Below are 72,089 nucleotides of genomic sequence, written 5' to 3'. Positions count from 1 at the left end.
GTTCACGTAAAGCTGATAAGGCATCCCGATGAGGTCTTCATCTAAAGTAAACTTTAAATTTGAAGCTATCTCAAATAACTGCTAACTTGAATGCATTTTATGGTTAAAACGTTAACGCATATCTAGCGAAAGCAATAGTTTCTTGTTGTCTTATTATTCATAGAAGACTCATATGTTAATGATCTCATGAGCTCATAGAAGGATGGATCCACATGTTTAATATCTTGTATGCAAAGGCTCAGATTTGAAAAGGGATTACGAACGATAGCACTAGACTGAATTCAATTAATGTTTCATTTCGTTACCATTTAGCTTAAAATAAACTAATAAAACGGCTATTCTATTGCGCAATATTGCCCTGTTGCTATTCACATGTAAAATTTATGAATATGTCAATAATTGGTGAAAATAAAATGTGTTTTATTTGAGTAGAGTAAGGTTGTACTTATTAAACTAGTCCAATGTTAATAACCTTCGGGACCAGGTAATGGCAAATGCTAGAGACAAGACTTGCCCATAGAATAAACATTATGGCGAGATCATTTCGTTTTAGACAATAATGATTTATAATGCTGCCGGTAATAATGGTAGACTACCATATCTGTGTTTGTCTGCAAAAAGAAGATAACGAGAGAAAAAAGCACATTCTACTGCCTTCTCTGGCTGTTTGTTAACTTTGTAAGGAGTTGTCAACTGTGAACAATATATCGTTTTTAGAGATGACATCTTATGACCAGGGTTTGGTACTCTGTCTTTCAGTTGTATCAAAGTATGGTGCACAGGCTAAGATTTCTTAAAAAACTGAAATTGAGGCTACATACATCTTGATACTATAGAAAGTCAGTTTGTGATCAGAAAATCAGATAATCAGAAGTTACAATTATGGTGATAATCCTAAAAATGAGTAATCTGCACGTCTTACAAACCGCTAAGATAAAAAAACAAAAAATTTAACTCCATGACTTGGCCGAAAAAACTAGTTATGAAATTCCTTTTTTTACCCTTCAGACCTCAACTGATTGTGGTCTGAACAACAAGAAGATTACGCATTAGACTGCAGACAGTACAGACAGTACAGACAGTACAGACGGTACAGACGGTACTGACGGTACAGACGGTACAGATAGTACAGACGGTACAGACAGTACAGACGGTACAGACGGTACAGACGGTACAGACGGTACAGACGGTACAGACGGTACAGACGGTACAGACGGTACAGACGGTACAGACGGTACAGACGGTACAGACGGTACAGACGGTACAGACGGTACAGACGGTACAGACGGTACAGACGGTACAGACGGTACAGACGGTACAGACGGTACAGACGGTACAGACGGTACAGACGGTACAGACGGTACAGACGGTACAGACGGTACAGACGGTACAGACGGTACAGACGGTACAGACGGTACAGACGGTACAGACGGTACAGACGGTACAGACGGTACAGACGGTACAGACGGTACAGACGGTACAGACGGTACAGACGGTACAGACGGTACAGACGGTACAGACGGTACAGACGGTACAGACGGTACAGACGGTACAGACGGTACAGACGGTACAGACGGTACAGACGGTACAGACGGTACAGACGGTACAGACGGTACAGACGGTACAGACGGTACAGACGGTACAGACGGTACAGACGGTACAGACGGTACAGACGGTACAGACGGTACAGACGGTACAGACGGTACAGACGGTACAGACGGTACAGACGGTACAGACGGTACAGACGGTACAGACGGTACAGACGGTACAGACGGTACAGACGGTACAGACGGTACAGACGGTACAGACGGTACAGACGGTACAGACGGTACAGACGGTACAGAAAGTACAGACGGTACAAACAGTACAAACAGTACAGACAGTACAGGCAGTACAGACAGTACAGACAGTACAGGCAGTACAGAAAGTACAAACAGTACAAACACTACAGACAGTACAGACAGTACAAACAGTACAGACAGCACAGACAGTACAGACAGTACAAACAGTACAGACAGTACAGACAGTACAGACAGTACAGGCAGTGCAGGCAGTACAGACAGTACAGACAGTACAGACAGTACAGCCAGTACAGGCAGCACAGACAGTACAGGCAGTACAGACAGTACAGACAGTACAGATAGTACAGACAGTACAAACAGTACAGACAATACATACAGTACATACAGTACAGACAGTACAGACAGTACATACAGTACATACAGTACAGACAGTACATACAGTACAGACAGTACTCGCTGTAATTCAGTGACGCTTTTCTGGCACTTAACAGCTGTGGTTAACTAGGACAGTCTAGTCAAATGATATGTAGGTACTGGTGTCAGGCATGAGCCTGAGCTAATGAGCATACCAGCTTGGGGTGGCCGCTAGACCGCCCCACCAATAATTGAGCTTAACATTAAAATGCTATACTAATTGTATTATTAAATATTATTTAAAACATTAAAACAACCATCACATTATCATAACACAAGATTAAAAATAGTCACTACATTGCATTTGCAGCAGAGTTCATTGTTTTTCGGCGCTTGCCGACAGAAAATTTTAGTATTTTTTCATAGGTTTTGTTTCAATGTCTGTTAGTAAGGAACTGCTGTATGAAAGGTAGTAGAGTGGTTGATGTTAGATTTGAAGGGCTGTGAATATATTATCAACAGAAACAAATTGTAAGGAATAGTATAACATGAGTCATTATCAAAATATGCTTTGCATTACAATTTATTTGTAACACAAAACCTTCAGAGAAATTAAACAAAGTTTTTGAACAAGAATAATATACACTGCTGAAAAGCATTTGTAGCAGAGGGTAGCAAAACTCAACATCTCATAATAAATTGTTTGTCATAGAACTGTATGACCCTCCATCTATTCCTAATTTTTGTCAGTGCCTCTCTTGAATCCAGTTAAAGTAGGAGGAACTGTACTATTGCAGTTTCAAACAACTGTCTATTTTAAAAGTTCATTGGCAACCTTCAAATTTTAAAACATTTTAAGAATTTTGAAAATTGAAAAAAAGTTTGGATTTTTGAAAAGTAAACACTATACAATGTTCAAGTATCAACTTTCGAGCTGCAGACGAGTATAAATCTACCAGAGAACAAATGTACGTGTGCACAGACAGATAATAGGTGCGTAGGTACAGAGATACGGCGTACAGACATACAAAGGGCCAACGTGCAGTTGTACAGACATACAGAGGTACAGACAAACAGATGCACAAATTTTCAAATGTGCAGACATACATATGTACAAATGTGTACATGTAGAGACATACATAGTTAGAGGTTTGGACGTGCTTCTGTACAGATACAGTTGTACAGATGTACAAGTTCACAAATTTACCGAAAAATAGGCATTTAGACAACAGACATTAAAAAAATCTACTGTTGCTACATAGCTCACTAGATGACATGCTAGATTGATGTTAACTACGAAAGCCAAGGCCTGGGGCACCCCTGGAGCATCCATGAAACAGTTCTGGGGCAATCCTTGAGCAGTCCTGGTACTGTCTGGTACACGCTCAAGAATCACTGCTGATGGGCGGCTTTTTATAAAAAAAATTTAGCCCTGTTTATTGCTCTTGATTTTATAAGGTAGCTCTGTCTACCAGCCTGTTCCATATTTGTTTGTTATCTTGATTAAAATACCAAACCGCTCTCCGTGTGCATGTATAATAATATGTATAATAAGTGCATGTATGCTTGCTAAAACAGTGTGAAACTAAACAAATTCATATTGCATATTCATACATTCCATATATAGCATATGTTACATTCATATATATTGCATATATATACAGTATTTTTAGTATGTTGTCATGAGCAAACCACTAAGGTACACTATAAAAACGTGAAAGCAGTTGGAAAGCTTATCAATTTTGGCACTAGTCTCTAGAATATATGTTTATCCTTTTTTGAGAGGAATGACTGTATAACTGTTGATATTATATTGTCATTCCAATGAGATTATCAGGCAGGAAAACGCATGTGATGGATACCTCACCTCGCAAGCAGCTCTGGAATGTATGAAACATCAGCATTAAGAGAAAAACAGATAATGGTAAACAAATTTACCATAGAAGTTTACCATAGTTTGGTATCACTACTTTGGTTATGTGATTTCATCATCTTTCCTGCTTTGGCAACAGTGGTATCAGCTGGTATGCGCTGTCACTCAGTAACTGACTCATTTAGCACCATATTTTGGTCTCTGCTCTAATTGAGTCATGAATGATACAATGAGACAAATGACAAATTGTATTCTTTTTTCATAAACATTATAAGGTGTGCTCATTGAAAGAGAAGGTCTTAAATTTTATACACAGTCATACCTTGATATATGAAGTTATTCTGTTTTGATATTTGCTTTGTATGTTGAAATTGTTGTACGTTAGAGCAAACATTCTTATAAGAATGCATTGGATTTCAGTTAATCAGTTATAGAGCTCAATAATAATGATAGATACTTGAGTAATTACGTGTAATTAGTAAATATAAAAAGAAACTTTATTTGTAAAAACTAAAGTAATTATGTAATCATCAGTAAAAAGAACTTATTATTATTATTCTATCTCAGAGGTACGTGGACAGCAGGTAAGTTCATTTAGGCGTAAGTTCAGAAGTAAAGCGAGTATTAAAAATACAGTGAAATATACTCTAACTTACACAAGATGTAGTTTAACATACTTTAGTTTTTCTACTTTTTATTACTTTTACATTTTATTTTTAATCATTACAAGCTTTACAATAATTACCTACAAAATGACAATAGTTTGATAAATTTCAAGCTAAATTTGTCAGAAAATAAACCTATGTGATATGTTGAGACCAATATTTGCACAAGTCTTATGTTGTAATTAGAAGAATTTGCATGTTGAGGTTTTCATATACAATGTTTTCATGACGCGTATGATTCGCAAATTTGAGCCAATTTACCAATCCGCTAGTTTTGCGATTCGCAAAACTTTATCGAATCCATTGTGCTTGTGAATTAGAGAAACAGTACCGATGCGCGTGATGCGTGTCATGGAAACATAGTAATAGAAGAGCAGTGGCTGTGTGAGGCCTTACCCTAGGACACTTATGTACAGACGGCTCCTAACCTATGAACGAGTTACATTCCGAACGATTGTTCGTAAGGTGAATTTGTTCGTAGGTTGCTTCAGTGCTATAGTTTGTACTATAATTTATGTCTAAGGCCTATATAAGTATATTGAAGGTTTATATAAGTAGGTTTAAGGCTTGTATAAGTAACCTGTATTGGTTTGTACTGAACAAAATATTTAATAAAATGGAGATAATACTTTGGTGGATGCCGGGCCATGACACTGCATTTCTTATTTAGTGTATGTCTTGTCCTTTTTATTACATTGTCGTTTTAATCGTTATGCTATCACTTATCGTTGTTGTCTTATTTTTTTGTATGTGTTGTCCTTTTATTATATCATTGTTTCACTCGTTATGCTATTGTTATATCTGACATCCCATCATAACACTATCACTTATCGTCACTTATATTGTTGTCATACCAATGCACAAGCGGTCCTATTTATTCACCTTGTCAGCCGGTGTTCTTACTGTTTGCCGCTAGCCGGAACGGTTGATATTATTGTATATAAAAGAGCGCGCTCACTTAGTTGAGCAGATAGCCATACGCTCCTCGGCTAGTGAAATTTCCTTCGCTAATAAAAAGCTGAATGAAACTACACGCACTCTCTTCTCTTTATTTATTAGTCTAGATCGTGCCAAGTAAAGGCCGGCAAATTCCCTTACAATATGTACAGTAAAAATGAAAAAATTCTTTGCGCACTGGAGATACGTTCACGCACTTATGCACTGCAACGAACTGGGCAGAGAAAGGTGGATGCTGGGTGGTGCTTCTGAGTAGTGTCTATTTCCGCCGCTAATACGTCGGTAATACCGTCGGTATTAGCGGCGGACACACGCGCAGACCTGTTCGTATGTACCAGTTGTTCGTAACTCGAATGTTCGTAAGTAGGGAACCGTCTGTATTCGCCTCATCAAACTTTCGCATTTTCGCGGAGTCATCCTCTTGCGAAAATTTCATGTGCGAAACTAAACTATTATAATGAATGAGCGAAAATGCAAAATTAAATAGCTTTGTTCATTGATCCATCCCAACCGAGCCGTTGGAACGTTCACTGAGCCGTCCCAACTTTTTAGGAACTTTCCGTGGCTAAGTACAGTCAAACTCGGATAACTCACCCTCGGATAAAATGTAACATTTCATCTCAAACACAAGGTTAACTCGAACGGATTTGTTTGGTCCGTTCCAATGCAATGATAAATTGCTTCAGATAACTCGACCTCAACATCATTTATTCGAAAAGTTATTTGCCCAACGGCTATGGAGAAGATTTTTATCGCTGTAGAATATCGCTTTATTCGAAGCCATAGAGACAAACATCAACTTTTAGTAGTTCTTAGGCGTCATTATTATCATCATCAGTGGCAAAATATTCTTGTTAACAACTTTTATAAAGGTTTGCAAAATATCAAGTTTTACTAAACATCCGCTTGGCCATGTCCCATCGAAAGCGTGGAAACCTCCGTATGAACTTAAAATAAAATAGGCAAAATTGATCTTTGTTAAAACGCTCAAAAGAAAAAGATGTATTTTTTCTGAGCATTTTAACTGCGGTCAAGTTTTGCCTATTTTAATTTAAAAATGTCTCGTCGGTCACATCACCTAAAACAAAACAAATCTCAAAAAATAGAAAAATGTTGATACTTTCCGATAAAATTTTTAAAAACTTCACACAAGAGGCCCGGCTGAGGCCCTACATAAGAAAAACCTGTTGGGGGCTTACACCGCCCCCTCAACACCCCCAGGTGTTCATAACTAGTCGCCTAAGATTAGCCGCCCCAAATTGTAACCAGTGAATATAGGCCTGCGGTGAACTGAACCTGAGGAATCTAACTATGTTTGTTCCACTGGATTTATTTTCACATCACTATATTTTCGCACTCATCAGAGCTGCGAAATTAAGTTGCAGTGAAATCTTACTCTGTATGCTACTCACGAAACTAAATACTAGCGAAATATAAGTGTCCTAGGGTATGTCAAGGCTTATGTCTGCATATGAAGCACCAACAAAGGAAGACCTATGCGCACGCACAGGTGCGCCACTGTTAGTTACCAAGGCCTTTTCCATAGCACAAAGATGGTGCATGGCGGAATGAGAGTAGCACGGCTGTTTTCATGATGAAATTGCAGCGTCATACGAGGATGCGTCGCTACGCTATAGCTGTGTGAACACTTAGTGATAGCAGTGTGAACTGAACTCTTAGGGCAACTTCAAATTAAGGCAGTAATATTTGTTCATCTCGTTTGACCTGCTGTAGGTATAACTAAGTGACCAGGGATATGTTAGCTAATACTGCATGGTCACTACGGGGAGTCCCCTAACCTTTCGCATTTTTGACCGAAAGCTAGGTACTTTTCCCGAGCATAAAACTTCCATGGAGGGAATCAACAGCAAAATTGCACTATTACAGCTGGAAAGATTTCAATATAATTATATATAGCATCACAGCCGTTAGCTGCATCGCAAATTAGCGGCATCATGAAAATGCCATAAATCTGCAAGCTAAGCGAGTTTTGCAATTCGCAAAACTTTATCGAATCCATCATGCTTGCGAATGATGGAAACAGCACTTGCGAATTATGAGCATTAAATCACTGCACCAGCTATTCAATTTGAAACATTTTAAATACTTTCTCGATCAAGTTTCATGTGTTTGGATCGCTAACCACATCGCTAATAATTAAAAAGCGAAAGCTGACAGCCATTCATATATTAGGCGCGACTCTCTTTCTCTATAAGACACTAGGTGATGTCTAGTGAGAGCTTATACAATATTGTACTGTAGAGCTTCTTCTGTTCTTCAAGTGATACTATTGGCTGGAGAGTCTTAGCAATTCTGAGATTAGTGTTAAAGGTTTACTTGCAACAAAATTCACATTACAGTTATTTGGTATCAAAAGATTCACCATGTTTTACTCTGATGAGTTGTAGGTGCAAAATATGTGGAAATGTGATTACAAGCTCTTAAAAGCTCAAAAACAAACAGTTAATCTCAACCATCATGAAAACGCCGTAGATACGCACTCCTTCGAGATGAAGTTAAAAAATTAAACAAATTTTTACGTTAGGTTTTGAGATATCAGTGCTCAAAGTGACAGCATTACAATGAGGATGAAATAGACACGTAAGAACAATAGACATGGTTTTATTGAATGTGAGAAGTATATTTGTGAAAATATTTCGACGAATGAGGTTGCATGAAAGTGTAAACAGAAGCGCATCGTGTTCAACTACGTCTCATTTGAGCCGTTTTAGAAAGGGATTCCTATCTATGGCGTTTTCGTGATGGCTGCAATTAACTGTTCGTTTTTGAGCTTTTAAGAGCTTGTAATCACATTTCCACATATTTTGAACCTACAACACAGCAGAGTAAGACATGGTGAATCTTTTGATACCAGATAACTGTAATGTAAGTTTTGTTGCAAGTCATCCATTTAAACCAGACACACTCTATCATAATGCTTTCTAGAAGATGGTCTTCAGCCTAGAGCTAAATTGCATGACAAATGGCTCTGCAGCTACCAAGTACCATAAAGTGGCAAAAACTGAAAGTTCAATGTTCATTCATTTGACACCCCTTTCTGCCTGTTTGTCTCTCTGCTTATCTGCCTGTTTGTTTGACTGTTTTACACAAGCTATATTGTGTACAAAAATCACTTGGCATTTTTTGTATTGGTTAATGTATTTTTGTTTACCACCACGCCTTTGTTTTTGCTTTGATATAGTAGCCTATAGGTATATTATTGAATATTTTTGATATATTGCAAACAAAAACCGCCCATAACTATGCTTCTTGGTTAGCTATGTCTGCCAAGTTTGCTTTTTTCGTAAGTTAATTTTTTTCAAGCAGAAAATTTCAGATTCGTCAAATGAGTTTGGCAAAATTTCAAACAAGTTGTGATATGAAATAACCAGTAATCCACAGAAATGCTATTTTAGGCCTTTTAACTTGTTCGCTACCGTAAGTCGATGTAATAGAAGTACATGTAAACAGATGCCGTAAGCCGATGGCTATCGCGTATCGACGTATCGACGTATCGACGTATCGACGTATCGACGTATCGACGTATTGCGGTAATAGAGGTAACAGACCGTAAGCTGATGAATTGGCTAATCAACAGGGTTTCACTTTTCTTTTTATTACGAAGCCTACACATTAGCTAAACCGATCACATTTTGTTTCCAACGAAACAAACTTGTTGCCAATCACCAACAACCAATCGAAAATATTTTTGCCCAGCAATTCCATTTCTAATTATTTTTTAAAACGGAAAAAACAGGTCGCTATTGTCATGGCAATAAGAAATTCACTGCTTTTGTTCAATGCAAAGGAAGCATCAGAATTTTTGTGAAAGTGGGATTCACTAAACGATTTTAAACTAATCTTGTAGTGAATTTGGTTCTAAATAAGATGCATTTTACAGTAAAGCAATATCAGTATTGATTTTCGAGGTATTGTACAAATACTAGCGGTATATCGATTTTTCGAAAACTGTTTGAATTAATTTGGTCAGAATAGTGCATTTAGCAGTAGTGAAAGAGTAAACAAATAGCTGTGAACTATTTTGTTTTGTTATTCATTTTTATCTATTTAAAACTTTACCTCGAGTTAAGTCTCTTGTAGCATAGTATTCCATGTCAAAAGGCAAATTGACATTAAATTGAATAATTATTAGAAATTTTTTTTCTGTTTAAAGATTCCAGGCTTGATACAAACTAGTCCTCTGGCAGTTTAGTGCACATTGAGAGATGTAATAACTATATATACAAATATTCTGCAATATGGAAAGTTGGCTGATTGGAGTTGATATGTTGGAGTTGTTGTTGGAGTTAGCAAGATCAACTCCATCAGTGTTGGAGTTGACGTCTACAAAGCTGAGTATCCTGGGTTTGAATCCTCTATGATGCAATCTTTTACCCCAAATTCCAACCATAGCTTTGGACATTTTTGGCAGACACGGCTTTTATTATAGTAAAGGTTGGCAATGATTGGAGTTGCTGCACTTCTTACCCATCAAATGTAGTAGCTGCTAACATACACATATAAGCACTCACACAGTTTGGAGTTGACCATTTCAGCAGCTCACACACTCTGATAAACAGCGGACATTCATCAAACAGAAAGTTAACATTCTGCTGCAAGAAGAAGGATCCTGTGTTATCCCATTTTACTCTGTTTCTTTGTTTGTTTGTTTGGAGCTTGTACTCATATTGACACTGTTCAGTCGTAATTAAAATTCTGCTGTTTGCAGCTTCTGGCAGCGCTGCCAAGCGTTGATTTTGTATTAATGATCTCTAGCAACCGGTCAAGCTAGCCTTAATCTTTTGGTTATAGAATTATATTTGTGCTTTACTGAAGCCTTTAAAGAAAGAATACCAAACCAGTGGAGCCTAAACAAACGGTTTACTATTATAAAAACTCTAACTGATTGTAGATAGCGACACAGTATACAATTTACTTCTACAAATCTTGACATTACAAGCTATTTCGCTGGTTAAACTCAACAAAAGAATCACTAATTAGTAACCCAATATTGATTTAAACTTTAATTGATTGAATTGAATTCTTACATAATTACATAATTACAAAGTATTCCCATGCATAACACTTCCTCCCACCAACTTTCCCTCTCACTCCACTCTTCGCCACCAACTGCCCCCCTCTCTCCCCACTCTCCACCCCCCTGGAGTAGCTAACTACAAATTTTTCATGAACCGTGAAACCAAACTCAATCTGACAAGTTGTTTATTGTGGAAATACTTTGCCTTTGAATTGGATACATTGTACGTTATACATACGGCCGTATGTATAAAGTATACCTTATAAAGTACACATGTATAACGTACCATGTATGTTATACATTGTACGGATACATGATAAATTTTTATTTAGTTATGAATATAAATCATTTCATCATGCATATTCATGAACTTGGAATTATTCTCTACCGGCTTCATCGACATTGTGATATCCCTATCAAAGACCCGTTAATGAATCCAATAAAACCATTTTAGCATATGCCTTATGGGCTTGTTACAAGGCCAGTGTTTTTATTGAAGCCTAAAAAATTAGCCTATTTACAAAGATCTCAACTGTTTTTATTGATGATTTTATGTGCATGCTCTTATTTACTGTAAAGGCTGTTCACATGTGCCATGGCTGTCCTCTCAGAGATTATTCATCGACTATCTGCAGGCGGATATGTCGGGAGAATAATGCAGTCATCAAACTGTTCCTATATTTTGTTGAGCATTCACTGCAGTCTTCATAGATGATGATTGGCTGTCACGATTGCTTAATCTACTTGTATATTTTTCTTCACGATAGTTGCTGAGAGACTTGTATTTCATCGCTTCAGCGACACATTTCATAACAGAGAACGTTATGTCATGGACTATTTGCCGATATAAACACAGATAGGTTTTTGATAGTGTAAACAATGTTATTGCAAATGATCGCTGATGTATTGTGGGATTAACGTCAACATTATGCATTACAGTGTCAACCAGCCTTTAGCTAACTGACTTGACTATTGCATACTCTAGTGTATCTCAATAAAGGCCAAAATTACCAAGAATTTAATGCCACACGTGTATCCTATCATTATCTCCTACTTGTTAAGAGTTGGGTGTTGAGTTTCCGTGTAGTGATTAAAGTTGCTGACTAACTGGCAGATATTCAGCACTAACTAACGACTCTTACATGGCACAAGCCTCTAGTAAATTTTAAGTGGATCATGTGACTGACACAAAACTGCTTTTATTAAAAAAGTTAGGTTTGGCTGGTAGATTAGCCTTACCTCATTGTTATTTGTTGTAATAAAGTAGTGTTGTTATTATCTCTTTTTGTACCCTGACAGTCTAGGGTGCTGTGGGAGATCATCAAGTGTTATAACTATGTGTACAGTTATTCTGGAATACCAGTGGGGAGCTGATTAGTGCAGTTGTTAGAGTGTTGGTCTAACTTGCTGAAATTTGTAGGTTTGAATCCCGCGTGACACCATATTTTCCCAACCTCCAACCCTGGCTTTGGCTTCCGACAGACGAACGGATGGACATACAGACGGACAGGCACAACTCTTACTATAGTAAAGATTTTTTGGTTACCAAAAATCTGATCATATGAAAACGAAAACTGTTCCATAAATACTTTTCTTTTCTTCCGATGAGCAACCTATTTGTAGTACGCATATTTGGAGCATGCTAAATGAATGGAGCGCTCCTGGAGAGTTTCAGAGAAATTTCTTGCTTATTCGAAATAAAAGAGGGCCATAATTTGGGTTACTAGGAGAGTTTAATTTATCTCTTTTAACAGTCGAGCTTCATCGTAGCATATGAACATCAAGATACAAGATCAAGATACAATTTAGAACGAATAAAGGCAAAATCGTAATGACACTACCACCTCAAGGAAACTGCTGAACACCATATCTTCACAGCAACTTGCTAGCCAGAAGTTGTCTCAAATCACTGTCCATTACACAAATTTAATCAACAAAACGTTGATGTAGTAAATAAAAATATAGCCATGTGCTAGAAATGTACCAATGAAGATGGCAGAAATTAGATTGATACAATCAGATCGATGCAATTTGAAAAATCGATCTTCTGAAAAAAATAGTAAAACATCGGTTATAAAAGATTGAAGAAATTGTGCTAAATGTAGCTGGAATGTCACAAAGTAAGAAACATGGCTGACAATTTGCAGACGCATGACGGTGAGTCATCAACCGTCTGCAACGCATGGGCTGTGTGACTGCTACAGTTATTACTTTGACATCTAGCAATCCATAGAGTGAGACATCACTGGTTGGATTAAAACAAGACTGATTTTAAAAGCTGCCAGCTGACCTATATGGCAACTTTAGATTTTACCAAGATAGATCTGTTAATAGATAGGCCAAGTACTGGTTATAAACAGTGGCTAGTAGTCAGCCATTACAGAGGTGTATATTGACTAACTTTCCTCAGACAACTTGTAAACACCCAAGTTAAATCAGTTTTTCTCGATGTGGTTAATTTAGCATTTAATGGAGGTGATTCGTTTAATACGCAGCTGATCAAATGCATTTGGAACAGCACAATATTCACATACCAAGATGATGTTACAATGCCCACAACCCATACTTGCACCACATTGTGAGTAGAACCTTTATTAAAATTTCAAATTAAAACTTTTTTTAAAATTAACGTTGAAAGGTAGAAAATTCCTGCTAAGATATATTATTTATCCCATCATGCTTAGCGCTTGAACTATGAAGAGATTTCCAATGTATGACCAACTCACAATTCCCAAGCTCCCAGAATTTGTTTTTTACAATATTCTATATATAATATAGTAATATTATAATACAATATAAATATGGCTGTAGGATGCATTTAAACCTGAAATAGCGGTCATGTTATTTGCTATATCAGATACTTACTTTGAGCCAATAGGAAACGAATGTACACACTGTAACATTACCTGTGTTAAGTACTTCTACCTACTATGAGGGAGTCTTTTTTTCTGTTGAGAATTTCAGCATCTTGCTTGTTTTGTCATTAAAACATGGAAACCATAGTTCATTTTCTCAGCTGGATTCTTTGCTTCCCAGTGAGAACAGCAGAAATAATTAGTCTGTTGTACTTAGAACACAAATATATATTATTATTGCTAAACTTTACCCTTTGGCCTGATCATTCATGACTCATAATGAGCTGGAACCTCTCGAGATGGGCACAAAGTCCAATTTCATCAGCTCATTATATAGCATGATGGTGGTGTGTTTGTGGCGTGGCATGTCCTGAGATAACAATTAAAGATAGCCAATTCTCCACTTAAAGATACGATCTAAACTGGTTCACTTCCTGCAAAGGTTCACACTATCATCATGTATGGGCAGTAACCCCACAATACATCGGTGATCGCCTGTGACTATCACAAACCCATCTGCATTTATATCAGCAGCTAGTTCTCATCATGATGTTCTTCTGCTCTAATAACACAACCTACTAGTCCTGCTCTTAACTTCAGATGGGACTTCTACAACAAAAGGAAACTTGTATGAATTGTATTAACTATGGCTTTGAATAATATTGTGTTACAAATATACCTGTTTATAGAATATTTCTTTATTATATAATACAAATAATCAAAAGTAGAAAAAAAGTATTAAAAAAGTAGATGCTTAGTGACATTTCCTACAATTTCACAGCAAAGAAGGTTAAAGATATTTACTGTATATGTATTCTCATTTCATAATCTTAACAGAGTAAGGATCTCCTACTACAAAATAAGGCAACTTAGGCTACGAGATAAATAGTAATAATAAAATGGTTTTTAGGTGACAGAAGTGTGCTTATAGATAAATTGATGAGAGATTAAACGAAATCTTTCAAAATAGCCTCTTCAACAAACTGAACATTGAAATCTACTAAAATTGAAAAAAATGTAAAAACATAACAAAACAAAAACACAAGCATTTTTCTCATAGGCTACTTTATGTAGTAGTAAGAGATCCTTACTCTGTTGTGGGCATGAGTGAGGAGAAAGTGACATTATTGCCACAAAGTAGCGGGATCCCTGCATAGAATTACATATTGAGTAGCTTTAATACTTTTGGTACATAAACATGAGTTCTGTGGCTGAAATATACTTGAACTGTACCCTTATGCTTAGGAGATACTGTACTTGAGGTAAAACACAGCTTTGCACTCATTTGTTACTGTTGCCAAGTTTAAAGTTTTTGCACGGAGGACTCATCCTAAACCTAAAGCTGATTCAGAAGCACAGCAAACATATCTGAGCAAGCTTATATATAAATTATTTATCACATCAACTGTCAGACTCAGTCAGTAATTGTCTGGGCAGTCGGCTAGCATTCCTACAACAAGCATATTGCATGTTTGTGATGATTTCATGGTCCAAACACTGTTTGGCTACTTATGTCTGGCAGCAGAAATAGTTCGGATTAAAGTTTGTTTATTTGTCAAACCATTTAATTGATCTTATTGACTAACTGCTGTTAGTCTAACTGACTAACATACTAATAACACTGTCTGATTAACTGTTTATTTCATTTTGTGGTTCTTATATGTCATAATTTCTGTTTGAAAACATTCTGTTTGAAATAAAATTAAATAAAACAAAAAAATAAAACAAATAAACAAACAAAATAAAAATAAAACATCATATTTTACACAAAAGTTACAAAACAGAAAACAGAAAAGCCAATAATATTATAGTGATATATTATAATATTATATATTATATTATAATATATCACTATAATATATTAATATTATAATATAATATTATAATTATATTATATTATAATATTATATAATATAATTATAATATTATATAATATTATAATTATATTATAATATTATATATTATAATTATATATTATTTGTCCAAAGGCAAATAGTTATTTCCTACCACTCATACTGTGGTATTAGCTAATATCACACCACGAGTGGTGCTAATTAATACCACTGCATGAGTGGTTTTAAAATGACCCCTCTCATACCGCTAGACAAGCCATATTATTCATACCGCTTTATAAGTGGTATTAATGTGAGGATACAACACTTATAATACACGCAGAAACAAAAATTAGCATTTTGTAACAAAAATATTTGCATAATTTGCTTGGACAGCTGTTTTCTGATCTTCGCTTTCGATCAAATGAACATTACTTTCTGGCTGCTCAATACCTTCCACAATATCTTCTGATCTCAGCTCTTTTTCTGCACTTCTGAACTGGAACTAGCGTCCAAACAATTTTTTAGCAGAGCAAAACTTTTATGAGTTTCATTTCGCACAAATGCAACTCGTAAAAGTTTTGCTCGTTAAGCACATCTTTTAGCCTAAAAATAGTCGTTCATATACAATCATAAATGTGTACCATTTTTCACGTACTTTCAGGACCGCGTTAATTAAACATTAAAAAGTTATTAGTCATTAATACAATGACTAATAGTTTTTATGGTGTTGCTTTCAAAGTTTTAATGAAAAACGCCGAACAGCTTTAGAGTTGGAAAACGAACTTCGATACGAACAGAAACAACAAAAGAATTAATTGTTATTGATGTAAGCGAGTCGTTATTAGTACGGTTTCGAAGACACTTTTCTACTGATCATCTTCTATTATAGGTTCATAAAAATCAAAGAATAATAAAGTGGCATTCAAATAAATGTGGCATGCAATTAGAGGTTTTACGGTACATATCTGTATTTAGGTATATTCTGTAAAACATCACCTTGGTATGGGAATATTGTGCTGTTCCATATGCATTTTATCTGCTGCGTATTAAAAAAATCCCCTCCATTAAACGCTAGATTAACCACATCGAGAACAACTGATTTTTAAATTTAACTTACAAGTGCTTACAATTTGTGGTATATATATATATATATACATGTATATATATATGTATATATATATACATGTATATATATATGTTAGTGTTTGTTTGTCGTTTGTCAATCTAGTTAGAGCGATAAAGTTTAAGCAACATAAAATTGTCTCCGTACTAGATTTGAACTCGCGACATTCAAAGCGCAAGTTTACTAGCAAATCAGCTGTTAATACGTCTACCACGAGGTTAAGCTGTTCTTATCATAACCATCGTTCTTACCATATACTGTGTATTCTTTCGTGATTGCACACGCTGAATGTGTCCTTTTTATTATCAACTAATATTACCCTTTGCCTTTTTTATTTTAAAAACCTTTTTGCCTTTAAAAACCTTTTTTAAAGCCTTTTTTTACCATTATCAATTTTTTCAGTTTGTTAATTTTAAATGTGCCGTTTCAATTTGAAATGCACTGTTACACTCCCATTTCTGGGTTTTCCTAAGGCTCGATCGCTAAATGTGTAAGGGCTAAATACTTTTCATGTTGACCATTGTATTATCTTAATTAAAAATTGTTTCCACACTCTCTCTCTCAGTTCGGTCAGACAAAGATACTCAGTATCTCATTTTTACATTTGTACCAGTTTCGAGAGGTTATATTATATAATACATTATAATATATACATTATATATATAATTTAGGCACTTTATATATAATATAGACATTTTTTATATAATATAGACATTAGTGTGCGTTTGCATGTGCATGCGTTGGTGCGTGCGTGTGTATGCGTGCGTGCGCGTATGTATTTTATTTCATCAATTAGTAGAAATATAACGATAAGCAAAAATAAGGCGTAAATAGTGCAAATGTTTTAGTGGAATATAGTCATACCAGTCTTGAAATAAAAGGTGAGCTGCATAACAAGGTGTTCTTTTTACTTGCTATTGTCTAAGAATCATCGACACTGAAATGTTAACTGAAATGAAGTTTTGGACATATGTAAGATTGCAACAACACTATATTATAATACATATATAATGATGAACAGTAGCAGAAAATGGACCTATATTCATTAACAATGCACAACTAATGAGTGTAGGTTTGGTACTAAAGTATCTATATTTTTGCTTGAAATATGATCCGTTTGGTACACTAATATTACATTTTATTGAATACAAATAAAATATTGCCATGTTAATACATTATCAATTAATAAAGCTATCAGCAAATCAACTGATAATCACTGACATAGCAATAACATTAATAATCAGTATTTGATGTTGACCTGCTCATCTGCTTGCGTACAAGCTTATCAAATGGTAATGCTGTGAGCTTAAATAAAATGATCTGTCTTGTAACTATTTTACCGATTACACCTTTATAAGCTTAGGAGATCTTTTTATACTCATGCTCAGTAGTTTAGGAGTTGTCATCCACACGAAGGGCCAGCCTGCAGATGCCACCTACTTGGGCTTGGAACAAGTCGTGATTGCAGCCTCACACCAGTCCACCAATAAAAAATGGGATAAATTTATAGCCGTGAGAGTAAAACTTCATTGCGATGTTTGACGATGTTTGACGTCACACCGCAATCACTCGGTCTTATGCATCTTTGGTTATATTTAATCTCACCAGAAGGTAATTGAGATTGTCTAATCAGATTATTTAACCTTGGTCACTAAGTAGATACACTGTAGTACTTCGCAACTTTTGATCTTCTTGCTTTTCTATTGAGGTTCAGACGTTATCGCAGATTTCAGGGCACACCATTCTTACGGAGTTGCCTGTTCATACTTTTCGTTTATGTTCGTTTACAGCAATAAATGATTTATCTACCCTTTGACAACTCATGCAAGTTCTGAAAAAAAGAAGAAGAAAAATAGAGGAGAGAGAGAAGCGGGAAAGAGAGGGAGTAAAAAAAGGAGAGAGGGAGAAAAAAGGGGGGGGGGAAGAGAGAGGGAGAAAAAAGAAGGAAAGAGAGAGAAGAAGAGACAGAGAGCGGGAGGGAGAGAAGGTGAGATAGAGAGAAAGTGCGAACGGTGATTCAGGTAATAACATCGAATATTCATCTTGCTGCCATGTTTTCCGGCTAGTACTGTCATATGAAGAATGCTTCTCATCATGATATTATCAACTAGTGTACAAAGATTTTTTTAGTACCAGCATCATTGCAGTATTAGGTTAATAAGCTGTATATTGGATGTTATCGATTTTCCCACACAATTGAGCTAAATGTATTCTCTGCTGCACACACTGTACTATACATAGAACAGCAGCGTCTACATTTTATTATACAAAATAATTTTATGTATGATAATGATGATGATGATGGTCCCAGCTGAATTCCTTCAGATTAACAGGATGCAGCATATTCACTCCAAAAATAAATTTATAACTCATATTTGACAAATTGTGTGAAAACTTGCTCGAGTCAAGCAAATTGCTTAGTAACATTGTAATTTAAATTTTCTCTTTCTAACTAAAACTTTTTTAAAAAGCCATTTTTTAAAGTAAATTTTTTCCACAATCTCACTTAAATTGGGTCATGCTTGCGTCTTTGTCTCGAGACAATAGCAACTAATTACTGAAGCACTTCAATTTTTAAAATTGATGCTCTCAGGCTGTGCAAATCACCACAGCCTAAACATTGATATCGGTTCCTACAACAAAAACTCAATTTTATTTGCAGGAAAAAAATTACTCTATTCAACTTATTAACTTTAAATAGCATTGATTTAGGGTTCATTGTTGCCAGTATTGTAAATGTTGTCTCAGTTTCGAGGATAATAATTTGCATGAGTGAAAATTCTGCAAGATTTAAAAAAAAACTACATAACTTCTACAACATTGAACTATTTGCCTTCTCAATAAATGCATCGTCTACTACTTGAGCTCTGCACAAGGGTGTCAGTTTTAGTTATTCATACTGGAGAAAAAAAAGGAGAAAGAGAAGAGATATAGAGTGGAGAGAGTGGAGAGAGGGAGAGACGAGACAGAGAGATAGCGACAGAGAGGGAGAGAGAAGGAGAGAGAGGGAGAGAGAGGGAGAGAGAGGGAGAGAGAGGGAGAGAGAGAGAGAGAGGGAGAGAGAGGGAAAGAGAGAGAGAGAGAGAGAGGGAGAGAGAGAGGGAGAGAGAGAGAGGGAGAGAGAGGAAGAGAGAGGGAGAGAGAGGGAGAGAGAGGGAGAGAGAGGGAGAGAAAGGGAGAGAGAGGGAGAGAGAGGGAGAGAGAGGGAGAGAAAGGGAGAGAGAGGGAGAAAGAGGGAGAGAGAGGGAGAGAAAGGGAGAGAGAGGGAGAGAGAGGGAGAGAGAGGGAGAGAGAGAGGGAGAGAAAGGGAGAGAGAGGGAGAAAGAGGGAGAGAGAGGGAGAGAAAGGGAGAGAGAGGGAGAGAAAGGGAGAGAGAGGGAGAGAGAGAGAGAGAGGGAGAGAGAGAGAGAGAGGGAGAGAGAGGGAGAGAGGGAGAAAAAGGGAGAGAGAGGGAGAAAGAAGGAGAGAGAGGGAGAGGGAGGGAGAAAGAGGGAGAGGGAGGGAGAGAGAGGGAGAGAGAGAGGCAGAGAGAGGGAGAGAGAGGGAGAGAGAGAAGAGAGAGAGGGAGAGAGAGGGAGAGAAAGGGAGAGAGAGGGAGAGAGAGGAAGAGAGAGGAAGAGAGAGGAAGAGAGGGGGAGAGAGAGAGGGAGAGAGAGAGGGAGAGAGAGGGAGAGAGGAGGGGAGAGTGGGAGAGAGAAGAGTAAGAGAGATGAGAGAATAGACTGAGAGATAGAAAGAGAGAGAGAGAGAGAGAGAGAGAGAGAGAGAGAGAGAGAGAGAGAGAGAGAGAGAGAGTGGAGAGAGAGAAGAGTAAGAGAGATGAGAGAATAGACTGAGAGATAGAGAGAGAGAGAGAGAGAGGAGAGAGAGTGAAGTGAGAGAGAGGAGAGAATAGACTGAGAGATAGAAAGAGAGAGAGAGAGAGGAGAGAGGGTGAAGTGAGAGAGAGGAGAGAATAGACTGAGAGATAGAAAGAGAGAGAGAGAGAGAGAGAGAGAGAGAGAGAGAGAGAGAGAGAGAGAGAGAGAGAGAGAGGAGAGCGAGTGAAGAGAGAGGAGAGAATAGACTGAGAGATAGAGAGAGAAAGAGGAGAGTGAGTAGCGAGAGAGAAAAGTGAGAGAGAGGGGAGAGATGAGACAGAAAGATAGCAAGAGAGAAAAAGAAGAGAAAGAGACAGGTAGGCCAATAGTACTAAAATTTGCATTATTTGAAACTATTTGTAAAAATACCAATGGTTAATTAAATTTTTTAATTCTACTAAATTTCCCATTTTAACCCTCATGCAGTAGCCTAACACCTTGAATTATGTTAGTACTGACTATGGAATTTTTTTGAAGTATGCTTGAAACGATAAAGCTTTTTTTCTAATTTGGCACCGAATCATTAGTATTTCAAAATAAGATATAATTGATAATTGTGTTATTCTGTCTCTTATCATATTTTTTGTTGGCTTGTTGTTCATTTATCTATAACTATGTAAACTGTGACCATACATCCTGAGTAGAACCACTCCTAGAGCAAGTTTCTTGTAAACCGTAGCAACTCTATGGCAGCTCATTTCTTAACCAATTATATCGCTTGGAGTCAAATGCTTGAAAGTTTGACACTTTCAAACATTTACGAGGTAACTTGCCAAATCTATGCAGATGACAGCGATTAATTATGACAGGAACCTTCTCTCTGACAGGAAGTGCTTATCGCCGCGCTACCTCTAAATGTGGAGGTAGAAATTTCGCAAAATTTTTACAAATTTTGTTACTTGAGCGCAAGTAACATCTCACTGCCGTTTAGCTTCCATATTTATACCTCAACGTTAAAAATGATAGCAAGTCCAATGTAAATTTCAGATGACGAATTTATGAATGTGCTAACATACATCTGTGCATGATTAGGGAGTAAAATATTTTAAGCATGATAATACAAAGAGGAAAGTTGACCTAATGCATCAGTCTTTTTACCTCACACTTATAGCTGCCTTCGCTACTTATAGACAAATGGGCAGCAATGAGTATTCATTTATATCAGGTCAATTATTAGGACATGATAAATGACCAAGCATTTCCTTTCTTAGCATCAGCTGATTCTATCAGATACGAGCAAACCAGTTCTAGACTCGCCTTAGCCCGTTTAAACATGACAAACAACCACATCATTGCCCGTCAGTTGCACAAACATGAGAAATATATTAATACATCATGACTCAGCGGATACCGGTGAAACAATATTGCTTCATTCTATCGACTGGCGGTATTGTTAGCTTTCCTTTGAGAGCTATGCATGATATGCTGATATGCTGATATGCTGATGTGTAACATTCGCATATCATTACCCTTTAGTCCATAGCGTAAAGAGTCTTGCTGTGACAGCATTCTAGCATTCAGCATTGTTCTTACACCTGTCTGCATTTTTGTACTCGGTGATTTGTACATTGAACAGTACCCAATGGCTTGCATCACTGCTGGAAATAGCTCAGAATTGTACAAGCCTAACAACTAGCTTGAGGCAAGTTCAAAGGACACACCTGATGGTGCAAGAATAACGTGTCTACGTTTAGATTGCTAAGGCATCTCCTTTCTGATGCCAAAATAAATGTTTTTGCAATAAATAAATAGGATGAATCATTATATTCTTTTTCTGAACTACTTCATAACTCGGCAACTAGCGATGACTAGTTTCTTATTGTCGTACTCAGCTGCAGTTTTAAGGATTTAACAGCAAGAATAAAAGAGGTTGCAGGGGTGGGGAGAGCGGAAAGCCCACATCATACAGGCGATCTTTTGTCTTTACTTCTTATGTTCACCATATTTAGCTATTTCTTGCCTCTACTTTGAATATGTAGAAGTTTTTCTTAAAATTTGCATATAAGTGAACAAAACCTGGTCTGAAATCAAATTAAAACAAAATATGAAGAAAGCAAAGCGTGGTAGACACCCTTATAATGTAAAACTCTTTTTATGTAAATTACGCTGAACGTAAAAAATTTATGTCAAGTTTTCTGCATTGCTATGTAAAAAATTCAATATATTGTAAAGCGTCTAGTCAATCCAAGTTCTCAAACTCGATTTGAATAATGAGAATCTCATAGTTAGCCTTAAAAGTATGATTTTCTCTCTAGCTACACTTGAGAGAAGAAACAATGCATAGGGGTATCTGGGGTATTTAATATATACAAACTTTTTACTTTATTATAGACATATACAATATTTTATATTTTATTCTTTTCAACATAGACTTTGCTGGAAAAAAAGTAAAAAAAATTGATTTAAATTGACATTGAAGGTGTGCCCTTCTTTTAACTTAATGTAAAACTACTATAAATATGAACCCTAAATGACATGTAAATAAATTGTAAGAAAAAAGATACAAACCAATAATCAATACAAACCAGTAATACCACTGTTACTGTACAGCTATTAAATTAAAAGTCATGTTTCGCTATATTTGTTTAGAAAGGTCAAAGAGGTAAGCTTGGAGCAATTTTGAAACGAATTAGGCTATTTAAATGCATTTTAATCTTTGTATAACATAAAATCCCTTTAAAGTAAATGTTCTCGAAATGAAGTATTTGCGTTTTAAGGGTGTCTACTGTATATCAGATTTACAGCAATTATATGGGTTGATTTATAGTCTAGACAAGATCAAGACTCTTCGGATAGCTTTGCAAATACTCAAAGCAGCTTCCATATTGTTTTCAACCGGATTAGAGCTGATATCATATAAAACAGAAACTTGTCAAATATCTCTGAGAAACATGACTTTGACCCAAAGAAAATTCAGATAGAGCAATTAAATAAAGTATGTTTTGGACTTACCTCAATGATTCACATATTTAATCCAATTCTTGCATAGCTATGAGAAACTAAACTACAGAATGAGACTAAATCTATAGTAGTTATTGTGTAATTTCTATTTTGGTTATATGTGTAATGATGCGAAAAGTCATATCTATTTTTAGAAAATTAAGTTATATATTAAAAAATTCAAAATCCTTTAGGGTTAAATAGAACATTTTTATCTGAAGGTTAAAGCAATCCCTCTGACAACAGTAAAAAACTCAAGGCATCACCTACAAGTTAGTAAATAAAATTCGATCAAACTAATGAGTTAGTAGTTAACATAAACAAGCAAGTTTACACAAGTCACTGGTTTACTTACTAGCCACCGAAAGCTCCGCATAAGAGACAAAACTTTTGGGATGCTTTTGCAACAAGGCGACCATCTGACTTTTCTTGAATGTGAGCACCGCTAGGACCATCAACATTATTTTGATACTCTATGAAGAATAAAGAAGTTCTTATTAACCAAAGAACCATTGCTCTTTAGGTTACCTATAAGGCAGTTTGCTGTCGATTGTCTGCCATTTTTTTGTAAGCAATCATTATTGGAAGATCAATTTCCCAATAGTTGATAAAAATAGTTAAACAATGACTACAAATCAGAACAGTTGCCAGTCTAAGGACTTTTTAGGATTCAATAGTTGACCGAAACATAAGATTTTTGATGAACCTTTTGAGCTACTACAGTGCTGTAGTGTTGTAGTTCTCTAGTAGTGTCACAGACAGTAAGTCCCATCTTTAAGGTGGCTTACTACAAATTATCATTTTATGCAAAGAACAGCTAACGCCATTCTGAATTTGTCTTAATTTATCTCCACAATGACAAGGTGTAATCTGAGGAATGTGATAGCATCAGTTTATAGGAATTTTGACACTTCAGCGGAAGCTGGGCATAACTTTCACATAATCCTAGGTGTCAACTACATTCTACATGGATGTTATATATAGAAGCAGAATGAAGCTAAGGCTACTCCTAGAAATAAATGTCACACGAAACACTCATGACGCAAGACCTTGCTTAGTCATTCAGTTTTCAGACAGCAATATTTTATATATTACATACAAAAGAGTGCTCTTTTATCAGGCATTTTGTGCATGATGCAAGTCAGAAAATTGCTACAGGTAGCAGTGTCAAATATTGTAGCGTGATTCATCTAATAGAATATAATTTTGTTTATTTATTAAACTGAATTACATTTATGTGCATTTTTACTGAAGCTTTATTTTCCAATTTGCATCTCGATGAAACATAAACCTCTTTACCAATAAAAGTTAAAATACATCAAGCAAACATACAATATAGCAGAATTTGTTGCTAGTTAATATATTTGTAATAATTTCACTAATAAATTATAAAAGGAATATTCTAGAAAGTCAAACAGTGAAAAGGCCATAGTGCTAAATTGACTAAGCTTTCCTTTTAGATTTAGAAAACAGTATAAAATCTATACTAATTTTATGAGATGTAGTAAGTATATGTAGCGCCAGTTATATATAATTCAAACAACATAAATATTAAATGGTTGCAAATGATTTGTAAACAAATGTAAAAAATAAATAAACCATAAAGCAATTTTATTTAAATTCCATAAATCCTTTAAAAAATAAATGCTACTTTGAAGCCAATGAAAACAAAAAATAGACTTTAATAATATATATATAAATATATTTAATAAGTTGTTCTTAAAGCAGTAAAATTTGAAAAAATAGGATGCCTTGTTTCCGTTTTAGAAGTCCATTTGGTGAGCCTATAAATGAATAACAGAATAGAGTTTTCAGAGCATGGGCTTGTAGCATTTGCAGAGTCTGATGAGGACCCTTTTTCCTGTCTTATAGTCATCATATGCTTTCCATTTACACTTCTGACTGTAGTGTATCTCGTATCCATCACAATCATTAGCTCTACCTTGTACCAGAGCTCCATCCATCTGACTGTATTTACCACATCGACAGATTCTGGAAACAACATGAAAAGAAGATAAAAACATGACTCATCATCAATATTGATTTGCTTTGCGAAATTGCTAAAAATCTTGTGTGCTAAAAATAAACATTTACCATATTGGCCATACGTTTACCACATTGACAGATTTTGTGTTGCAGATAAAAACAGAGGATGTATGTTACTAAAGGTAGCCTATGTACTAAAGGTACTTTCATCTCAGACATGTATAACTTCAAATCATGTCTTCGGCATTTTATTTATGCGTTCAGCAACAACTCTGGCCAGCAAAAAAGAATAAAAATCCAACACTCTTTTGACATTCGAAGTGCGTATGACTTGAAAAAAATTAATAGCACAGTTATGCAAAGTTGATATACAGTTATATAGTGGCAGATTGATGGACTCAGGGCTGAAGGCTTGAAGAGACCGGCCTGATTCCTCTGAAATGAGCGAGAGCGATGAAGAGACTGAACTGGTCATCGGCTCGACCGGAAGTATAGCCCTCAATAGGGTGGCCATGTCAGCCACTAGGTCAGCTTTGTGACTAAGGAAGCGGGGCTTATCGCCTCAAAAGTGTATATAAGGAGCCCGGATGAGCCAAGACAGCAGAGGACCTAGCAGTCTCGTATCAAAGCTGATTGTAACTTTATACATTGAGACTTTGAGCTGTATATTTATATATACGATATATACATTTGCGAAATATATCTTTGCTAATGTACTCAAGTGGTTTAGTTACTTGTGGAGCAGTAAAGGGGTGCAGTGGTTTCTTTTACAGTTACTCGGGCCCCCAGAGTACTGAGTTCTGCGGTCAAACTCCGCAGGTCTCTCCCATATCTGCAGTTCAAACTCAAGTACCCAGCGTTTGAACCGCAAAGATGCATAGCACTAATCCATACTATTACTGAGCAGATGGAGAAGGTAATGACCGCAGAGCATGTATTATAATTGTCCTATCAAACCTCTGGCTTATGTTACCTGTTAAGCTTTTATTCACTTTGATTCCTAACATACGAGGAGAGTACTAATGCTAAAACTACTAGGAATTTGTTCTTTAAAAAGGCAGCATTCATGAAAATTACAAACAATGCATAAGCTTCTGTATTATTTAAGCATTTGATCATTTGTTCCTGACATATAACCACCGATGTTAATTGGAGCGTTTGTCTACTCACTCATATTTGCATACAATATATTGATCTTTTTTCCATTAATTTCATACAAGTTAAGTGCTTCATTTAATCTTCAGGAAAAAAAGAGGGCATGGCAGGGGAAAACCCGGTAAAAAATGGTTCCACTCAGGAAGTCATTAGCATCCGATGAGGAATTTATTTTCCTACAGCTTTGTGTTGCCTAGACAATGTTCCCTCAGTGATTGGCTGGTTAGGTCTAGCTAAGTCAGTCCTGCCCACATTGTTCCTTTTTCATATAAACCTAATTACATATTGCCTTGCTGAAAGCTATTTATTCTTATAATTTTTTAATTCTATTAACTGTTAACTAAAGATTATAACTATTTTAATTCATATAAATCGCAATTCTTATGAGCATGAGTTCAAATTAAACTATGTACAGTGCAGCCTGAGTTCCGGCGTCCCTGTTTTACTGGTTTTTTGCCTTACGATGTAGAACACAATGTTTTTCCATCCACTCATTACAGCATTTTTTTCGACATACGACATCAACAAGATTGTCTCTTGAAATTCAAATTTGGTGGTTGGTTGCCGAATACATCAGAATCACGAAGATGCCAATATGCTATTTGCCAAAATCTCTGCCACAACACCTGAAAGAGACGCTCACTCTCTCTCTCACTCACTCTCTCTCTCTCAGTTCAGCGTTATTCAGGTTTCGTGAATGCTTGACATTGCGTTAGCGAAAAAATTAGTGAAAAGTAGGCGAAAGTGGAAATTTTTTGTGCATTTTAGCATTTAATTTACTATTTACCATAAACTTTATTTTATTATACGCATATAACTATATAACTACCCATATAGCTTTAATTCGTTATCCGTGGATCCTAAGATTGATAGTGGCATTAAAAGAAGAAGTAAGAAAATGAATTTATTGCAATAAAAGTTTTGTTGAAGATCATAACTTCTAAATACACTAAAGTTACTGTCGGTAACTATAGTTGCCAAATTTAATATACTATTTTGTTATTAATGTTTAATATTTACAACACGAATATAGAATTTCGATGTTTTTTTACCAGAGGATTGTGCACTAGATAATTACTGTAGATTTCTATATCTCTCTATACAACATTTTCGCTTTGCGATGTTAACACCGGAACGAATTAATATCATATGGCAGGAGTCCATTGTATATCAGCTGTTTATATCACAGGTATCTATCTACATACATTGATAGGCCATTTTATGAAAACAGATTAAGTGCCCTTTCATACCCTAAAGGCCGGGCCACACGTATTGTGTAATTTCAACTAATCTGGGAAATTCCATTCGTACGAAGTTTCTTACCTGCCACACGGAGTTTCCCCACCACGGATTCGTACGAAACTAACTTTCAACTAGCCAATCAGAACGCGGTGATAAATTGAAGCCGATTCCGTTTCAATCTTTCTGGATATGCGCCAAAGAAAACGACCTTCAACATTCAACTAACCTTTTCAACCGACCAATCAAACAACGATTCATAGGAATTTCTGACGTTTCGTCCAATTCAGGATTCGTTCATCGTGCGCAACCAACGATGGACGAATTTGTCCAAATGTCGATTCGTACGAATCGTTTCGTCCAAATTTTGCCGATTTCGTGAGAATTTTGTCTCGTGTGGCCTTACCTTAAAGATATATATTTTAGGGTAAATTGAAATGAGTAGACAATAAGGCTTTGTTTAGTTTTATGCTGTTAAAAGGCAGTTTAACGTAGACTAAAACATTAAAATATTTATGAAGATTTCGAGCCTTGCGATGTCACGAAAGCTCATCTGTCAATAGACCTTCCATGATTCAGTTATAATGTAACAGCGTGTACCCTAGCTAAAGCTAAAACTGCCATAACTCTCCTATAATAGTCAGGGGTGTGTAGTTGAAACTCATCTCAGGTGTCCAATTGCTCACCCCTTTTTATAGCGAATCTAAAAGCTCCTTCATACAAATGGTCTTCTTTGATGGTATCTGTCAGAACACATTTAATCTTTTGTCAAAAGAGATAAGATCTATACCTAAGCTTACTAGTTTCAAGTTTCCCTTGAATCACGTCTTTGTTTTTGTGTTTATGACACCACATAGCATTACCTTTTATTTATTGTTTCAGAGGCACCATTTGTATATATATACTAGCCAAATGCTTGGCATTGCACAGGTATTAAATACAGCTTAGAAATAGTGGCAAGTAATGAAGTTGCTTGCCATTAGACTGGCACATTGCCAATGGCTACTTTGAGTAAGCTAGTATTGCTAAACTTACTAATAAGAGACGTGAGAGCAAGCTTTAGTGATTTTGTGCAGTAAAGTAATGCAGAGTCTCATATGCTATGCGTATTTTAACCCAGACAATGACTATCTGCTCGATGAATTCATTGTATCCTGTGTAGCTTAGTGGGTTGTTTGTTGTCCTGTGAGTGGGAGGTTTTGAGATCAAACCCTTTGCGATACCAATTTTTTATTGCTGGATTTGAATCGCTATAACTGTGCATAAGGTGCACAAAAAGACAAACACTGAGATTATATATACATGTATATATATATATATATATATATATATATATATATATATATATATATATATATATATATATATATATATATATATATACATACTGTATATATATGTATATATATACATACTGTATATATATGTATATATATATATATATACTGGCTGTGCCACCCGGCGTTGCCCGTGTAATAGAAAAATCTTTGGACAGAAAATTGCTTTGTATTTAACATATAACAACATTTGCCACTCTAACTTTCAAAGTACATATCATGAGAGAAGTGTGTCGCGTAGTTGAAATAAATTAATAGAAAAATAAAAACAACTTTAAAGGTTTTAAAACTTTGTCAAACAACTGTACCTTTCAAGCTAGTAGCCTGGCATATTGCCAATGGAAAACTCCACTAAGCTAGTTAATAAGGTTAGGCTTACAATGACGGTAAGCCATGACTTTGAGTCTGTATTGTTGTCCAGCTCAGCTGTTCTAATAATAGCTATAGCCGGATTTCCAACAGACGGACTTTGAGAAATATATATATATATATAGATATATTTATATATAGACTGTGTATATATATATACACGTTTATACATATGTTTATACATATGTTTATATGTATGAGTATATGCTTATGTGTATAAACATATCTTTATATATATAAATATATGTATATATAAAGACACACGTGAGTTTTGTTAGTAGGATTCTACGGAGCGTGTGCTCTCAATATGGTGAGAATAAGCTCATCCACGCACACTTGTGACGAGCTGCCTCTTGAGACAGCTTGAGTGGATACTTAGTGTGCATCTATTGGTAATCAATCCCAAAGTTATTGATCTACTTCATCATGGCTACATTGTGGAGAAATATATAAAGGAGTTTTTGCACTGTGCTTTAAGAAAAAGGGAAAAAAAAGACATAAAAAAAAATTAGATAAAAAAAAATAATACAGTAAAATTTAGAACTTAATATAGCGAATCAAATACTTGTTTATTTTTATTCATTTTATCAATTTCCGGTATTGCAGTGGAACAATATGTAGGGGCTTACCATTGCCTAGCTTGAGTTTTTCAACTATCTCCGTGTCAAGTTGTCAAGTTGGTAAGTTTCACAGAAGTAAATATGCCTGGTCAAATCTAGTTAGGTTATACAAAAGTGGTCACGCCCTCACCATTTTGATAAGTTTTCCAATATGGGTTGCTATGTAATTACGATACATTTAGCAAAGGTTTGCTGGAAATTAACAAATCAGCAAGCTCAAACACTTAGTGAGGTTTGGCCAATGTTGGTTTGATGAAAGTAAAGCGGGTTGGGGTGACCCACTACCCTATCATGATTACCTGGACAATATCGCCTATGGAAATGAACAAAAACTTTTTATTGTGTTTCTATTTTTAGAGTCCACATCTATAATGTTGGCCCTAAAATATAATATAACCTATAATGGTGCATAAAGAGAGCTTTATATGAAGAAAAAATAATATGCAAACTGACAATCTAGACTCTAGCGCAACTGAATACGAGAGTCTATGACCCAAATTATTGACTGATGACTCCTCTGATAACAGCTAGCAACCATTTGAGGCAGTTTAGCGCAGTCAAACGGCATCCTAAACTACCATAAGTATTATGGAAAAATCATTTTCAGTTGAGAGAAATTTTGGCTAGAAAATTAAAGCTGCAGAAAATAAGGCTAAGAAAATAAAAAGCTGAGCAGTTTTTACTTTGCATTAATTGGTTTATCTTCAATTCTACTGGCTGATGCCATATTCAAACAAATCATATATTATTAGTAGCTTTTGTAAAGAAGCACGTCATCTGTGAAACTTGGTGGTAAATTTTTGCCAAAGGTTTTGATAAAAAGTTACATCTCGAAACAAGTTATCACTGGCTTGCTGTATACTGTTCCTAATTCATTGCTCTGATATGTTCCGCTTTTCCTATAGCACTCCGCTTAGCTGAAGGCACTGTTCCCTTTGTTAACATAAGAGGTCACGTATGACAGCTAAGGTTCCCAAGCTTGTCGATAATAATCTTGGCTGACAGATGCCACTTGACAGGGCTTTCGTGTAAAAATAACTACGCTTACATAACATCTATGCCTCAATGGGAATAGTTGATTCATTATGGAAATTGTATTGCATAAGTTATTCGCATTGTATTATTGCGTTATATTACTCACATCGTTAAATTTGCGTGAAAAAAATGTTGAATATTCAGTTCACCTTGTTAAAAAGTGAGATGAACGATTAAGTCTGACACTCTGAGAAAAGTTTAGGAAGTAACTGGCTAGTGACTGGCTAGTGACTGGCTAGTGACTGGCTAGTAACTGGCTAGTGACTGGCTAGTAACTGGCTAGTGACTGGCTAGTAACTGGCTAGTGACTGGCTAGTGACTGGCTAGTAACTGGCTAGTGACTTTCTGAGACAATATATTATTTTAAAAACATGTGAACTGAACATAGTTATTAGCAACCCTTCGTTTTTTGTGACGTTATTTTATCGTTGTTGGCCATCTTTATAGACAATGTTATCGTTAACAACACGAAGCTTTTTGCAATGAATTTTTGAAAACGATGCTTTGCTTTGCAATTTTTTTATTATAGTACTAAAACAACGCCAAAAAGTACTATTAAATAAAAGGAAAACCTTCATTTTCTACAAATATGGCGGCTGTTTCGTGAACAAGCGCATGTGCAAACGAGTTGATAAAGTCAAAAAAACGATGGACTGGTACTCTGGTAGTCTAGTATGCTCTAAGAGATCATCAGGTGGGCCCATAAAGCACAGAGAATAACTATATGCTCAATTATTCTACCACACAGCGAGTGAGAATGATTGGTATGCGGTTAGCGTGTCAGTCTATCAAGCTAATGGTTGAGAGTTCAAATCTTATATGATACAGTATTTTCTCCCAACATACAACCACAGTTTTGGACAAACAGATTTCTGTGATCTTTTATGGCATGTTCATTAGACTGCCCCATTTAGAGAGCTGAAGTGGACTGAGCTGTTCAGCTAATGTTCTACCCATCTCGATAAATCCTCTTTTAATAACCAACATGACAAGAAAGAAAAGAGCTCACAGTCATAAGCTTGCAGACTTGTGTTTCCTAAGCCATCACATGACTTCCAGTTGCATCATGATGATATCACATGACGCGACTATTCTTATTGATCACACGCATGAGCTCTTTTTCTCAGAAGGCAGTGAATTAAAGGAGTTTTTCAAATCTATTTGTTTACTTCTCCACCTGAGTATTACATTGTTTTAAAGAATTGCTGGTAAGCAAACTGATACAAAGGTGTAACCATGACTGACACATTATTAATAAAAGAACATTTTTTTTAATATGCAGATGACCTTGAGTAATGACCTTAAGTATTGACATTGATCAATGAACTTCAGTAATGACCTGTAGTAATGACCTTGAGTAATGACCTTGAGTGATGACCTTCATTGGTGTTCTTGAGCAATGATTTATAAAAATTTCGGCAGTCAAACCAGACATAGTGTTTATAAATGTCAAACAAAATTTTAAAAAACTTGAGGTTAGTGCACAGTTCCACATCTATGATCTACATTTGTGTTGTATTTTTAAGCCAAAACAGCAATTCTGACCTTTGATATAAATTTAAACTGAGATACTTCAAACCTTCATTTCATTTGCGAGAATGGAATGAAGACACATACAAAAAAAACATAATGCTGATTTGCAAGTTGGTTGCAGTTTGGGTAATTAAGAAATCTGGCATGATTGTAATATTCATGACAGATCTACGTAATGGAAAAACAGTCAGACGTGACATTAGACATCATTCAAAATGCAATACGTGGTTTGTTAAGTGAATTTTATGCCCATTCACATCACGATTGTCCTTTAAAATCAATCTTCAATAATAAATTGCAAGAATGTATTTCCTGTTTAGGAGTGTTGCATCAAGTGCCATCATCCAAAAGACATTCTGTACATGCCGTTACGTGACACTTGGTGAGACAACTGGCAATGTCTTTCGCTTTGCCTATTTGTCATGGCAGATTGTGAGAGGAATCAGGTTACACATCAAATTTCACAGCAGATTAATAAACAAAACTGCTTTTCTGAGGGATTAGCAAAATCAGGATAGAGAAGCCTATTTGGCTAACAGATAAACTACTAAGTTATTATTATTTATAATTTTATTTTAAACAATTTAAATGATAATAACACAATTATATTATAAACTAAATGAAACTATATTATTATTTGCAATGCAAGCTTGTTTAAAATAAGACCATGCCCTTATTTAACTTGATTTTTGTTTAAAATAAAGTTATATTATTATGTCAATATTATTTTATTTATTCAGTTTAACTTTTTTATATCAGTTACACAATTTGCTAAATAAGAACAATTTTGTACTAGTTCTTAGAGCACATCTACACACTAGTGAGTTGAGTAAGTTCTTTATGACCACAAATAAATAATTAAAATGATTAAAGTACTTTATTCTGTTATTAGCGCACAGTCGTGTCAAAACCAGCTCATTTCTAACTTACATTTGCCATAATTCCCTTGATGCCTACACTTATACCCAGCAATACGGATGGTAAAACAATATCCAGTGCGCTGCCGACTATTCTTGAACAACAGGAAGTTTTTGGCTGTTCCGCTGAACCATTGCTAAAAATGTTCAAAAACTGCTTCAAATAACTTATTAGATAGATCGAAAGTTTCAAAGCAAACATTGTGCAAAATGTTTGGTCATGTGACCAGCAATCGATCGAGTTTGTAATGGTGATGCAACAGAAGTAATTTAACGACCTATTCTTTCGCAAATCCACTTTTTTGCTCACATGACTAGCACACCCTTTTCAACCTTAAAATAAACACAAATAATAAACAACAGACAAGTAGTCAGACCTTGAGGTAAGGTCACTTCTACACTGAAGTTTTCTGATATACCATGTAAAAATTTGAGCAATGTTTGATTCAACATACGAAATAAATTGTAACCAGTATTTTTCCCTCTTTTACATCACAATTGTCATAAATAAAATTTGGAAATATAAATTAACAATAAAATACATACAACTATGGAGCAAATGTATAAACAAAACTGATTTAAACTAAATTTTGCATAAATTGGATTAAGTAAAACTTCTATTTTAACGCCGTGGTGCTGTATTTTTCAACCCTTCTCCAGTAGTGCCATTTCATTAGAGGTCGCGTTCAAATAAAGGATGGCGTCGTAATTGTCGACTAGTTGGTCAGTATTTTTGAAAGATAAATTTAACCCTATTATGGACAAAGCGATGCTAATGTCACCTGTATTTTGCACTCTCTTTGAAGAAGGGTGACATTAATGTCATCGGCCCCAGATATTTTGCGAAACAGTTTTTGATATTATCAGACTGAGTAAACAAACAACGACTTTGATTAAAAAATATTGGCCGCATACAGGAATTATTTCAAAAGTATTTCAAAGTTGAAATGAGGTTTCAACTTTAAAATATTTCAATGAGAAAACCATAAAGCTTTGAAACTAAAAGACCGAACTTTGATACTTCATAACAATGGATGCTATTATGTCGTATGGCGTTCCTGAGGAGTATTCTCATCGCTGTATTTTTCAACCCTTCCCCTATAATAGTGGTGCTCTATTGGAGGAGGCGTTCAAATTCTATTAGATATTTACTGTTTATTGAGTAATGCAAACATCTGCCAACAAAAATAGTTGCTGCAATAGAGCAATCTTTAATGAAGGTATTTTGGTATCTATGCAATTATTTTGTAATACTCATAGTCACGATAGGTTTATTAAATATTTAGCTTTCTGGTGGGGTTCAACTAGAGGTTTTATGGTATATCATCCATTCCTGAGTCTATCACTGAACCTAAGCATTGCTGAACTAACACTTTTGTTTTTGTGTCCTTAATAAATTAACAATATAACATAATAACAATATAATATAAATAATATAACAAAAAAATAGTCTTTTTACTGATTATTCCTTCATGAATTTAATTTCGAACATAAATTGAGTTTTTACACGTACATTCTTGTGTCGTTTTATATAATGCATTATTTTGCTTTAATGAAATGGTTAATTACTATAGCATTTCATATTGTTTTTACCACTCAAAACAAACCAAATCAGATACAGCGTAATCTTATAAAAATATTAACTTCAAAATAAAAAAACTGGAATAAATTAATTTTGTATAAGGAAAAGCCTATCTTCAACGGAGTACTTCAGTCGCCTAAACATAGCCGTTGCATGTACTGCTAAAATAGCGATTCTATATAAAGCAGTGCGAGGGTTGATAACTCGCCTTAGCTTAGACTTAGTTCCTAACATAGTCGCATTGAAACATCAACCAGCGTAGCTACTGGTTTAAGTGAAGCTGAGAAATAACACGCTTAAAATGGTAGACATAACAGCTTTCACAAATAAATTTCTGCAATCATTTTTATCGCTGCTGACTTGCCAGAAGCCAATAGGAATGAGTCTGCATGCTGACTCACGATAGAAACAATATCTGTTTTGACATTTATTCATAATGTTCGTGAGTAGAGATGTCATAGTGAACACTTGCTATACAATTTTAGCTGGTTCAAGTGTTGGCACCATAAGACAAAAATTTTGTATAGAGGGGTATGAAAACCCATAGTAAATATTTAATGCAAACGCCTCCTGGTAAAAACCACCAAAACTTTATATATGTGCTGCGCATATTAAAGTTTAATTACAAAATAATACGATAGCTTTAGTAAATATAGTTACTTACAGTAACTTTAGTGTATTTAGTGGTTATGATTTGCAATGAAATGTGATGTTAAAGTTTATTATGTGCAGTATGTATAGTAGGAAATTTTACCTTTGAGACAGACATATAACATAAATGTTGAATTTTAGCTTAGATGATTTTAGCTTACTAAACACACACCTAAAGCTATAATTTTGGTATGTATTTATCTAATCTTATGGTATATTTTATAGGAGTTTATAATGTATTAGTGCCTTATAGTATCCTATTTCTGTTTGAAAAAGTTCTGATTTCAACTATACGGTATGCCTTTCTCTCATCTACCATCAAACACTTTGTGCACAAGTAGCAATCATATCTGCGCAGATCATCATGACTGGTTGTGAGATAGTATTGTCATGTTTATAGATCTTCTTCCTCAGTTCTGCTGATTATCAGCAGAACTGCTCAGAGAGTTAGTCATAACTTTTCTATTTCTCTTTGTCTCTTCTTTCCTGACACTGGCTCATCTAGTTTGCAGTCAATACTTTCTTAATGACTAATGCACATATCTAACAAAGGATGTCATGTCACTCTGCTCTCAAGGTGGGCGCACACTGCAGTAAAATACGAGGCATTACAAAATGCTACCTTAGCATTTATGAAAATATAATTTTATTGTGACATTTATGGTATAAACTGTATATTTATTTACTATTTGTTTTTAATAATTTAATTCGCAAAACAATTTTTTTGTTCAAGATGAAGTTATATTATAATTACATATTATTATGTGATACTATTGTGTATACATTATATACACAATAGTATCACATAATAATGATAATGTATAATATTAATAATAATATTATTATTATAATGCTAAATAGTTTATAGCGACCGGGTTTATATGATAGGTCGAACTACTTTATTTCGTTAAGTGTCGAATTTTAGTTTATGACATACTCTCCAGCGATCAGCTAACCAATCATCAAAAAGCCACCAGCAGAAATATCAAGCACTCCTTGTATACATGAACACGCTAGAGCTTACGGCTAGTATCAGCAGTAACGACAATGCCTTTGCTCTATATTTTTTCAGTGTGTTTTAGCTTTAGTTTTATAAATCCTAGACAAGTAGGGCTGTCTACGGAAAACATTCTCAATCCAAGATGCTATGCAGTTTCAACTTCTTGCACAGCGCAAGCAGGTTTAAAGCTGACAACAAAGGATACACAACATTTCAAGGCTCAGAATGTTGCAACGAAGCAAAAAGAATTTTAATACCTTGTATCAAATTGCTCCTTAGGGATTTCGTCTCAAGAACTTTTTTTCTAGCTGCCACCAAAGGCTTTATTTTTAAGATGCAATTTAAATAGAAACTAACAAGAGCTTCAACGTATCATTTAACAAACAGTATTTGAAAAGAAACAGCGAAATTATTTAAGACGGGTCATGAAAACAATGTTACAACACTGGAAACCCTTATCCAATTTATCACTCGAATATTTTCTCACCAGAACCAAAAAAATAAAAAATTATTTTCAGGCATACCATTTGCTTTAAAATAGGCTCCCTGTTTTTGTCTCTTGCCTACAAGCGTTCGTACCCTAAAGTATGGCTCATGTGACTAGATCAATTGTGGCGCACACCCAATAATGCTATCTTTAGCAATAACAAAAATCTCGTTTCCTACAGGACAGCGCCATAAGGGTTTTTTCTACATGCTAACCAGTGACCGATCACATGAGTGATAGACTGTGCACACTGTTTCTTCATTCAGTAGGTCGCAGGTAAGAGGCTACATGGCACAAGAGATTAGGTTGGACTGTGCACGAAAGTTTTCAAGTTGTACTTGTATGATGATAGAGCATCTGAGATGTTTTATTATCTGTGAATATATTTTAGAAATACAATTATTGCTATAGATACTTTAGGTTTTTAACCCTTTTTTGATCATTTGAATCTCTGTGCTTGGCCAACTAAAAGAATATTTTCAAGAGCTGGAATTGTGTTAACTTCTAGTGACATTTGTTCTTTATTGCGATAAATTGAGACGTACCTTATTGGTCGACCTACCTAGTCAAACTAGTGATGCTTGAACAAAAATAATTTTTAAATGCTTCTCAAGTTAACTCATAGTTTTTGGGCTGGCTTTAACTTTTAAGCTTGCGACAGCTAAATTCCCGTTAGCTTTACAAGTTTTACAGGATTTGCTGTACAACAATAAGTTTTGTATAAAATCTTTTAGTTGAATATGCTCAGCATATGTATTGTGTGTGCATTGTATGTACTTCTATGTACATGCACTTTTATGCATATGTACTTTTATGTATATAAACTTCTATGTATATACTCCACATTTAATGCATGTTAAGGGCCAATGTATTGGATATGCAGTGCATATGTACTTCAAAGACTGTGCATGTTTTGGGTATATGTAGTGTATTTCTATTTTATAATAGTGTATTTGTCGTAATATGTGGTGCGTATGCACTTCAAATGTAATGCATATGTAGTGTATATCGAATTTGTATGCAGTACACATATAGTGCATAAGCAGTTCATTTGTAGTGCATATGCACTTTGTATGTAGCGCACTATCATGTGTGATAGTTCCCTTCATCAATCAACATGATACAGCGTAACTCTTAAATAAATCTTATCTCTAAAATATATAAAGGGAGTTTATTCTAAGAGTATGTAACTCAGACAATTGTAGTTGCACACGGCAGTCTAATACAACTAGTTGTTTCTACGGAATAACCATTTAAACGTTCTGCAACTGTTGAGAGAAAATCAATTTTTATTTTAATTATAGGTCAATTAAGTTTTCGGAAAAGTTTTACTACTTTTTCTCGAGTTCACACCGAGCTCACACCGAGTTCACACCGAGTTCACACCGAGTTCACACCGAGTTCACACCGAGTTCACACCGAGTTCATACCGAGTTCATACCGAGTTCACACCGAGTTCACACCGAGTTCACACCAGGTTCACACCGAGTTCACACCGAGTTCACACTGAGTTCACACCGGGTTCACACCGAGTTCACACCGAGTTCACACCGAGTTCACACCGAGTTCACACCGAGCTTTGTTTCACATACTCTCAAATGTGTAATCATTTACCAAGAAACTGTATAGATTCATTTTGTACTGTTTCCTCCTTCTGATTAAACTATCTGATCTTCGTTTAGTCTGAACCATCCCAATGAAAAAGATTTTAGGTAAAAAATTTCAAGCAAAGCTGAAATTGGAAATTTTGATTTAAAAATTGAATTTACAAAAACTTAAAAAATAAATTTAAAAACATTGAATAAAGAATTTTTACTAAACCAAAGTTTTCAACATTCAGGTAAAGTTATTGTTAAACGCCTCATGCATTGTTATGGCATTAATACATTATCTCTTGTTACAAATTCAGCCTACTGTGTAACTGAACCTCTATTTATATATTTTAGAATCAATTAATTATTTTGCCCATAATTTCAAAAAAAAATTTTTCTTCTCACAAAAATGCTAAAAAAAGTTAAGCTCACTAATATTGGTTTAAATATTGTTACATTTGCTATAAAACATTGCGTTCTTTCCTGCCATTACAGAAGATGTGAGTTTTGGGATTATTCCTAGCAGTAAAAATACTCTACTCTGTCCAATAGAAACTCTTTAAATTAGCCTCATATCTGTTGTAAAGCCTTGAACCTATCAATGAATTAAATATTACAAATACGTAGTTAGTTATAGTAGAAATATTTAAGCATTTTTGTACATGGTGAACTCTCGCTAGCTGATCTTTTGAGGCTTCAGTGCATCACGGGATTTTCATTAGCCAAAGTTTGACCATGTGTGTGACATCGAGAGAAAGGACGAGGTCAATGCAAATTCAATAACAGTTTGAGCTAGTGCAAAAGTGGGCTGTTAGCCTCTGGCCCTCTTAGACTAACAACTAGATTCGGGGGACCAACATTGCTAGACTTAATTGTCGTTTATCAAAGGCTACACAGCTTTGGCAACCAGATTTTTTTCTGTGTGTTGTTTACCATGGAAAACATGAATTTGCAGTTTAGACCATTTCTTTTTCAAAATAAATACATTAATTATAGATTATATTTTTACTTAAACTTTCTTATAACATATAAATTAATGCCACTTAATAGTTTTCCTATTTTCATTTGCAACGCTTGTTTCTGAGAGGTAGAAGATTGCTGTACACTAATACAAAGTGAGCCCAGCTAAGCCAACTATAATTTTAAATGGCAAGGTACGGTCATTAATACAGTGAAACATGGATAACTCGCCCTCGGATATAGCGAACACATGGTTAACTCGACTGGATTTGCTTGGTCCGTTCCCACGCAATGATAAATGGCTCTATATAACTCGAATTCAACACTGTTATAACGAACTGTTTTTTGCCCAACGGCTACCGAAACGGTTGCTATCGCTTTAGAAAATCACTTTATTCCAAGCCATAGAGGTAAACCTCAACTTTTCGTAATTCATAAGCGTCGTTATTACCTCCATCGGCAAAATATTTTTGTCAACGACTGTTCTAAAGGTTTGGTGAAATTTGATTTATACTGAATGAATGAACGATGAATATAACGATGAATAGCACGGGCTAGCCGGGTCACGGGCGCAAGGATTTTCGCCACGCACATACAAAACAAAAACAGCATGTTGTTTTTGTTTTGTATTTGCGTGGCGAAAATCCTTGAGTGCATGACCCGGCTAGCCCGTGATGAATATTTTTCCGACGTTGATTCCGTGTTGAATTAACGTCGGAATGTTGAATGTTTAAAACGTCTTAAGAATTGTTGTAGTCAAACGTATACGTTGTCTTAGCTAAAAAAAACTATTCATCGTTTGACCTAAACACAAAATACGTGTGTACATTCAATAAGTATCCATTCAAAAAGCGTGAGTGATATACAATGTACCGTAAAACCTCGTAAAACTTTTAATTGAACTGCCTCGGAGTGTTGCTCTTAACGAATACCAGGTAAAGTAAGGTAATCTTTCCATAAACTTCAAGAAAGATCGGCAAAATTGATCGTGGGTAAAACGCTCAAAAGAAAAAGATGTCTTTTCTTTGAGCATTTCAGCAACGATCAAGTTTTGCCAATGTCAATCTAAAAAATGTCCTGGCAATAACATCACCTCAAACAACAAACCAATCTCAAGTGATAGAAAAATCTCTATACTTTTTGATAAAAACGTTTTAAACTTTACATTAGAAGCATTTAATTTGAAACAAGCCATTTGTGCTTTTGATTTATATTATAGTTTGTATATGTTCATGTATCTACTAATAAATAAGTAAATACATGGACTTGTGACAGTGCTCTGATAACTTGAACACTCTGATAATTCGAACACTTTTGCTCGGGCCCTTGAAGTTTGAGTTATCCGAGTTTCACTGTAGTTTCCAAAATTTTCTTGCACTGTTCAGATCAAAAAAGTTAAAAGCTCAAAAGGTGATTGTTTGAGTAAAATTTAAATGAAATTTTTTAATTTTATTTTTAAAAAGATCATTTTTAACCAATGTTTTAAAACTCTAATAAGCTCAATTGTAACTCAAAAATAACTTACCTTACAAGATCTTTTTGAAAGTACTTGATTTGTTGAACTTCAGTTCCAGTCAAGGAAGGTCCAGACGGATTATACACTGTGCTCTTTCGTTGTTTTATTTTTGGACCCGATCTAAAACAAACGCTAAACTTTCACAACAGATGTACTGTAATAAAAACATCTGAGAGCAATATGTCAGCTGTCAAACATTTGTCCCATGTGTTGGCGCTTACTGTATGCAAAACTAAACAGTTGTTGTATTAACTAGTTGAACGGTTGGACTCACGCAATTACATGAAAAGTACTACGAAATTCATGGCTACGAACATTTTAGTAGCATTTCGGTCAAGGCTAACACACTGAGCTTTTTTTCGTTTGTGTTTTAAAATATATTTTTTTAAATGAACTGAACACAAAGTTAAATGTTTTTTTAAATGCACTAAACATACTGCTCACAGACTATTGCATAAGAGGAAAAGCTTACATTCTTAGTTAATTTGCACTCTATTGACCAGAGTGAAACTTGGATAGCTGTAAATAGTTATTCTACAATTGTATAATCATAGTTTCTGCAACAGGAAGTATTAAAATTACAAATTCTGCACTTGTATACACACCCTTACATAAGACCTTTTTATTATGTAAAACATACAACATGCTAGTATATAGGCTGTACAAGCACACAAGCTTTAGTTTTAAAAGTTTAACAAGCATAAGCAAAAATAATAATATAAAAATATAATATAAAAATAATATAGTTATTTTTAATTTATTAAATATAATGGGACACAAAACTTAAGAAACCTGAGACACAAAAATAGTTTGTCAAATCTATCAAACAACATCATTGTAACCTTCACATCTTTTCCATGAGTCATATTTTTTACATTTTAAATTTTATCAAACTTTTCTCTTCACAGCAAATAGTTTTGTCGAGTAAGTGAAGATGACCTCAAGCATAACAAAAAACGTTTCAAACTAATAACAATACATTCTAGTAGATCTTATCAGAAGTTATAGATACTTTCCTACTATTTGAGATTTTGTTTGTTAATATTTGACTACCAGGATGTTTCAAGATTAAAATTAGCAAAGCCTGACTGTAGCTGAATTGCTCAGAAAACAAGACTTGCCCGAATTTTCCCAAAATGACGTCAATAGTAGCACTCCCCGTTTATAGTGGATAAATATGTTACTGAAGTCATTTTTGGGAAGTCTGGGCATGTCCGCGATCAACTTTTGCTGATTTTAATCTTCAACCATCCTGGCAATCAGATCACCCAAACTAAAAAGGATAGAGATGCTAGAAAAATATCTACACTATCTGATAACATCTATAATTTGATGTGACTACATCTTTAAAGGTCCGAGTCTTAAAAGGTCTAGTTTAGCTTCGGTCTATATTTCATTAGACATCGACTTACACTAACTCAAATTGACTCAACATAAGATTAAGCATGTCTGGGTGATTATATAACAACAAGTAAACCTAAAAGTATGGAATGCATGATAGGGCAGAACATTGAACAAAGCAGAATAAAGACATTCTTACTACATAAACAACCACAAGTGGTACATACACAGTACGCACCAGCTTTCACTAAAGTCATCTTTTTGCATGCATGTACAACTCTACCTGCATGCGGTCATTACTATTGTTACCAGAGATGGCTGCGAGACTTAACAAATCGTTGTTGGAAATTCATATCAGTCATAGAACGATCTAGCCTCCAACCAAGGTGAGCAATTGCTATTATCAGCAAAGAGAAGAGACAAAGAGGCATTATAATATTATGACTAACTTTCCAGTCACACCGAGGAGAAATGCTAATAATCAGCAAAACTGAGGAAGGAAATCTATAAACATGACAATACTATCTTACTGTCAGTCATGATGATCTACGCAGATACGATTGCTACTTGTGCACAAAGTGTTTGATGGTAGATGAGAGAAAAGCGCATTGTATAGTCAAAATAGACATATTTTCAAGTAGATATACATGTAAGCTACTATAGTGCAATAGTATATCTAATAAAGTTATATGGAATATACCATATATACATGTATTTATTATATTATTAGTTTATAAAACATGTATTATACTCGCAGATCAGATTTTTATAATATAATGACAATAAGTTTAGCTGAATACATTTTAGCTTAACATAACATAACTTAACTTAACATAACAACAAATCACTTTGTTATTTTAGCCTTCATTCACCATCGGCACATGATTTTGAGGCTGATGTAATGTATTAACTAATGCATATTTTAACCATAAAATTAGCAAAAACAACTTTCTCAAATTTCAAGTGCTGTTATTTTGCTTTTTACAAATAAAAAATTCAAGACGGAAGAGAAAAGACGTAAGATATTGTCTGTACAACTTTACTATTAGATATGAGATTAATAGCTGGTGAACAAGTGGAATAAAATATGCTTGCGCGCTGTCGACAACCAGTCATTACATTTACCTGTTTGTCTGCTCACAATTTTGCTCACAATTTAAAGTTTGTAATAAAAGCTATATTACAAACTATAGGTTATATTAAGGGGCATAGTATTATCTCATAAAGTTACCAATTTACCAAAATGGTACTAAAGCTTTTTTAAAGTTATGAATATATTTTCTCATCTACATGTATTTTGAAGATGAGAAACAATATACTTAATATATATATATATGTATATATATATATATATATATATATATATATATATATATATATATATATATATATATATATATATATATATATATATATGTATCCGTGATACTCAAGAGTTGAGATCTACAGCCAGATGACTGCGCAACCACGAAACTGACAGTAGCTAACCAAGATAAGTATTCTATTTAATTCTCTACTAATTTATACTGCTCCATTCTATGTTGACCTCTGTGGTTCTAGTTCTAGGTATGATAAACTTCAATAATGCACATAATACTCAATATATATGTATACTCAATAATATTCTACTATATTCAATATATACTACAAACACAATGATGCGCTACCAAAATATTAAAAAAAATATGAAAATGAGCCAACACTATCATCTACATGACTATACGTGTAGGTTCTAAATTGTTTGAGTGAGACTTGATTTTGGAATAGCGAAGGAGGTACCTAGTGTTCTGTCTCTTATATAGACAATGTTTATTCTCGTGGTACTCTATTTCGACTGGAAACTTGTTGGGGTGTGTCAAGCCATCGTCCTCGTCCCTGTCACTGTCTGTGTCTACATCTCGCTGTTGAAAGGTCTTAGGTGAAACTGTCATCGTCTGGCGAGATATGCTGTCATCTATCCGTCTGACCTCTTGCGACATGTCTTGTAGAAAGTCTACCTAGCAATACGAGTAATGCGCAGCAATGTTGCCTTTAACTACAGGATATATAACTTATTTGTTAAAATAATAAGAAGTTTTTGTGTTGCTCAGTGTACATTATTGTTTATCAACACGTCCAAAGTCCAACACGGCATCAAACTAATTTTAAAAATGAACATACACAAAATTTTAGTAGATTTTAACAGAAAGTATCAGTAATTATTTATCATTTGTGATTGTTTTTGATGTTTGAGGTGATCTGACTGCCAGGATGCTTCAAAATTAATATTGACAAAACTTGGCCGTGGTTAAAATGCTCAGAAAAAAAATTTGTGCTGAAATGATGTCATTAGTTGCTCGGCTGCCTGTCTCTTATTATTAATATCAACTGTTGAGCTGAAGTTGCAGCGTTACGGGCCTCTATTTTGCCACTTTTTGCAACTCAAAATATCATAACCACGCTTTTTTGAATCAGAGCATTTTAACTGCGATCAAGTTTTGTCGATTTTAATCTTGTAACATCCTGGTAGACAGATCACATCAAAACATAAAAAACAAACACAAATGACAGAAAACTGCTGATACTTCCAGATAAAATCTGCTAGTTTTGTGTAGGTTCATCTTTAATAAACTGTCACATGGAATCAATAAACAATAAAGAAATATATTTAACACTTTATAGCCTAAATCTATACTGACTGCTTTGGAAAACGAGTCAAGCGAATTGAACTATTTCGAAGCACTTGATAGACAAGTTCAGGCAAGTTGCATTGATTGGAATAGTGCCAACTTCTTTAACCTGACACTCAGACCTTCTGTGTGAGCTTTGTGAATGCAGATGCTTGACCTATGAAAAACCTGTGAAATTACGGTATACTAGCTCTTTGGAGTTGAAAATTTATAAAAGAATTACGAATTTGGTTCAACATGTCAGCCTGTCATATCTAGTGTGTATGTCTTGGTTTGTGTGGTAAAGAAATAGCCACGACTGTTTTACATTCAGTCAGAGCTTGTTTCTCGTGATGTGAATTTAGCTGAGCCTCAAGAGCTTGTATAATTCATTTAGTTGTCATCCTGTTGAGCAGAAAATAAAAAGATAAAAAATTACAAAAAATCGTCTTCAAAAGAAGTGACTTTTCTCTAATTTCTATCCATCTTCTGCTTTACCACATTTGTGGTCAATAATTCTTTGGCTTATGAATAATATAATTTTTTGTAGGTTACGTACATGTTAAAGTTACTATAGTATTTCGCATGAAATGAAATGTACTCAATGTTATGACTGAGATGGCTTTAATCAAAACACAAGTCATGCTGAAGAAATCCAAAAGCAACAGCATTGAGTGAGTTCATTTTAACCTCAGCCAACTTACATGGTTTAAACTATTCCATTGTGATGATGGGTGGTCTTCTGATGCAGGCTTTGCACTTGATGTGGCTAGTGTCACCGGTGTCAAATATGTGGCAGGTATCGTTGGTGTCGGATGTATGATAGGTGTTCCAGGTGCTCTGGGCAAAGTCGGATGCGCAAAGGGTATATATGACTGGTTGAAACCGTGTCCATTTCTGTTAGGTCTCTGTGTATATGTTGTAGTCATAGCTGGGTAGTTGAGCGCTTGTGTTGGGCGCAGAAAATTTGAAAACGACGCAATTTGATCTGCGGGGATGCTGCTTGGTGAGGCTGTCGGCTGCTGACGATGTCCGTTTTTCATAGTTGATTTTATAATCGGTCTTCTATCACCGATAGTTGACTTACATTTTTTGAGCGAGTCCTCAGGTATAGCAGAGTCTTCATAAAGAGAGCCAAATAATGTATGATCCATTTTGTGGAGAGATAAAATTGTGTTTCAACACCTGCAAGTATATTTTAATTCCCCTTCTAATTACTCTTAGTTGCTGCCTCTTATTTGCTGCCTCTAGTTACTCTACAATACAGACAGCCAAAAGTATACTGCTGAGAGTGCATGACTATCTCTTTGAATGAATGAACTGCTATTATTGCCTTTGCTATTGCTTTCATTGGCTGATGCAATAACCAGCTGGGAAGACAACCCCAAAATCTAACACTGGAATAGATTATGTAGCATAGTTATACCGGTATGTTATAATTACCCTATACGCTATTTCATAAGCTTATGCATACAATTCTATAAAATATGTAATTATACAGCTATTTGGCTACATTATTTCAGCTTTCTCTTAACGTTGTAAAAACTTTGATACAGAGATAAAATGCAATGTATATTGTTGTATATATTGTTGTCAAGTGGTCCAAAGACATCCGAATTTAAAAATGATGAGGAAAAGGAAGTTCATGTTGAGCAATAGCAGAAAATTAAGATAATACTTATCCTTATTTACTTACTTCTCTGGAACATTTTCAGCTTTAGTGCAAGTGTACCTAATAAGCCTAAGTACTTTAGCACCTGAGTACTTTCTGTCTAAATTTGAGACTGTGAAGTTATAAACTGACAGTTCTTAATCTATGTCTGATAAAACCTTAGGAGGTTAGTGGGTCAGTTTTAGAAGTTGGTGAATGTTTCTCAAAGGCATCAGCATAAGTCACAATGATTTGCAAGGTCATGTCTTTATTAAAAAATATGTAGGAGAAGGCGGGGTAATTTGTGCCACGGGGTAATTTGTCCCAGGGCACTTTTTTGGAAAAACTATTGTATGTACGGTATTGTTTTTTCTCTCACATAACAAGCAATGGATAGTGACCATATTGTTTCCTGTTTCTTCTCTTCAAAGCACATTGTGAGTAATTTATTCTAACTTTAGTTATTTTTTTAGTAAAAAGTATTTTTGATGCATGATATTTGGGAATCATTTTTTTGAAGAATGAACTGCAAAAGTTACGCTAAACCATTTATTCCTTTTTAATATGTTTGTTGGGTATAATGACATCATTGTGTAAACTTATTCTATGTAATACTTTTTTATAATTTCAGTTTTTGTTCAAAATGGAGGTTCGGGGTAATATGAACCACTGACACTGGGGTAATTTGTGCCGGCACAACTCACACCGTGCTTTTACTGCAACATATAACTTTGTATAAAATTTTGTTTATATATGGATTTTTACTGGTGAACCTCTATTATTTTAGCTCACTCTCACTGCTATAGCAAAAATGACACAAAATTACAAAAGAAAGACAATGCGTGTTGACAATATCGGTGATAGGGCAACTAGAAAAGGCTGTTTATGAACTACATGGACGCCTCTCATGAACTAGAATTGATTCATGAAGAGGCGTCCAGTATCAGAAATGCTGCCAAAGCGTATGGTCTAAACAGAATGACATTGGCTAGGTATATCACTAATAATATGCAAAAAGGCTACGAGGGGACTGCTGTTGCTCACAGGGTTTTTACCGATGAAGAAGAGAGATCTATAGCTGCCCATATTAAAACTTTAGATGATTGCTTTCATGGGCTCAGCAAAGGCAACTTTCAAAAACTCAGAAAAAAGCCGAATTAAAAAAAAAAAATTGAAAAATAACTAAGAAAGCTTCTTAAAAAAGAAGCAAACGTGAAGCACCAGCAAATAAGCGCAAAGTTGCAAAAGCTCCAATACCCGAGTCATTGTTAGAAGAAGATATGCGAATCGAATTGCTGCAGGCAGATTCAAACAGTCCAGATGATGAGTTTGGTGAAACTGGCATCCTAGATCAGCCTACATTAGTTAAAAGCGGGGGATTTTGTGCTGGTGAACCATGTGACTGATAAACAGCATAACAAGTTCTATGTCAGAAAAGTGATGCTCTCGTAAAACACAATTTCGAAGTTAAATTCATGCGTAAAGTAAAGGGGCCGGCTGTATCATTCACTTTCCCTAATGGGGATGATCTAGAATTGATTAAATTTAATGATGTGGTGCTATAGCTTGGAAAGCCTATTGCTATTCCTGGGACCAAAAGGGCTGCAAATAAAGTTATGTTGAGTATTGACTTGGCTGATTTCACCATTGAATAGAAGATATTTTAGTGTTCAAGTACTGACTTGTGTAGTGTCACTATTTAATTAAGATTTATTATAGTATTTAAATACTCAGCTGAGTTATATAGCAAATAAAAGTTTTATAAAGTGTTATTATAATAAAGTCACCAGAAATTATGCAATTTTGTTAATGTTTTATGCTGGCACAAATTACCCCGTAAAAAATAAGTATGTGGCACAAATTACCCCGCATGCGGGTAAGTTGTGCCATTAATAAAGTTTTATAAGAAATGGTACCCTTTGTCACCTTGTAAGTTTCATTCAAACTGATTGATATATCTTGTTAGAGAACATATTAAACTATATACATAAAAATATTTGGGTGGAAAAAGTTAAAAGACACTAGTACATACATTAAAAACCGAAAAACGGCACAAATTACCCCGCCTTCCCCTAATTTGCTGCGAGTTCAGGGCTTTGTTCTTTGAACACACTGTTGTTAATGCACAATTTAGTTTGTGCCCCAGTAAAACATATACCTGTCTTGAATGTGTAAAAAGTCAATTTTAATTTTTAATAAAGAAGAGTTTAGTGGGAGCGCATATGAAACCGATGGGCTTTAGTATTTCCAATAAAGTTATAAAGCATCAATACATGTTTTGAGCTCAAAGTTTACACAAAAAAACATGACTTTATGTAACAATTTATAATGGTTTGACATGGTTGCACGTAGCGCAGGTTAATGACAAGCAGGAACTAGTGTCTATGTAGTTATATAACTGACTGTCTACTCAGCTAAAAGCTGGTCACTATTGCACGTGACATGTAGGGCATGTTAATGACAAGCAGGAACTAGTATCTATGTAGTTATATAACTGACTATCTACTCAGCTAAAAGCTGGTTACTATTTTGGCCTCAAACTCCGGTGACCGTCTATTTGAAATACTACAATTATAACAATTAAAAAGGAACTTATACTCCCGAGTACTGTCATTCACTGACGGCAGAACTTATACTCCCGAGTACTGTCATTCACTAACAGCAGAACTTATAAGAGTTGAATACTATCTTCAAAATGCATTGGCTTGGGTGAAGGTCAGCACAAAAATGTCTCTGGGGTATCGCCACCAAAATGACAACCATGATTACACAAAAGTTTCTCTTCTGCTATGAACAGCCATTTTAGCAGTTTGCCCATTGGATTACTAATAGTAGAGCAGAAACATAAACTTATCTTTCAGCCTTTTCCTTCAGAGAGTGGGCTATTCATACATAGATGTTTCATAGTCAGAAATTTATGCTGAATTTAATTATAATGTTTTTACACCTATGTGTTTGCACATTTTTGAGCTAGAAGGCACTTTTGAAATGGGAGGGCGCAACTCCAAGTTTGCTTGGAAAACCTTTCATATCAGACAAAGAAAACTATTTTATAATCTCGAAAATTAATAAATGCTTTTATTTGAGATTTGGTGAGTCAACTCTCAGCATTTTTTAATCCCTGCCAAAGATGCAGCAAGACTGCTCATTTCACTGTCATGATCAGTCTGTGAATGAAACCCTAGTCAGAGTAACTAAACTTCAATATGCGACAGCCAAACATTATTCAAGCAGATGGTTTATATTGGAAGAAAAGAGCATTTCATGTGAAATTACTCAAAAAGTGCTAAGCATTGAGAACTTTGATGAGAGTTCAGACTTTTTATGTCATTATGCCTGTCATAAAAAGTATTGTAACAAACTTGTTATGGAAAAAGCTGAGAAAAGACATAAGAAGAGACAGAAAGAATGTGATACATCAAAAGAAGTGAGACTACATATTTATAACTTTGTAAATTCATGATGATTACTTCATGATGTGAGTCTCCCACCAAAGTAACCAGAAGTGTACTTTGGTGGAAGAAAAAGAAAACATTTTCATTTTTGTCTGCACTTTTTGGGAGCAGCAAAACTAACACTTTGCAGTTTACATGAAGTGTTATAGCCTACAATTTGGACATAAATGTATCTAGATAAATTACATGTATGATCCGTCCTTGGTTTTTTGCATATGACCACACCACATATGACCATTGTACGCTAAATATGGCATGCTGTACTATGCTGAGATGACTAATCTGAAAGAATCGCATATCAAGGTGTATGAGGCTCTTATGAAAAAGGGATATTTTACTTAGCAATCACGACATCACTGTCCATTCAGCTCTATTGCTTGTGATCAATCTATTGAGCAAACAGTTAGAATAGACTCAAAGTCTCACGGTGGAATCATAGGGTTTACCAGGAAGTCAGTCATCGGCCTCTCAGCGCTGGACTCTATCTCTCCCGAAACAAACAGCTGTACATACAGACATGAAGAAGAAGCTAGTGCTTGGTGATTCGGATACAGCAACTTATGAGATGCGTGAAAAGGCATGGAAGGCTGATGAGGAAATGAGGGAAGTCATGAAAGACTCATAACAGCAAGAATCCGTTTGTGTTTCAAACCACCAAGCTACATGTAGTACATACTACCAGTGGTGCAAAAGCCTCCATTGAAGTGAAGCAGGATCTTGAAATGGCAAATGTGGTAGTAGAGAAACAGTTTTCAGAATTTGTACAGAAGAGGTTAAGCACCCAAGAAATTGATTTCAATGCATCCATCAAGTCAAACAAGCTCAAAACCTGCACCACATCACCATCAGCTAAAAAGAAATCAAAAGAAAAAATCCTAGAGTGTCCGCACAGACCGTTTAAGAATTTGTTAGTGAATAGCCAACAGTGTAACTTGCATTTGAGAAAAGTGTTATCATCTTCTTTTGGCAACATCAGCTGGTCCCTGGCTAACTCTGATGGCTCTATATAGAAGACCCAGATTGGCCCAGATGGCTGCTGTTGAGAAAGATGCTGATGATCAACCATCAATTATACATGTTAACCAGGATCAGCTACCAGTCTTTGATGCTGTTGTGGTTGTTGCTATGGGCGAAATTTATACCCTGAAAGCTCCTCCAACTTTTGGCATGGTTGCAAGTCAGCTTTTGCAACGGATAGTTAGTATTGCAAGCGTGTATCACACATGTCGTGTGGATTTTGTTTGTGACACATACTCTGATATCAGCATTAATGGAGTTGAGAGAAGTCGTAGAAGTGTGAAAGGAAGGCAGAAGGTTGCTGTGTTTAGTCCGAACTAATCAGTGCCAAAATGGTCTAAAATTTTAGAAGACGACTCAAACAAGAATGCCCTAGTGAAGTCTTTGAAGGATACATGGAGCAAGTCAACTGTGAAACAGAAACTTGATCTTGTAACAGCTTTTGCTCAAAAATGCCGCATGATCAGCTATAAACTTGATGGATCAACTGCTGTAAGCCAAATAGATAATTTGGCTTCAGGCCATGAGGAGGCAGATACGCGCATGTTATCACATATCGCCAAGATAATGGAAGACAAACCTAGCTCAAAAGTTCTAGTCAAGTGCCAGGACACAGATGTTTTCCTAAGCTGTCTATCTCTAGCGGATGAGCTGGCATCACAGAAACTAATTTACCACTGTGGTAAGGAGCGGTTGAGATATTTAACCATAGGGTGTCTGTCTACCGTCCTCACACTCGAACGATGGAAAGCACTGCTCAGGCTCCATACTCTACGTGGATGCGACAATGTAAGCGCATTCTATTCCAAAGAGAAGCTAACTTTCTTCAAGATGCTAAAGAACAATCCTGAATTCTGTAACACACTGAAATCATTAGGAACATATTTTGAAGTTGATGATGCAATAAGAGAATCTATTGAGACATTCATATGCACATTATATGGTGAAGAAACAAATTCCATCAATGAAGCACTGTATAAGATTTTCTGCTGATAGTCTCGCACATCACAATCAAACATGCCACCCACACTAGATGAGTTAAATCTCCATATATCTAGGGCTGCCTATCAGGCCGCAATATGGAGAAGAGCCAAGCAAATCATCATCAATGCCCCATCCCCCAGCAACATGGATGGTTTATGGAAGATGGAGCTTAAAGCTAGATGGATGACACAACAACCAGCACCTCCTGATGTGCTCATAACATGTTATGTCGATGCAAAACTGGGTGCAGCCTCGTCGCTGTCAGTGCAACAATACAGATCTCAAATGTACGGACATGTACAGATGCAGCTGTTGTAGCAATAGAAATAAAGAGGATGGAGATGAAAGTGGTGATGCAGAAGACTCAGATGACTGTGAATTAGAAGGTTAGTATTTGAGTGGTATTGTAACCAGAGGTGTGCTTCATGCTTGATTAGAATACGTATGTGTCATACCGTATGAAAGACAGTCTAATTGCGATTTCACTTGCATAATAAAGTATACGGTTCAACCTAATAAGCATTAATGATGAATATATGTATACTAAAATATTATATACACATGGTCTAAGTCTTAAAAAATACATTTCATTTTGTTTTGCAGATCTGTAATGATATAGGAGTTGCAGAATAACAAGGACAAACTTTAAATGTGCCACAATATCAACCAACCAAACTGAGAACACATAATATTATATAATACAATTATAATATTATTCTAATATTTGAATAATAAATATTTTAGTGTTATCAGAACTGTTTCCAACTTAGGTTATTGCTAATTATTTAGTATTTATTGCTTATTTCATTATCACATTGTTGGTAGAAGCACATAAAACACTACAGCCAATTATTTAATTAAAATAATATATTAATTATATTGCTCAAAAATAAACAATCTGAGGTGTAGAAACCAGATATTTGAAATTAGCTCAAAATTCTGATCTAGATGCCACTCTTATTACATAGCCCACCTTCAAAAAAAATAAATCACTTTTTGACAGCTTTTCGATGCCCTTCTGCTCTACTATAATGATGCAACTTATGTAAACAGAAACCAACAATCCTCATGCTGCAATGTTTTGCTACACAAAATTGTTGCTGGGCTCTCGCAGGCAATATAAAAACAACATTAGTAATAGTAATAACAATAATAATAAACCAGTAGGGTGGGTAACTTACCAAAAGCTGCGTGTTCATTTGCTATACAACGTCTAGATCAGGGGTAAAAATAATTTTCACCATTACCTCGAATCTAGGCAAACTTTCTATACGCCTAGGTCTAGGGATACGAGAAAAGATGTACTGTGGAAGATATTCTGAGCTTGCAAATATTCCTTATTCTATCTGCATATATAAATCTCAAAGTTTCGCGATGTCTGTTGTCGATCGGTGTCTGTCCAGCTATGGTGGTAAAAATCTAGCAATGAAAAGTCCGTAGCGCAAAAGATTTGATCTCGGAACCTCCCGTTCACAAGGGTGACAAACTAACCCATTCAGCTACACAAGATGCAATGGGTTCATCAGGTGATATGAGTTGTTATATGGGTTAAAATGCGCACAGCGACTCTGCATTACATGCAACGTCACTAAAGCTTGCTCTCACGGTCCTTGTTAGTAAGTTTAACAATACGGATACTACATGTAGCTTACTCAAATTAGCCAATGGCAAGTACATTAACTGCAACTGTTTATAAGCTGTTTTTAATACCCATGCAACGCCGGTCATTTGACTAGTAAATTCTATATCGCATACAAAGAGCCTCCTGATAACATTTTCTTGCTTCAAGAAGATACTCTGAATAATCTAAAATCTGTTCCAGTTTTTATTTCAAAGGTCAGATATGTGTCGAGAGCTTTTCTATTGCCGTCGGTATGGGAACTATTGCCGTCGGTATGGGAACTACTGCCATTCCATCGGTTTAAACAATTTTAAACATGATACACATTCCAATATAAATTTTATCATATAATCAACAAAATTATTAGACAATTATTTGACTGTTATGTGAAAGGTGCATGATAAACAAAAATAAAACAAAACAATCAAAATGAAGGAGACCACATCAGGTTACCATATAGGGCTGCAAAAATTAGGAAAATATCAACTAATGGAAGTGTTAGCTATTAGTTAAAAATCAATTGACAAAATTTATTCAAAGCAAGCATAAGCTTTTCAATATAAACACTACAAAGATAGTCAAATTTGTGTTTATCTCAGACCCTCTTTGTGTAATTAATAAAACATTTAGTTCCTACAAACATTAATATATTGTAGGCTAGTTCTATCACTGTATATTATATATTTACTGTTTATTGCGTAATGCAAACAGCTGCCAACAGAAATAGTTGCTGCAATAGAGCAATCTTTAATGAAGGTATTTTGGTATCTATGCAATTATTTTGTAATACTCATAGTCACGATAGGTTTATTAAATATTTAGCTCTCTGGTGGTTATTTGTTTATTATAGTGGTTAACTTGACCAGTTTAAAACAATTAAAAAACTCATATAAGAGCAACTCAATCTCGACACCAAAATTAGACTTTTTGGCTGTAAATAGTTAATCGAGTGAAGATTTTTAAATATTGATTTAATGATTTATTGGTTTGTATCACGTGTGCTTATTGATAAAGCATTACATGAATTAATCTGCTGTATGATCACTTATGTTACAAATCAGCTACCATAGAAATCTTTTTTCATGTTCATAGCTGATATACACACATTTTAATACTACTACAGGCAACCATTTGTGTTAAATCGCTAGAAGTCAATAGAAAATATGATTTCACAAACAGACCATCAGATGTATTTAGCAGAAGAATAGAGGTAGAACTACAACAAGAGCTTATATATTGCTAGTCAAGGTGGTGCTACCATAACGAATCGTGATTCAAATTGGTTGCTTCAAATCGAAAACATAGCTTTTGCCTGTAGTAGTTTTCATACTTTGATATCAGAAACTACCTTTATATGCCATCAGTATACGGTTAACAAACAGAGTTGGCGGCAGTCTGTATAGGCATAGTTCTACTACTTCTCTCAAGTAATCAGACTCCATGAAACAGATTACAAGCATTATAAAAGTCAGATGAAACAGGCAGTCACACTTTAGCGACTTATAGATAAATTCTATAAGTCTGTCAGATAATCAGCTTGTATTACGTAAACCACTATTGCAATAACTTAAGAGTAAGCAAAGTTTGATATTAGTTGAATATTTCTGTTGTCAAACTTATTTAAATTTTACTTAAGCAGCTGAATTTATCAAATTTCTGCAAAATATTTACAGGGCGTCCTGACTTTTTCGACTTACCGGGTCGATCCATTCATAAGATGAGGCGTAACCTGAAATTCAGTGTAATTTAGACAATCTTGTATAAATTGCTCTGTACTCTTATTAATACCTAGTTTCACCTTCATGGTGATAAACTTTTTTGATACATTACCATTAGAAGTATCTGCCTTGTGCTTTGAAGTCATAATGAAAGTCGAAAATTTAAAGAAATTCAAATTGAAATGGTGTATTACTAAAACTGAGTGATGTACTGATGCTATCTTCCTCCACCACAAGCACATTAAAGTATATTCATTTCCTGCGCGCTGAATACTAGTTCACAAATGTTTGCATCATTTGCGTCATAGGTGACGCTAACCCTAAACTACATGTACGTTAAATATTACTTGAGATGCTTTTATTGGTTGCATTCGTAACCTCAAAACAATGTGAGGTGAGACTATGGTAAACCGAGAACTCCCATATACAACAATGAAAACACTCTATGTTGCTAACTAGATATTTCAACCCAATTAATGTAAACGTTTTACTGCATATTTTACTGTTGCTTAAACTCTACAAGCCGCTCAGGTAAATGGGGCCTTGGAGAATCTAGTGACAACCATGGCTAGCAAAATTTTTACAAGATTGTGAAGTTGATCATCAATCATAGTGGTCACTTGACTAGTGTTCATTGGGGCACATGAGCAATTTCAGATTGCTGCTATTCCTGACATCCCATAGTGGGGCCCATAACGCTTTTCTGCTGATTAACAGTTTAGAGTGTTCAGAGGTCAAAAGGTCAAAAGAAGAGGACTGGCAAAACCAGCAAAAATGAGGCAGGCAAGGCTAAAGGATGAGCAAGAAATAAAATGCTAAAAATAAACCAAGTGCTGTTATTTCTGCAGATGCTATTAAAATCACTTAGCAATCGGTTGACTCAGCAACTATTGCATAGAAGAGGCATAGGACAGAAGAATGCATGGTGTCAGTCTGCAGCTATTGTGATGAGGTAGGACACCTAATGCCTAACTTTGAAGCAGGTGAAGTGGCCTTCACTTACAAGGGGTGAATAAAGACAGAAGAGATGAAAGCGAGTACGAGCTCTGAGAAAACAGGGCCAAAGACAAGGTTTCTGCTTATAATACCAGATACCAGCTACACAACGGTGGCAAAGGGTAAGGTGGTAAAACGGCTAGTAGCTGATAAAATGCAGTCATTCTTGAAAAGCATCAAGTCTGTCTTCATTTCACACAAGGAAGTCAGTGAGAACAGGGCAAATATTTAAAGAAGGCAATAGACTACCGGAGCAATCTACGAGAGGACTCTGGCTAGGCTTCAGGAGGAAGAAGACAACCTTTCAACAGGTTGAAAAAGACATGCAGATGTATGAGCTCCTGGAATGCCTGACTGAGGTAACAAACACTGTACAACATCTCTGTACTACTGTTAGCAGGAAGGAGAATGAGGCCATTGAAAATGGTGGTAAGGCAGCTATGATCACCAAAGCTGTTGCAAGGGGTGACACTGAAAAGGGTGGAGGTGCACCTACTAGATTGGAGAGCATCAGTAAAAAAGCTAATGAGATCAAAGATATCCGCAATTCAAATGCTGGTTGGAGAAGAGGTCATCTGGATCAAGGAGGCTGAGGCTATGGAGTCGAGTGATTTGCTGCTGGTAGCAGTAGTAAGCTGGAAGCAGCACTAGTTCAGGCGGATTCTCATTCCAGCAAGAGTATAATGGAGGCTATTTCTATGGACCGAGCTTAAGAGAGGCTGTTGTTTCAGAAAGTACAAATCTCACAGAGATTTTCTAGGGCTTGGAATCTGATACCCTTGCAAGAGGCCTCCTGGATAAGACAGATTAAAAGGGGATTACAGCCCTTAAAAGTTTTTTGGAAGGAAATTGTTTTGAGAGGGTCAACGAAATGAAAGAAGGTAGGTTTACATGTATTGGCATTTATTGTGTCTCAGAAATATGTCGGTCTTCTGTGTTTATTGGTGTACTCTGTGTATAGCTGTACAGCAGTTTAAACATTTTATGAAAAATAGGCACGTTCTATCGCCTCTCGCATATCTGAATATCTTGTAGAAACTTGGGCTAACAACGCCAGATCTGCCTTGAGAGGCCCATTTCTAACATGAACTTATAAGAAGGCAATACTTTCTTGGCTTTGAAAAGCTTTCTTTTTTTTTCGTTGGAACAATTCGATGGGTGCTAATATGACAAGAACAATTAAGTAAGTCTCTGTGATGCAAGAAGTAAAGTAAAACGACACTGGAGTTGAAAACATGTAGATTTTTGAGACAGGCTTGTAATTTATTGTTGTCCCTCATATTAAGGGTTGAGAGACAAACAACAATAAATAGATGAATAGGTTTAAAATAAGCTAACAAGATTTTGTACTAATAACCTATTTACAAAATAAGATGTCCCAGGGATGTGCATTCATTAGAGGGAAATTTGTAGAAGGAAATAAATATGCTAATCTTTTTAATTAATCTCTATTTCTGATTGTCTTTTTCTTCTGAGCGTTTTAATTGCAATCAAGTTCAGTCGGCTTTAATCTTGAAACATCCGGACCGTCAAGCCACCTCGAACATCACAAACAATCGCAAGTGATAGAAAATACCGATACTTTCTGATAACATCAACTAAAATTTTGTGTAAGATCATTTTTAACAAGGTGAAAAAAGCGATATTTGCTGCAGCTCTTTTAAATTCATCATGTTTCAAATCGTTCACAAAGCCTTAACCCTACCTTTTGAAAAACTCACTATTTGCAACTTTTTTACTGATACAACATTAAAATTAGGAATTAACAAAAAATTGTTCTGTTATAATAATTAGGCAGCAGTCAACATAAATTTTTATTGTTGACCTCTGACAAAAATTAAAACTAAGCCGTTTGAGGGCAAAGTAACGAAATCAGCATATAACAATAAAAACAGGTAAATGGTTCACCAAAAATTTACTCATCGAACAAGAAATTCCACATTGTCTCTAGAAAGTACTTTTTAACTAGTTGATGTCAGTTTTTATGTCCAACCCTTCATGAAACATATAAATTTGTAATCTATTTGAAAGCTGAGTATTTGAGTTTTCATATTTTACTGAGGAAAAGTATTGATCAGCAAAATAAAAATTTAATAACTTGGTGCTACCTAGTCATATAACTATATTATATCTTATTTTTTAAATACGAGAGCAACACTAGGACTTAAATTTACTGTCAGACTCAGCACAAAGCATGAATAATTTAATTCACTTTGGGAGAATTCATAGATGCTCAGGGTGCAACAAACTGTGAAAATAGGTGGAAATAGGGAATGGATGGCTAGCAGGCCAACTGCCCTATTACTTGTTAACTGAAATCAGTTTAAAGCGTGCCAACCCTCAACCTACGCAGTTTATGATGCAAATAGTTTTATTCCTAGTAGAATGGAAAACTGTCATTTAGCAATTTTGTAGATAGCCTGAGATCTGATGTTTGATATGCCTGTGATCAGTCAACATAAAAATATCAAGTCTCTGTCAATGTTTGCACCAATGAGATTTTGTTCAATTCCTGGAAATAATGTACCACAATGCCATGATGGAACGCTCCGGGATTGACACGCCCCTCTAAGCACCCAGTGTCAAAAGTTGTTAGGTCTGACAAAGTTTGATGCATCATCTACTTAGCATGTGCTAAAATAAGATATTCCTTGTGGAAGGCTCCATTCAAAAACAAAATAATTTAAGCAAATTTCTATTTACAGCGGCACTTCCCCATTCATTTTCATCACCCAAATTCCTTTTGATTGATGAGGATAATCTTACAATCTCTTGTTCTTAATGAAATAAAAAGGCTCAAAACAATGAAAAACAGACATATTTTGAGTATATGAAAACAGTATGTTATTGGAAGTTCATTCTAAGAAGAGTACAACGTTTGTACACAACAGCAACATATAAAAAAGAACAACTCACTTCATGTATTTTGACTTTTTTCCTGCCTTTTCTCTCTTATTATTTGATCAAAACGTGGTACTTGCGGGTAAGTAAAATGTGCTGATCATTTTCAGGATTGATGGCGTTACGATATGATGGCATTACAAACAACTGTTTGCACATCTTAGAGCTTCGAGCACCGCTAGATGGGAAGCCCTTATTTAAAATTGTGATTGAAAAACCAGACTTCTTGTAAAAAAAGTATCTACTCTATTCATTGCAACAGGCCACGGAATAAAGTGTCCCAATTGGCAGTCTCAAATCTATAAATGAAGAATAGCCCTTTTCACTGAAGCAACTTGAAATTCAATATTGGCTCACAACATGTAGGATGTTTACATTAGTGGCACGACAAATGATCGGCCATGAGCGTTTCTTATAATGAGGTATAATATCCAATATCTGTAAGCTCAAGCACGAGGACATGGAAACTTGCTTTAAGAACAACTGTCCTCGTGGATACTTTCTGCATATAGTCATTTGTTGACGACTCACCTGTTTTGCTAGTCGTAGCTATGCATCTGATGAGGCCATATCAGCTGATCCTAAGGATTCCAACGCACAGTTCAATCAACAATCAATAGATCCTTGTTTACTTTAGAATTACATCACTGATATAATAGAAAGTTTGTGTAAACTTCACTCAGATCATGTTTGTAACCTGATGCATTTATTTGTGTAATCCATTCTATTGCATCTTGGGATTGATACACTTTCTCACCTCATATACAATAATACAACATATGCTGTGTATAGTCATGCATATGTTGATCTCATGTATATGTTGATCTCATGTAAATGTCGATCGCATGTATATGTCGATCTCATATATATGCCGATCTCATGTATATGTCGATCTCATGTATATGTCGATCTCATGTACATATCAATCTCATGCATATGTCGATCTCATATATATGCCGATCTCATGTATATGTCCATCTCATGTATATGTCGATCTCATGTACATATCAATCTCATGCATATGTCGATCTCATGTATATGTTGATCTCATGTATATGTCGATCTCATGTACATATCAATCTCATGTATATGTTGATCTCATGTATAGGCCTATGTCGATCTTATGTATATATCGATTTTATGTATATGTCGATTTCATGTATATGTCGATCTCATATAAATGCAGATCTCATGTATATGTCGATCTCATGTATATGTCGATCGATATTTTAAGGCAACAAATTGCATTATTATAGGTATTACCCATAAATCGACCCAGTTATTCCAGAATATTCTGGAAGAGTTTTTCAAATCTGAATCGGTTTTTGCTATTCTTGGATAAAAAACATAACTTTCATAGTTTAAAGTATTTTTTACTCAAAATAATAAAGTTTCAAAAAAACTTTAGAATGACTCGCTTACGGTATTATTTGTGCAATGACTGTATGGTAAACGCGAGTTGAGTGTTGCCTGTTCTTAATCATCAGGTGCGTGACTATCGGTATTTAGAAATCTATTTAAAGGTCTATTTAAACTCACGTGCTTTAAACTTTTTGTTTAAATTTACAGTTGTAAACTTTCGCTTAAAATTTCTCCTAATATAGTACTTCTTAAGTTCGAAACCGGCAGCTGTTAGCACAGGGCAGCAATGTTGGCTGCCATGTTATGATTGAGCACACGGATGTCAACCCGTTTACTGGTAATATATACATGTATGGTATTTTCACTTACATTTGATACCAGTAATTCTGTGAAGTAAATCTAGCATTTACATGAGGAAGCACCAATATTATGAGTGTTTGTTAAGGCTTCATAATGCTGGGTGTATATTGCGTGTATAAGAACCAAGATTTATTTCCATAGTCGCATTCTATTCAGCTCAGCAGCAACATTTCCATAAACATTACTCATGTGTAAGTGGACCCCATAAACACGATAGGTTTCAATGCACAGATTGGTAGATTTATATTGTCAAAAAAACATAGAATTTAAAATGAGTAAAGACTAAGCAAGACCCGCTGAGAACCTCTGAATCTGGTACCGGTAGAGAGTTTTTTGCTGCTGTTTATTAGGAGGGTAAATTCTATTGGCTGTAAAGGAGGGAATAAAGCTGCCTTCATCAACAGTCCCCATCATGAAGGTAGTAACCTAGATTGTCATTCAAATTGGTCATTGGTCATTCAAATCATCGGCTTACTCAAACACTGCTGTCTCACCTCTTATACAAACAACAGGAACAATAGTTTTTTAGCATACACTTTTTCCCTTTATAGTTTATTATCATTAATACATCCTGAATGGTGAAAGCCAGACTTACATAATACTTTGGGAAAAGTCAAAATTTTTATAAGCTTCAGTCGACTTACATTTAAACTCTTTAACTACAACCACTGACTACTAGTGATAACTATTACTGAAAATAATTACTGATTACTACTGCTGTCAACTACAGTTGACTACTACTGTTAACTATAAGTAGTAATCTCTACTGTTAACTATAAGTAGTAACTGCTACTGTTAACTATAACTAGTAACTACTACTATTAACTATAAGTAGTAACTACTACTGTTAACTATAAGTAGTAACTGCTACTGTTAACTATAAGTAGTAACTGCTACTGTTAATTGTAAGTAGTAACTACTACTGTTAACTATAAGTAGTAACTACTATTGTTAACTATAAGTGGTAACTACTACTGTTAACTATAAGTAGTAACTACTACTGTTAACTATAAATAGTAACTACTATTGTTAACTATAAATAGTAATCTCTACTGTTAACTATAAGTAGTAACTGCTACTGTTAACTATAAGTAGTAACTACTACTGTTAACTATAACTAGTAACTACTACTATTAACTATAAGTGGTAACTACTACTGTTAACTATAAGTAGTAACTGCTACTGTTAACTATACGTAGTAACTGCTACTGTTAACTATAAGTCATAACTACTACTGTTAACTATAAGTAGTAACTACTACTGTTAACTATAAGTAGTAACTACTACTGCTAACTATAAATAGTAACTACTACTGTTAACTATAAGTAGTAACTACTATTGTTAACTATAAGTGGTAACTACTACTGTTAACTATAAGTAGTAACTACTACTGTTAACTATAAATAGTAACTACTATTGTTAACTATAAATAGTAATCTCTACTGTTAACTATAAGTAGTAACTGCTACTGTTAAGTATAAGTAGTAACTACTACTGTTAACTATAACTAGTAACTACTACTATTAACTATAAGTGGTAACTACTACTGTTAACTATAAGTAGTAACTGCTACTGTTAACTATAAGTCGTGACTACTACTGTTAACTATAAGTAGTAACTACTACTGTTAACTATAAGTAGTAACTACTACTGCTAACTATAAATAGTAACTACTACTGTTAACTATAAGTAGTAATCTCTACTGTTAACTATAAGTAGTAACCGCTACTGTTAACTATAAGTAGTAACTACTACTGTTAACTATAACTAGTAACTACTACTATTAACTATAAATAGTAACTACTACTGTTAACTATAAGTAGTGACTACTACTGTTAACTATAAGTTGTAACTACTACTGTTAACTATAAGTAGTAACTACTACTATTAACTATAAGTAGTAGCTACTACTGTTAACTATAACTAGTAACTACTGTTAACTGATTGCAATTAACCGTTACTAATTGAGATAAAAAAATGTGTTAAAATAAAACTGAAGCTAGTTTCACTAATTCCCGAAGATCTAGTAAAATAACCTTTTTCCTTCGCACATTTACAAAAAGATATAAAATATCAAGAAGAATTTTGAAAAACTATTAAATCAAAGGTTTGCTTGTTTATATCATAAAATTCCTCTGATAAGTACATTGCATATAATTATAACAAGAAAATAATTGTATGTCATAAGTCAATCAATCTTTCATTGCTCAACCATGAGTATTTGATTGCATGAGGAACAACTTTGTTTTGATAAATTACAGCAGTACATTTTCCTGAGCAGTGCGGGTTCCTCAATAAAAACAGTGCTTGCATAAATTCCATGAATAGTTACAAAATTCTGTAAAAATTACACTAGTTTCACAACTTTACAAGAATATGTATGAATTGTCTGTGTTATGAAATCCTGTTATTTTTTTTGAATTCTATGAAATCTCCAGACAATCTTGTTATTTTGATAAAATCCTAACTATTTCAAATTTCCTACAATTGTTAAACAGTTCTCTTCCGGTATTAAAAGACATTTATCAATTTTTGAGAAGTTTTTGATACAATGATAAATAATTTTTAGCCTTTTTCCAACAAGTATAATATATTTTGCCTTTTTTTATTGCAAGCTCACATATAATTATGAGCATACTCCGCTTAGGAGAGGTTTAAAAATTCAAGTTTTGATCATGAATGAATTGATTTGAATAACATAAAAAGCCTCTGCAAAAGGAAGTCATCTTTTCCATTCATCTCTACCTCTTTATGGATTGACATTTGAGAGCTTATTCATGACCTAATATCATAGTGTGTGTACTACATTCTGGCAATTGCAACATAATTGGCAGGTTCTAAGAACAGGTACACTATGATTATGACAGGGTGATATCAGTATGATAGATTATGGAAATCAGATGAGGAACAAGGAAGCCAAAAATGCTCCTAATTGTTGACCTCCTAGATTGTCTGGTCCACCAATCTGTATCCTACACTCTGACCCTAGATTGTCTGTACTAGTTGACTTAATGGTAGATTATAAAGATGGTACAGTCCACCCTCATTTGTTCGAACTAATACAGACTGAGCTATATCCACATATATTACCTTATTGGCAATAATTTCATTTCAAATAAAAAAGTTTTTCAAATTATGTCATACAAAATAGTAAAACAACAAAAAGAAAGGAAAGCCAGCAGTTATATTCATACATTAAAAAATTTTGCACTTTGAAAATGGTCTACTGTACTGCACAGCCTATATAGTTTTGCATACATACTATTAGGCTATAATATGGTACAATATGCAATTATGCATATACAACATACATGATCATGAGAGAGTACAATATGGTTATATCTGTGGTAGGGTAATAACAAGCTAAAATTACAACACTCGCCTTATTCCTATGTCTTCTATTTATGCTGTTCACAGGGGTGTATTTACAGGAGTTTCTTGTAGAAAGATAAATTTATTAAAACTGGTATTAAAACTGGTACTCTCTGCACTTCCATTTTCACCATGAGTGTTAGCATTAAAGAGTCCATGTCTATTCCAGAAACTGCAGAGTGTCTATCACTTACTTTAAAGTTCACTATGCCCAGTTGTTGTCCCAGCTCAGCTGCAGGGGTCATAACTTCCACACCTCTCACCTCGACTACGGCAATCCTTTGCTGAAGGAACTATTTAGTACATCGCAACTAACGGTCAGTGGCCAGCTTCCATATTTTACATAGAAGAATATGGCCACTACATATAATCTATATATAGTGGCCATATTCTTCTTAGCCCTGCGTTTTCCATTCTTGGATTACTTTTCTGACAATATTTTGCAGCAAAGTCTTTTAATTTTTATGGTTATTTGAAATATCTAAAACTGTCTGCTCCTTGCAATCAAGGTTCTCACAGATCTCGGCCCATTACATCCACTTTTAATTTATCATATGAAATCTAGCCTTTGTTCTACATTTAGAGTGACTCTTGATGATTTTGGTCTCTTGGTCAATTGCAGTGGTGTTAGTGACATGATGGATAAGAAGATAAATCCAAAATAATGGCATCAATTCCTCCAGAATCTTTTGTAAACGCTGACAAAGTCGGAGGAAAACTGGCGGAAAAATCATGTGCAAAGCCCACTCAATTTCTCTGTTGCTAGAAACACATATTGGTCAAAGTTGCCATCCTTTGGACAGACATAGCCACATCAGACGTTGTCCAGACAATTAAGAGTTTAGCGAAGTTACACGTAAGTCTGAATAGATGGGACTCAACTGTAAATCTCATGTAGTTTCATGTTTGATTTTCTTGCCACAAAAAGTTTTTTCTTCACAAAGTCTGCACTTCAATGTTATGTTACGAACTATAAAAAATTAGAATGTCAGCCAGAATCTAGCTTTGAATTTTATACGTCTATATTAATAGTCAGTCAGTCTATAAAATGTGCTATAAAAGAGTGAATTGAGCTGAGCATCAACTTGAGAGTGGCTAGCTCTGAAATGAATCTCTCATGGCAAAAGAAGAAAAGGGATGAAAACAAAGTACAGTGTACCCTCGCCACATGATAATAATTCGTTCTGGTATTGAATCGCAAGGCAAAATGTTGTATAGAGGGGTATAGAAACCCATAGTAATTATCTAATGCAAACATCTACCGGCAGAAAAAATCAAAATTTCATATATTTACTGTACATAAATGTATGAAAAATTTGTAACAAAACAGTATGCTAACTTTAGTAGCTTAAGTTTTATAGTAAATATTATATTAAGCACTAAAATGCACAATAAATTCAACATTGTTTCACTCACACAAGATCCCTCCCTCTCACAAAGAGGGAGGGAGAGGAAGGGAGGGAGAAGGAGGGAGAGAGAGCGAGAGAAAGAGAGAGAAAGAGAAAGAACGAGAAGAGAGGGGAGAGAGAAAAAGAGAAAGAAGACGAGGAGAGAGGAGAAAAGGAGAGAGGAGGGAGGAAAAGAAAAGGAAAGAGAAAGAAGAAAGAGAGAGGAAGAGGAAGGAGAGACGAGGAGGGAGGAGAGAGGAGAGAGGAGGAAAAGAGAGAGAAAGAGAGAGATAGAAAGAGAGAGCGGGTGAGAGAGAGAAATTGATAGAGAGAGAGCAAGAAAAGAGAAGAGAGAGAAAGAGAGAGAAAGAGAGAGAAAGAGAGAAAAAGAGAGAGAAAGAGAAAGAAAGAGAAGAGAGGGGAGAGAGAAAAAAAGAGAGAAGACGAGGAGAGAGGAGAAAAGGAGAAAGGAGAGAGGAGAAGAGGAGAAAAGAGAAGAAAGAAAGAGAGAGGAAGAGGAAGGAGAAACGAGGAGAGAGGAGAAAGGAGAAAAAAAAGAGGAAGGATAAAGGAGGAGGAGGAAGTAAAGAGAGATAAAAAAGTAGACCGATAGAGAGAGAGCAAGAAAAGAGAGATAAAGAGAGAGATAGAGAGAGCGGGTGAGAAGAGAGAGAGAGAGAGAAAGAGGAGAGAGAGAGCAAAAAGAGAGAGAAAGAAAAGAGAGGAGAGAGAAGAATGTTAGAAGAAAGAGAAAAGAGAAAGAAGAGAAAACATCGTATATCTTTCAGGCATTGTGGAAAGAGGGGTTTTGCAAATAGCATATCGGCATCTTCGTGACTTCGACTTGAGCAGCACACCGACAGCCAAATTTGGATTTTGACAGACATTTTTTTTATGTCGTATGGCGACGAAAATGCTGTAACGAAGGGCCAAAAACTTCGTGTTCTACATTGTAAGGCAAAACTGTACTGCAGAAACGTCGTAACTCGGGGTCCACGCTTCAGTGGCCCACCGTAACTCTGGTGGATTTACCGAAGTCCACCCAGTTCAGCATGCTTGAGTGTCCACATCCTGTCCACTAGATGCAGGTTGGTTCGCATCTACTCGAGGATCCACTGTGCAAGTATATGGAGTATATGAAAGATGAAGGAGCCAAATTAGAATTAGATGTCTGTCGAGAAAATAATGAGTTAATTGAGTTAGACGATTGAAAGAAAAATGCTGATAATGGCAGCAATGCATTTGGATAGGAAATGGCAGGTGAAGCAGTTGCCTACCCTTGTCTGTGGAGCTCGCTTCGTGTACTGAGTAAACAAGTTTAGTAGAACAGCTTAGCTGTCCACATTTCCATACTTCTGCATTTCTGGAAGTTTCACAGTTGAAGAGGTTAGGGAGAAGAGTGAAAACAGTGGTAGATTTAGCTGCACATCTCTATAAAATATATAACAACTAGAACAGCTGGTATGATAGTATATTATACGTACTAGTACCCTGGCAGTCTAATGCATCGTGGGAGGATGGTCAGGTGTAATAAGTATCCACACAATTATTCAAAGCTTCAGCAAGGTGGTTGAGATGCAAAGTATTGGACCACCAAGCTGAAGGTTATGGGTTTGAGTCTTGTTGAAAGTAGTCTTTTCTCTTAGCCTCCAATCGTGGCTTTGGAAGGTTGGATGGACTAGTGCCCTAAAAGTTTATTAATTCATAGTCTCTTTTCAAACTTCATGTATATTATTTCTATTTACTTTTTCTATCGTAAACCACAGAGAATAATTATTTGCGCACATATTCTGAAGTATCTGAAGGTGCCTGATTGGCGGAAATGTTGGAAAGTTGGAATGATGGATTGTTAGGCTAAATGCCATAAGTTCAAGATACCTTGCAAAGCAACTCTTTATAATAACCTCTCACCATGGTTTTGGATAGTCATGCCTTTTCTTAGAGTAAATATTTTGAAAGGAAGTGCCCATAATTAGTTAATACTGTGCTGCCGAATTGGAACATAAATGCTGTGGCTAACATTAGAATCCTGGTACATTGATTGGCTGATTTGGTATGAGCTGATCTCAAAAGGTGCCTCATAAGACTGGGTGAATTATATGATTCAGAAAAATAAATAAACAAGGTGCTGCCCAGGAGCTGCCAAAGAAAACTCAAAACTTGATTGGCTATTGATAAATGAAGTAAATCAAAATCATGGCACTCCCGGATCTCCTGTGATCAGTTCCTCAATATAATGAACAGGCAGCTTAACTCTAGAATTGGTTTAGCATCAGGTGGTTTTATATCCTGTTAACAAAAACACTCATATCAGCACTGTATGATGCAAAGTATTAAGATATTAAGATATTAAGATATTAAGATATTAAGATATTAAGATATTAAGATATTAAGATATTAAGATATTAAGATATTAAAATACTAAGATAACAATGTACAAGATTTATGAGTCTTTCAGGTCAAAAACTATAGCTGTTCTGTAGAAAATTGGTACTTGTATGAGTAATTGCGCTCGATCAAATTTGGTAGTTATCTCAATTTAATTACATCGCTCGGAGTTAACAGAAATTGTAATATTTGGCATATTTCCAAAATAAGCTGGCATCACTTCAAGAATGGAGGAGTGAATTTGATGGTAGAACAGATTCTTCACATATTCTTCATATCTCTCACTAAATCTACTGACATTCCAATTCAAAAATAGCTTACCGGGGAATTTTTAGAAATGAGGAAAAATATTTTTTATTGGCTTATATGAATAGCATAAACTACTACGTTATAAATGCTATAAACGATGCATTTGGAACAAGTCAGAGTATTGGAAAAACCATTTAATTAACTACTACTGTTAATTATAAGTAGTAACTACTACTGTTAACTATAAGTAGTAAGTACTACTGTTAACTATAAGTAGTAAGTACTACTGTTAACTATAAGTAGTAAATACTACTGTTCACTATAAGTAGTAATCACTACTGTTAACTATAAGTAGTAAATACTACTGTTAACTATAAATAGTAACTACTACTGTTAACTATAAGTAGTAACTACTACTATTAACTATAAGTAGTAACTACTACTGTTAATTATAAGTAGTAGCTACTACTGTTAACTATAAGTATTAACTACTACTGTTAACTATAAGTAGTAACTACTAGTTAACTATAAGTAGTAACTACTACATTTAACTATAAGTAGTAACTACTGTTAACTGATTGCAATTAACTGTTACTAATTGAGATAGAAACATGTGTTAAAATATAACTGAAGCTAGTTTCACTAATTCCCGAAGATCTAAAAAAGTAACTTTTTTCCCTCTCACATTTACAAAAAGCTATAAAATATCTAGAAGAATTTTGAAAAAACTATTAAATCAAAGATTTGCTTGTTTATATCATAAAATTTCTCTAACGAGTAGGCCTACATTGCATATAGAACAAGAAAATAAATGTATAGTATGTCATAAGTCAATCAATCTTTCATTGCTCAGCGATGAGTACTTGATTGCATGAGGAACAACTTTGTTTTGCTAGTTTAGAGCAGCAAATTTTCCTGAGCAGTGCAGGTTTCTCAATAAAAACAGTGCTTGCATAAATTCCATGAATAGTTACAAAATTCTGATGATAGTTGTCCCCTCTGCCGATACAACATCATACAATGTGTAGAGATTTGTTATATGTAGAGCGTTATATATTTGCTTTTACTCTGAGCTATTCTGCTACCATTGTTAGTTAAAAGATATTATTTTACTTGCACTTGTATTTTATTTGTGTTTACATACATTTACATGTAAGTATGTTTAGTTAGACTGACTTATACAATATTATATCATGTGATATTTTTGTTACTTTTTTTGTAATATATGTACATGTAGTTCTCTTATAACTGGTCACATTAGATAGAACTGAAACCTTTCTAATAAAGCTTTTATGCAGCTCATATATCTGTTTGCTACTCAACAACTATTGACCTCATTTTGGAGAAGTCTGGGCACGTTTTTTGTAGCATTTTAACCGCAATCAAGTTTTGTGGATTTTACTGTTGAAACATTCTGACAGTCAGATCTTCTCCAACACCAAAAACAATTGCAAATGATAGAAAATATCGATAGTTACTGGTAAAATCTACAAAACGTTTTGGGAAGTTCACTTTGAAGGCCACGAAAATGGAAAGAAACAGTGTTCAGTGAAACTAGACAGTCAGGTTATGGTGCTTTAGAAGATCATGAGTACTGTATGTCTTTTTTCACAGAGACGGAAATGTTGTCAGCAAAAGGAATAAAAGCTGGGGTAAGCTTTGCCTGTAGAAAAGAGTTAGCAGCTACCTTTTACGATCAACAAGCACCTATCACAGACAAAATCATGACAATGCAACTCTCTACAGAGAAAATCTTAGGCAACCTTAAATAGCACGTATGTTCCCTACGCTGACAAACCTGGGAAAAATAATGAAGCAGTTTTACATTGACTTAATGGGTTTTATAGGACAATGCCAATGAATTTAACTCGAGAATGGGCTTATTGACTGAGAGGTCAAAAAGTTTTATACCATCAAATTGAACAATCTGTTAAAAGTTTAATCTTGTTATAACTAATACTAACTTTAAGCATGAAGAGATGACACTCCATGATGGCCACAGCTTTTAATACAAAACAGTCAGATAGATCAACCTTTCACTCTTATGAAATGCAAGAGACTTCAGCTACCTAACCAAATAAACTAGTGAAAAGCAATAAAATAAGACATTGTTCAAATATGAGGTTTTGGCACTTGCTTTTACAGATAAAAAACAACCATTCATTAACTATCAAACAGGTAAAAAAAGACCAAACATGGTGCTTCTAGCTTATGACAGAAATACAGATGGGGGAATTTATCAAGAATTTTGAGGAAATAGCTGAATTGAATAAATAGGGTGATGAAAGTAAGACAATTGGTCCTAAGTGCCTTCAAAAGGCAAAAGGAGATGCATCCAAAGACTAGATAACTTGCATATTGAACACCGTCATCATCTTCATCCTCATCATCATCAGAATATGTAGACAAACCACCAATCAGTTGTCAAGCGATTTCATTATCAGACCAGGGATTACACATATTCCTTCATAGATCAGTTACAACAGCTCATCTGAATGGCTCACCCAGACTTGGCAATGAGTCAATGGAAGTTTGGCTGTACAAGAGTTTCTAAGCCTGTTGATTCTCCAATAACTCCTACTTTGCAACCTGGTCCCTAAAATTGAATACGTCACAATCAGTATGACAAGTAAGAAAGTCACTACTGCTCTTTGACTTGTCCTATATAGGAGTCTGACAATTCAATATCATTGAAACAGTAATGAAGAGTCTCATCTCCTCCAAAGACAAGTTGAAAGATATTCCCCATTAGACTCAAAATCAACTCATGACGGTTACAGAAATGGTGAAGGCCATTAAGCAGAAATAAGGCTTAAGCGAGAATGAAGGTTTGGGGCAGTGAACAAAAGACGTTCTCCATTGTTGCCACTGCCACAAGAGGGGGCACATTTGCCATTTTTGCTTTTTTTTGCCCAAGTTCTGAGTAAGAAAAGAAGAGTGTCAAAAAAAGGACTTCAAGAACTAAAAAGCCCCGAACCCCTAAACAAACTCACTTTGTCTGTTTGGGTATCAACCATGCAAAATTCAGAAAATCTGTGCCAACCTACTGCATCAAGGGGCAAATTGGTGCAACAAAAATACAACTATTACATAGATAGCAATTAGGCTCACTTTATCATGCTCATCTAATTGTACAAGTGAATAACTTATTAAAAAATCTTAGCGTTTACCATTAAAAAATCAAGGGGTTCTGGCTGCCAGGAATAGCTGTCAGGAGTACTCTTTTTATATAAGAGAAAACCAAGCTCACTTTATATATTAAACAAATGCATACAAACACATTTTTTGGGTAGCCGTATTGCAGCAGCATACTCTGCGAGAATTAGATTTTTCTTGAAAACAACAGTCTCAACTTAA

At 35.1% G+C, this 72,089-nt stretch overlaps 2 protein-coding genes across 3 annotated transcripts; one reads left to right on the top strand and one right to left on the bottom strand.

Annotated features, from left to right (window-relative positions):
- The first annotated feature begins 584 nt into the window (after positions 1-584).
- On the top strand, positions 585-2,391 carry LOC137407223 (dentin sialophosphoprotein-like). Its single transcript, XM_068093829.1, has 3 exons — positions 585-665; positions 1,054-2,152; positions 2,333-2,391. Exons 1-3 carry the CDS (start codon positions 585-587, stop codon positions 2,389-2,391), a joined length of 1,239 nt encoding a protein of 412 aa, XP_067949930.1.
- A 22,155-nt stretch (positions 2,392-24,546) lies between these two features.
- LOC137406105 (uncharacterized) lies at positions 24,547-46,512 on the bottom strand. Of its 2 annotated transcripts, none has more exons than XM_068092634.1 (4): positions 45,975-46,512; positions 44,402-44,619; positions 41,291-41,401; positions 24,547-25,294 (listed from the first exon to the last, which is right to left on the bottom strand). In XM_068092634.1, the coding sequence occupies exons 1-4, from the start codon at positions 46,422-46,424 to the stop codon at positions 25,114-25,116; spliced, it is 960 nt and encodes a 319-aa protein (XP_067948735.1). In that variant the 5' UTR covers positions 46,425-46,512; the 3' UTR covers positions 24,547-25,113. The 2 variants fall into 2 exon arrangements, with proteins under 2 accessions (XP_067948735.1, XP_067948736.1); XM_068092635.1 differs by having other exon boundaries at positions 44,402-44,615.
- Between the last annotated feature and the right edge of the window lie 25,577 nt (positions 46,513-72,089).

Source organism: Watersipora subatra, chromosome 10, assembly GCF_963576615.1.
Source record: "Watersipora subatra chromosome 10, tzWatSuba1.1, whole genome shotgun sequence".
NCBI classification, from domain to species: Eukaryota; Metazoa; Bryozoa; class Gymnolaemata; order Cheilostomatida; family Watersiporidae; genus Watersipora; species Watersipora subatra.
Note: the sequence above shows the minus strand (reverse complement) of the source record. Positions and strands in the feature narration are given on the sequence as shown.

Bases quoted from the DNA above. Each gene is read 5' to 3' on its own strand.
- LOC137407223 (XM_068093829.1), top strand. From the start codon at position 585: ATGGTAGACTACCATATCTGTGTTTGTCTGCAAAAAGAAGATAACGAG. The intron at 666-1,053 runs GTTTGTTAACTT...ATTACGCATTAG, and splicing joins TTCTACTGCCTTCTCTGGCT to ACTGCAGACAGTACAGACAG. The intron at 2,153-2,332 runs GTACAAACAGTA...AATGATATGTAG, and splicing joins CAGTACAGATAGTACAGACA to GTACTGGTGTCAGGCATGAG.
- LOC137406105 (XM_068092634.1), bottom strand. From the start codon at position 46,424: ATGGATCATACATTATTTGGCTCTCTTTATGAAGACTCTGCTATACCT. The intron at 44,620-45,974 runs GTAAGTTGGCTG...TCGTATTGCTAG, and splicing joins AATGGAATAGTTTAAACCAT to GTAGACTTTCTACAAGACAT. The intron at 41,402-44,401 runs GTACCTCCTTCG...CGTTTGTTTTAG, and splicing joins TATAAGAGACAGAACACTAG to ATCGGGTCCAAAAATAAAAC.